Below are 72,089 nucleotides of genomic sequence, written 5' to 3'. Positions count from 1 at the left end.
ACAAGAGTCGCTCACGTCACCGCTTTGCATGTGTTTAACTTTGCTTCTCTACAGGAGAACCTCCGTGCAGAATTTTACAGAGGTTTAGATTACTTTGCTGAGGTTTTTTGGATTTAGTTTCTGTTTTACAGAAAGATGAAGCAATGGAGGAAGCGCCAGGAAGCCCCAAACCAACACAAAGCCTCGGATGTAAAAGCAAAGCAAATCCCAGCCCGACCCACCTTCAGTTTAGTCGAGGTTGCTGCAGGTGCCACAGAGCTTTCCAGCATGTTTGCCCCAAGACTGCAGTTCACAAGGTGTATACAGGAGGCAGCGGGAGCGAACATAGTGTGAAGGGTGAACAACATCGGGTGGGCATGAATGATGCAGAGGATGCTGGCAATTTTACTGGCAAACTCCTCCTACAGCCCCCGGAAAAAAGCCTGCCTCTCCGGCCATCTTGAGGGTCTCACACCATGGTTGCATGCTGTGACACATTGCCCCTAATGTACTTTTATTCCCTAGTGATCTTAACCTGACTCTGTTGTCGCCCCCCTCCCCCAGCTGTATGAACACGACGCCTTGTATTGCCATCTGGCCTGCGTTGAGGACTGCCACCGTCACCTGCTGATAATAACTGTCACCTGCACGTTGCGCAGCGGAATAAAGACTTAACGTAACCACTGAGGGACCCTGGCACCACCATGTCAGTTTAGAGCCGTTTGGATCCCGACACGCCGCGCCCCTGTCCAACCTCCAGGAAAAGCTGAGGGGGATTCACTCGCACGGGGTCCGTTTCTGCTGTTTGTCATTATCGCCGTCATTTTCAGGTCAAGGCGGGGAACGTTTCCCACTCACATGTTTAGACGTCCAAATCATTGACCTTTGCATGCAGGAAACCCATCTGGGCTGATATACAGTATCTCAATGATAAATACTTCCCCCTCAAATATTTATAATAGGATCAGGAAACCACAAGAACATAATAGTTTAAATTAGAGCCATCAAATGCAAGTGGTTGTTAGACAACATCCATTTTTTTTTGGAAGTTCAGAGTGTTCGTTTTTTTACACACTGTGGTGGGTAAAAAAATAAAACAGGAAAGAAAGGTAAAAACTTTGGAGTCAAGGGCTGCAATCATAATGATTTAATGACGGCTTCTCTTTGCTGCAGTACAGTGTAAATTGTACCGGCCAGAGAATATAACTTTGTCCCCCTGCAGTCGTTTATCTTTCCCAGCTTTGGTCTCTAAATCTACTGTTGACACAGATGATTGTTTGACCCCTGAGAGGAAGTTGAAAATGTTTTGGAAGTTTTTAAAGGAGCAATTAAATGTTTTTCTGTTTCTGCAGACAGCCTTTAAAAAGCTGAGATAATAAGTTTTCATTTGGAGCAAATGAAATCAAAGTTTTACTGGTTTTAATGCTATTCCAGCGCTAATTAAGCTACTTTTCCCAACCGCTTTCATGCTTTCAGCAGACCCAGGAACTTTTAGATGAACTCTGTCCTTTTCAAGGTAATATTTTATGGAGTTATTTCCTACCAGTCCTTGGACAGAGATGGGGGTTTTCCAATGTTTTGGGAGCTTTAGCGTGGGGTCTTCTCTGCTGAATTTCTGATTGGCTATAGACAAACAGCACCTAAGAACCAAGCACCAGGTCAGGTTAGGTGGACGTTTGCTACCAGGACACCTGATCTGAACTCGCACTGGGATAGTTGACAGTTCCAGGAGCAACACAAGTAGCTGCCAACTGGACTGTTGCACAATAACCACAGCAGCATCTCAGCTCAGTAGGAAGGTGACACACAATTTGCTCTGTAAATTTGTATTTTTTGTTGACATTTTTCTGTTGACCTTCTTCCATGTCTTCACCTTGACGGATGAGGAGTGGGTTGAAAACGCCCTGATAGGAGGCTCTAAACCTGTCCCAGGAGCAGCTGATCATTGTGAGCGGGATAGATGCGTATATCAAATAGTTTACAAAATGAAGCCAGCTGTGTTTCCCCTTCATACTGTGGCTTCCTGACACGCACCATTAAACCTTATTAGCTACTTCCTTTAACTGAGATCCTCCTCACCCCATCTTCCACCCCTCATATTAACGCTTTTCCCCCCACCCTGTTCCCCAACTGGAAATTATTTGCTTTATTGCAGAGTGTCAACGTCTTGCTGTAGTTTTCTGACATGGCATAATTGGCACTTTAGAATATAATCATGGACGCGAGCTGTGCGATCGTGGTCTTTAATGTCGACATTTCAGCAGATTGTTGATCGCTCCGTTCTGCCTCTGCCCCCCCCTCCCCAGACTGGCTTTGTGCACGACTCATCTCCGATCATCCTGTCAGTCTGGGCGCCGTGTCCCAAAGGTCCTCCCTTCGCTGCGTCGCTCACAAGTCATTAGCTTTGAAATGACTCATAAAGAATCAATTGAAAATGATCACAATAGGACGTGAATATCAGAGGGGAAGGCGGCGTGGCCCACGAACAGATGTCAGCGTGCACACGTAGCATGCATATCAGACACATTATTGCTGTACTCAGACATTACCAGCGAAGCCAAATGGTTGCCATAATTGGGCGATGTTTGGACGTGGCGATAATTTCTTGGCGAAGGGAAGATGGAAAAGAAGAAATGGGTTCAAGCAGACGTACAGGTCATCTCGCACGTGTCAGCCGGGAGGCCCGCAGGCTGCAGCAGACGGGGCGGTAACACGAAGGGGCTCCCAAAGGGATGCCTCTTTAAAGGTAGTTTTGTTTGTTTTACCTTTTAACACCCAAAATTAAATATTAACAAATGACATTTAGTCACTTGAACTCAGCACACATGGATGACCTCAGTACATTATACGAAAGTAAAGGTGATGTCATACTTTGACCTCAAAATGTTGATGTATTATAAAGTTGCTGGAGTAATTTCCTTTATTACTTGGGTGGTCCCTGTGAGAAAAGAGTGTGTGTGTGTGTAGGAAGGGGGGGTCACTCAGAGAAATTGATAACTTCCTTTGTGGACAGACGTATTCACAGCAAAATCACCGTTGTTGCTTAATAATATAAAAGTGGGGCGGCTATCCCCTCCAGCTTTAGGGGGCTGATTTCGGTGGGTTTGGTGTGTTGCACTGGGGCCCAAGTTCTACAGGACAGGACATGCATCCTGATGATGACCCGTTATTGTGATTTAATGTGGTTTTATGTACTTTGAGTTTATGCTTTTAAGATGTTCGTAGTGACGTGGCATGATTCTCAAACTTGTAGTGTGAAATGATGTTAAGGTATTGAAATTTTATATTTTCATTCACTTTGTGTAAATAAGACTAAAAATGCAATTAGATTGTGCAGGTCTGACAAAACTTTGATGACATAACGAAACTCTCACAGTGATTCAATTTTTGACAAAAAAAAACCCATCCCGTACGCTTACATGGTTGCTAGTTTTGTATTTGCATTAATGTTAATTTTTACTTTAAGTGCCAGTATATCAAAAGTGATGCCATGCAGGCATAATCATCACGTCAGCTGCATGAGGCATCCCACTGAACAATTAATTAATGAGCTGTTTTTACATAAGAACATGACTTATACGATTAAAAATGACTATTTTAATGCTAATGTCACATGAGATTTACTCCTACAACTGAAGGAGCTCATAATATAATCCTCCATTTTGCTTCAGCATCTGTTTATAATCTATTCATGGAGGTAATAAAAGTCAGAGCTCCTTGCAAGTTTTGCGTTTTAAATTGAATCATAGATTAAGTTAATATCTCTCCATAAGGCGTGCTGATGTTTTCAGAGAACAATCTGTAATGCAGCTCTCTCCTCAACAAGGGACAGCCAGATTAATGTCTTCCTTGACCAAATTGAAGGCCAGAAACAGATATTCTTCCCCATTTCTCTTAGAGGAGCCCCGCGTGTCCTTGAAGCTTTGTGAAGTGTGATTTGTAAATGAGATAGGCGAGTATTACAGACCCTTGGTATTTCTCTTGGCGTCCGGCGATCAATTAAAGTACGACAATAATAAATGTATACATTCAGAGCGATTTCTCTGTGGTGACAAATGATTTTACCCTTGAGCTATTGACATTGTCTGGGAATAAGCCATGTCTGTCCCTGTTGTGTATTCTGTCTGAGGGTTCCTACCTCTGCTTGGGGAGTCTGAGGACATGTATTTATCATTAGCATGTTAGCATGGATGCACACGCAGCGTGCCGGCGTTCCTCCCTGCGTTTGCGACTAACAGGTGCAGAAATCTCTCCATTATTGTCACCACTTCTCTCCTCACAGGTCAAAAGCAAAGATTTAATCATTGTTCTTACTTACAAAAGGATTCAGGATGAAATATTTGTGCGCTGGTGTTGCTGTCTGATAGCATCTCCAGATGGAGGTAATTGGATCCTCTGTAGTCAAGTGAATGATGATTGTGAGCTCTCGTATTAGGTAGGATGAGAAAATTAAAGACTCAGTGCTCTCATATGCTCTGTGTTGTTATGCGGGTGACATTTCCTGCGCCCATTAATTTTACAAATCTCTTCAGATGTTTGCTCCGCTTACTGTGGCGAGATTCTCACCGTCTCCTTTTTTTTGGCACTTGGAAATTGAAAGCTATATTTTCTAATCCCCCCTTTTATTTTATTCATGGCTTTGATATGTTACCTGGTTCGTATGATTGATTAGTCCGAGGGGTGATGGAATTGTAGTAATAGAAGTCATTAAGGCTCATGGAGGGGGATTTAATATCACCAATCTGCAAGCCCCTGAAAGATCTATCAATAGCTGGGATATTTTCTGGCAGAGAAGGGGGTTGGTGGGGGGGTGACACATTTAACATATTTCAATAACGTAATTTTCATGTGGTGCAGGTCAGGCTGTGAGTACAAAGGGCAATAGTGTTGGAGTGTGTGAGTCAAATCGGGACGTATGCTAAGCAAATCAATAAAACATTAAAGGCAGCATGCAGAGCGCAGCCCATTTGGTACCTGTCTGCCAAGGGCAATGGTCTGGCCACTCAGAGAAGAGAGAAGGATTGGAGTTGCTGGGCTTGAGGAATGCTTTGGCACTAACATAATTGGAGGGCAGTTGCCTTATGACTGCAAATTGGGTTTTTTGCGCTTCATCAATAGGCATTTTGACAAGCACCGTCTATCACGGCGCATCGCGCTCTCGCTACGCCAAGCGAAGACAGAAGTATCCCAATAATTACGTTACATCTCCACCCACCCCCAGCAAGCCCTCCTCATTGCTGAACAGGAAAAGCAATATGGTATAATTAGGTTTGATTTGGACGGTGGAGGTGGTGGGAAAGAGGAGGGTTAGACACATTTCTGCAGAGATGTACAGATGAATGAGGTTACCATAGCGATGCACATCTGTACCTGCTCATGTGTAAAGCAGAGGCAGATAGGACAACACGGAGAGTTCCGTCCCAGCAGACGAGACTGACACTAGCCCGCTGTGATAGATGAGCTAATGGTGCCTAAATTCAGATGTGCCAGTTAAAGATGATTTAGGTTATTTGGAGTTTGTCCACACGTTCACAGCCGAATGCTTCAAGTTTAGCGGTGCAAAAAACAGTGTGTGCATGTGATATAGAGAATGTAGAGTAAAGCAGCAATGGTTCCCATCTTTAGGTCTTCAGCTCTTCTTCCAGACACTTAATCAACCAATCATAGAGGACATGATTGTTTACATGTAAAGTTTTTCGTGAATGAGATGAAAAGCACACAAGTGCTCTTCATGTTATTTCCCTCGAGATGCAGTTGCATCAAATTGCCTATACAGCACTGCAAAAAATGACTGCAAAAATTCTGCCAGAAAAAGGCTATTGCTAGTAGCAAAAGCTGCCACAGTGATTGATAGACGGACCGACCAATCACAGCCAGAATATCCCAGCTCTTTAAAACGGTGGGAAATGGGAACGGTGATGCAGTTTTACATTCTACAGGGGTGACAGGTCCTGGCTGCTGACAGGAAAAACTGTTGCTCCACTGTCATCATCATTATTGCCGCCTGCACCCACACATGAAGCCCACAGCTGAGCACAACATGTTAACAGAGCAGGCCGCGGGAGGGGGCATCAAAGTAAATTATAATACCACCACATGTAACTCCTGTAGCCAGTACCAGAATACCAGTAAGGCGTCAGTTCCCAGGTTACAAACAACATTTAAATGGAACACTGATCATTCAAAAAGCATTCAAATATGTAACTATGGGACATGTGGGGGCATTAAAGCCCAATCGCTTGCTTCTTTTAGAAGTAGACGACAGGCGACCACATTAGCAAGTGGAAATTTCGCCCAGACTGCCCGGGGGAGGCCAGTGGGTTACAACACCCTGTCCTTAAGAAGACAAACCTGATGATTAAAACTCTAAGAACACGTCCTATTACACCGAGTTTATACTTCTAGTTACAAAGTTCTGGAAATAGAAAACGGGTCCATGAGAAACGGACAAAAGTGATTAATCCACATATTGTCTGTCGAGACACCCCCCCCACACACACACACACACACACACCGTCTTTGTGTCTGCATCTCATAAACAGAGAACTGGGAAAATAAAGCAACAGGAAGTGTGTGACAGAGCGAGTCTGTTTGGTGCACGGTTTGATGTGTCATCACATTCGCTTTATGGATGTTTCTTCTCTTGTTTCTGTTTTGAAACTGTGTAAACTTCTTTGCAGGAGATGTACACAGATAAGTGGATGTTTGGATTGCTCCTTGTTTAGTCATCCCGGCGTCTGTGTCGCAGTTATAATGAAAGCAATAATTGCAAATTTAATTTTGACAGTGGCGACCTCGAGGTTAATATCTGGGACGCTAGCACGCAGATGTAACCCCCACATCCCTGAAGTGTGTCTCATTTATAACTGTAAACAGCATTGGGTTGTTGTTTTTTTTATTAAGAAATTGACCTCTTCCCGTCATGCATCTCCATAGTTGTGGGTTCATATAATCCAGCCCGGCTGCCATGTGTGTGTTTCATGGGTCAGAGTCGCCTGCGAGTAAAAACAATTATCCTGCTATTTTGGAGGCATATTTCTTTAAAATTGGACAGTCTGGGGATCTGTAATAAACCTAAGTGCAGGAATGAAGAAAAAGCTCCTTTTAAAGCCATCCACCTTGGGGAGCATGCCACTGGAAATCCTGTGGCTCTTTTAATGCATCAAAGCAGCAAATTAATCCTGAATACAACACATGTACAGGCAGGTAAATGAAGACAAAGCCACAGCGGAGCTGGGCTACACGCCTGTTATTACAGGACGCTGATAAAGTCCTCCCCGAGCCTTACAAATAGCTTATTGGGAGGTGTGGGAGAAACTTATTCTTAATAAGCCTGTCACTTTACAAGGTAGTGTAAGGGAGAGAAAAATGGAGCAAAGACAGTCAGCGAACACAGCAGTGGCGCCATGATTCATCTTGTGATTATACATCTCAGGAGAAGGAATAATTACAATATATGTAAAGGGCATCACAGATGCCAAAATGCAGCGACCCTCCCCCTAGTTGTTTTCCTCTTTAAATATTACCAACACTGATGCGCTCCGCTCTCGCCATGACTAAGCTCTGGCTCGTGGTCATGACAAAGAAAGTCTCACGCTAGAAGACGGCTTCAGAGCCGTGACTCAGGAGCGGCTGGAGCGAAGCTGCATGAGCGGAGAATTGCCAACCGGCTCTTAATTGCAGTGGTGAGTCAGTTTTAATTGTTGCATGATGGAGATCAGCTGCCGGCACACTAAGGTTTTGCTCAATCCGCGTTTGCCGCTTGGACTGAAGGAAGAAACGATTTGGGATCATTGGTGAGGTCAAAAAAACAAAAGCAAGCTGGTCATGCAAAGCACTTCTGCATAAAATCTGCAGTAATTAGAGGAGGCACTCAGTTAATTTAGACCAAACTGTTCATTTATGCAAACTATTTTAGCTAAGTGGTAAACAGGAAGTGTACATAGGAAATACATCACAAGGAGGTGAAAAAAACACTTTTATTGTCTTAAAACAGCAAACTCATGAAGCCAAAATGGGATTAAAAAATTCTAACTACATTTTGATATAAGCATGAAGTAAAATTAGCAGACCACTAATTGGGTGCTGTTCTGCATCCACCCACAAGGGGGCGCTTGCTATTTTTCTGACTTCACTGCCCCGACACATCGTGGACTTGTATGTGATATATTTAATTATATTAGCAGCATTTTCCATAGGCAAATAATTAAAGCCTCTTCCTCGTGTATACACACATCCCGTGGCGTGAAATGAGATCATTTCAGAGATTATTTCCGGCACTTCTGACAGAGTTTACCACTGTGGTGACACGTTCAATCCCCCGCAGAGCCAGAAGACGCCGTTCCCCCCCAGAGATGACTTCTTTTGATAGTGAGCTCTGAAAGCTTCCTGTCACTTAGTGCAGTTTGACGACATCATCACGCAGGCCATTGATCTGCTGGCTTGACTCTGCGTTATTAAGAAGACAGCAGCGAGCGCAGGCGTGCACGGCGTGCGTCCCCACTGTAATGCACATCTCCAATCCATTATAACCGGATTAGATTCCCTTCTCCTGGAAGTGCTGCTCTGTGACAGAGGGCATCATCTTTAATGGAGTTTGTGTGAAATTAAATTATATGAGCATCAATAAACATAACATAATTCAGAAGGGCAAATGGACTTAATTTATTGGACGAGGCAGGCATAATGGCACCAATGTGTGTGTTCGTGTGTGTGTGTGCGTGTGTGTAATTGGACATCACGGAGACACGTTTGAGTCAATGGTGGTTGACAAACCCATGATGGTGGCGTGTGCATGTGAGTTCCAGAGAGAGCATTTATACAGCAGGTGTGAAGTGACGGAGATACAGTAAATGTTAACGATGAGGCAGAACAGAACTGTCTGTGCTCCGTATGTGTGTGCGTGTGTTTGTGTGTGTGTGTTTTCAATATTCCGAGGCAGGAATTCAGAACAGCAGGAAACTGGCAGATTCTTCATCCACATGAGTGGGTAAAGAAAGTTCAACCTTTTATTAGAGAAGACTGTAATTTAATGGGCAGGATGCGCACACACATGGGCCGAGAGAGCGGAGTGAGAGATGAAGTCAGAGAGGGTGGCGGGGGGGGTCAGGGAGGAAGAGAGAGGGAGAGAGAGAGAGAGTAAGACAAAGATAGGATTGAGGGACAAATGAAAAGATCACGAGGAGGTGGTGAAAATAGAGGCAGACAAAAATGGGTGGAAAATGTTGAGGTGAAAAACATACTGAGGGGATCGTGAGCGTGTGTGTGTGTGTGTGTGTGTGTGTGTGTGTGTATGTGTGTGTGTGTGCACTTGAGTTGATGGAGTGGCTCTGCAGCTGTAACAGTCAAGCCTTTGATTGTCCGGGTGGGAATCTCGTGGAGTTGTCATTTTGCGTCTTAACCTTCTTTCGGAGGATCTTTTCTTTTCTTCTTTTCTTTCTTTTTTTGAAGGGGGGTTAATAATCAAAAATGATCTGCTTCACTAGAGCAGATAAATAGTGTCAAACACAGCTGGGATGGAGAGGGGCTGACTGGCCACCACAGAGCTAAATTGATGGTTGTAGCGGCGCTGGAGACGGTGGGGGGTGGCGAACGGTGGGGGGGAGCCCCTTTTGCTCTACTGTATGACATGAATAGACTTCTAGGTGTCCCCCCCCCCCCACCTCCTGTCGTTTGTGTGACAAGCTGGAGTCCGAAGGCAGGAGGTGCGGGTGTAAAGCCGAGCTGGGGGAGCGGCTTCACAATGGCCTTTCACTTTACAATCCCAGGCTGACGTTTTTACTCAGGATTTCTTTTCCTTCCTCACAGCCCGCGTGTGTATTTAAGAGATGCTCAGCACAGTGTTGACAGTGTGTGAGGGATTATGTCATAGACACACACATTCTCTCACACACTCACACACACACGGGCAGGAGAAGGCTGGAGCTGTTGAAGACATATGTCACTGTCACTCCTTTCTCCTCCTCCGAGAAGGCCTGACTGTTTCTGAGAGATATACTGTCCACAAAATCCTCTTCCTCTTTATCCCATAAATCTGTGCCTGCGTGGATAAAAGGAGATGAACAGAGAGGAAGAAGAGCAGCTCGCTTTCGTTCATCATCTTTCATTCTCCCAAACATCCACCCATCGCCTCGCTCGCCCCAGCGCCAGATTTGTGTCCATAATCCCAGATAATTTACGGTATAATCTTGTTTGTCCCCTTTTTTAAACGCGCCGATAACATCGCTCTGGATGATGAGTGCTGCGGCAAGAGGGGGGGTGGGTGGGGGGATGAAGTAAGGTGTGGTGGGTGGAGGAAGAAGCAGGAGGCGGGTTGGCAGACTGAGGCTGTTGCACCTTTTCTGTGGGACTCCATGGCCGTAGGAGGTTCTGATGAAGTTACTGATAATTGGATATAATATAATTAAAATTTCACCCTAAAGTCTGACTGCATGGATGTTCGTACCTCACAAGCATGTGAGAGGTCAATCACAGAGGTCAATCAGCAAGGTAGATAACCCCTGTCATAATGTGTGTGTGTGTGTGTGTGTGTGTGTGTGTGTGTGTGTGTGTGTGTGTGTGTGTGTGTGTTTACATGCCAAAGGTTCATTATTCAACAAAGAGAAATGGCCTTTTGTCCCCCAGTGACACCACCACATAAACTGGGTTAAAAAATCTTTAGGTCGGAGCACTGATGATCGGTGACGGTGATCTCATAAATATAGCAAAAATCAATGGAGGAGGGGGAAATCTACGATCTGGTCCTTGTGCATCTCAGATCTCTGGCACATTAGTGCAAAAAGTACTTAAACAGTAAATAAGTAAAAGGTAGGATGGGTCATTTGGTTACTTTTTAGTCTGGTTTGATGATGTAAACTGAAGAAAAAGCGCCGCCAGAGATGGAAAATCAGCATGTTTTCATCATAAAAGTTTATTCCATCTGTCTCTATCTAAAGTGCTAAAGCACTCCAGCTCATTTAAGCGTAGCCATATTTGTGTGAACACTGCACAGCTCTGAGGAGGATACGTGCGCATCCTTCCACAGGAGGACTATAGAAACACACACCTTTTAATTATTTAACATGCCGCGCAGGCTCGCCAGCGTTATCGATGAGGCCGATCGGAGATGAGAGCTTGTTTGCTCGCTGTCGAGGGGGAGTGGTGATAAAGAAGACCCCCGCGTCCTGTCTGCCTCCCTTTAGACCTCTCCGCGCCGCTCCTGCGTTCAGGGTGTGGCTGATGGATGGGCCTGCATTTCTCATGCCCAGGACCCCCCCACCCCTCCACCCAAGACTATCCCTTAGCCACGGACAGGTGATACAAGTGTATATTTATTTATTTCCTTTAATACTCTTCTTTATCTCCTTCATTGTTTGCAGGCCGGCGAGATTGATCAATATTTAATTTTCTGCGAGGAGGAGTGGTGAGGAATCAGCACCTCGCAACACTCAGGAAATCTTCCTCCATACGTCTGCTTCACTCTCATATCTTCCTCATCCTTCTTTTTTATCCTTTTCCTCCATCGATCAACACGTTTTCAAACTGAACACAGACGCATCTTGGGGAAAAAAAGAAGGCAGCGTTACTACGGCGTACAGCCTCAGGTCATCCAAGGAGCTCCTCTGCCCTTGAGCAGGGCAATCTCAGTCAGAACAGGGTGATTTGGTGACCTCTGACCTTGCCCTGTGATTCTGCTCTGCTTCCCTGCCCTTATAATGAGCACGCAGTCAAATCAATTGATCATTTTTCACTTTAAAACTGTGTATTGAGCATCGGAGAGACAAAGTAACAATACAGATATAAAAGATAGAACTGTTTTTCCAGCTGGATTTTTTTTCAATTTATTTGTTTTATGCAGCAAAACTGTATGTTTAATTGTCAAGTACAAGTACAGATTAATAAAAAAAAAGTATGGGGATCAATATGTTGAGGTTAGTTAAGCATGTACTTGATTGTCTTTTTTAAATAAAAGAAAAATGTTGCTTTTGAGAAGCATTTGCACCAAGACAAATGAGCCTTTTAAAGAACAAATAGCAAATCAAATTGTAAATATAATATAATGAGTCATTTGACATTTTAAAAAACTGATTAAATTGTTCAGGTAAACGAAAAAGGAAGTGACTTTATTTGAAGTTTTATCGCGGCGCTCGGTAGCACGGTCTGAGGATTTAGCTGTGTTTTGTAGTGGCAAACGGCCCCCTGAGTCCGACCCTGCCAGTAAAGCCTCCAAACAGCCGCCCAGTCAGGTTTCTGGTCACGTGTGTTTGTTGGAGTCTTTGAAACGAGACAATTGTCCTCCGACATGAGTCCCTTCCCGTCCTGACCCTTGAGCCCCTTTTAATTAACCGGCATGTTTTGTTCCGTGCTGCAAAGAGCCATTCACAGACTTTTAACCAGATTTGCAGATGTGACGGGGAAAAAAAATATATAAAAAAAAAAACAACAACTTTGTTTATGTTAAGTGGCTTTAAGTACTGTGATAGGAATCACAGCTGGAAGCTCACTTTTAGGCATCAAAGAGGCCAACATGTGCTGTAATGTATGGCATTTTTCCCTTTTAGATACTCTTTGACAGAAGAATGTTAAGTGGTTCTTTGTGAACTGAACACAAACCTGCTATTATTTAGGAAAAAGAGGCATCCCTGCGTTTGCTCATCGATTATCTGCACAGTTGTACAGTAGATCATCATGAAAGGGGCTGATAACTGTGGCTCTCTGCTCTGGTGGAGGGCCGTGGCCCACAATACTTGCCCCCCCACCCCCAGTAATCAGGAGGTTTTGCCTTGTTTCAGTGGAATTGGAATTTTCATATTCAACAAGGATCAAGAGCAAAGCCCTGGCTCGCTCTGAGATCTGCCCTCTGGAGGCTTTAAAGTGGGGGTAAATGTTGTCGGGGGGGTATATGGGTCTTTCTCCCTCTGTTGCAGAAGCCCATTTTGGCTCTGTCGACCGAGGATTCCACGCAGCCCTCTCATGGTGCCGTGCAGCCTGTGCTCCCTGGGGTTTGGAGCCAGGTGTTGGTGTTAATGCTGTGGCCCCGGCAACACCTGTTAGGGGCACTTCCAGCTTCCAGGAGCCGTCTGCTCCGGTTGGGCCGCTTCACCGGACTCACACAGGCTGACGTGGGAATCGCCATAATAAATCTGTCATACAGTCACAGAGAATCTGAGGTTGGCCAAATCTGGTATCAGGCTTCATCGGGAAACAAATGTAGGTCTAAAAGCACCAGGAACAAAACCGGATCAACGTTTAGTCGATGGTTAGAACAGAGAAACAGGGATGTAAAAGAAGGATGGGTTTTTTTGGGTTTGTTATCAGGTCCCCATCACTTCCTTTGTGTTTAAGAATAAATAAGCCAGTAAAACAAGTGTGGTTGCAGTAAGTCACGTGACCCGCGCGTATTTACTGGAACACACCTGTGAGCGCTTATCCGGCCGTATGCAGCAGAACCAGAAGAAACCATGCGTGCGGCATGCTGTTTTCCCCTTAAGTGCAACCATATCAAACCATAATGGCTGTTTTTTTGACCTTTTGTGTGTTTCGCTGAAACTTTTGGGCATTCACAGCATAATTAGTGACCTGATTATCTGGGTGCAAGTCACGGGGGGGGGGGGGGGGGGGCATTTTGGAAAAGCAGCATCACCTTCAGGATATTAAAATCTGCTTCTGCCTGCCCACATTTGATGTCAGATAAAGAAATCACAGCCTGAAACTCGGTTGAGACACAGACCAACTGCCCACCAAAGGAAGAACCTCCTCTGGATCTACAGTACACACGACCCGGGTCGCTCTGGCCTCTGTCGCGGCTCATAAAGCCACTCCTCAGCGGCTCCCACCCGGAGCTGTTACGACCTCTTAAACAGCCAAACTTTAAACTATCCCTCTCCTGCTCACTGGTCCACAGAGGCCAAGTTCTTGCCAGGGATTATCAAAGTTAACAGGATTTTAATGGGTCCGGGGAGACCGGTAAAGACCCCGGCAGGGCCAGGTAGCGCCGATCTCTCGCGACCCCTCCTGCACCCTGATGTAGTCAGGCTGCAAACCCGGGCTGCAGCTAAATGCTAAACAGATGGCCACTCCTAAATATAGCTGGTCCAGTTCAAACTACAAAGGGAACCCACCGTGAAATGATATGGTATTAACGCAGAAAATACCGTCCCGCAGGTCGGCATGTAACGCTAACCTCTCGCTCGGCAAATTGAAAATTAACCTTTGGTGGCGTTGAATTATTCACAGCTGATGTCCTACATGGTTTGGCTGACAGAAGAAAGGTTACGGGGGGAAGGGGGGGTTGGGGGGGTTATGAGGTCAGATTATTATTATTATCATTGTACCCCCCCCTCACCTCTCCCGGACTTACAGCAGCGGACCGAGCTTTCGACACTAATCAGTTCCAACGCATTTCATTTCTAACGCTGCTGTTTAAAGCCGTGACGCTCTCCAACGTTCACCAGCCATATTCCCTCATTTCCAAGCATGGGGATGCAGGAAGGGGGGGGGGGGGGGGGGGGGGGGGGGGGGGGGGGGGGGGGGGGTGTCATTTCCACCACACAAGGTCTGCTAAACAAAATGCCAGTCATTTTTCATAGAATTCCCAACTTCAGTGACTCAAGGTTCAGTGTATTTTCTCCTGGATTATTGCATTCATACAAATAGGCTGTTCTTTGGACATTAATCCAGGCCCTAAACCCCCCAAGAAAAGGCTTATGATGCTAACCTTGTCATATTCAGCAGCTGTCAGCAAAATGGCCACTGTACCGAGCCAAGCGGCTAAAGTGGCCTATTCATTATCCTAATCTCATTAGTTAAGATCTGTTAAGTAGATACCAGTTTTAATGCATGCTTTTCCCTTTTAATTATTGACCATAAATACATTGGAGTGCATTAGGGTCCCGGGGCGAAGAGCACAGCGGCTCCTAATAGATTAGAGGGCAGGCACATTATCTAAATGTATATATCTGACTGATCACAGCGGCCGCATGAGCGCCGCAGCATCAATCCCAGTTTGATGCCGTGACCCTGGTGGTGGACTCATGGACAGAAGGGATACAGGATAGTCTGGCATGGATGGGGAGCGAAGAACAAGTGACATCTTGACCCCCCCCAGTCGCACCGAACGGTTCCTGAGTGCTAACAGATTAATTCATGCTTAATCATGTTACAGGTTAAATCACTGAGGGATTAGATTTGGTTATGGGAACCAGCACAGAACTGGGCCAGAATGCTGGTGATGTCATGGTGAGGGGAACCAGGAGGAGGAGGAGGAGGAGGAGGAGGAGGAGGAGGAGGAGGAGGAGAAGGAGGAGGAGGCAGCGACGGCTCTGAGGTCGCTTGCCTCTTTCTCAGGCTTCTTTTCTTTTGTCACCTTCACTTTGTATCTGTCCAAAACAAACATTATCATGTCGGTCACACACACACAGACACACACACACACACACACGCACACGCACACACACACACACGTACACACACACACACACACACACATATATATAGATTCCATAGATTCAGACTCAGACAGAATTCCCAGTTAAACCAGTCCGAGTAACAGTTTGTCAGAGAGAAAAACAGCATAGGAAGAAAAACGAGTCGACATGAATCTTGAATCATGTAAAGTGCTTTGTGATATTACGTGTGTGTGTGTGTGTGTGTGTGTGTGTGTGTGTGCGTGTGTGTGTGTGTGTGTGTGTGTGTGTGTGTGTGTGTGATTGTGTGTGTGTGTGCGTTGAGTTTAGGTAATTTATTTTATACATTCTGAAGACATATGTTTCCCTCTTTTGCTATTGAGAACCTTTTTCTCCTCTCCTGTTTATTCATCCACCTCTTTCACACACACACACACACGCACACACACACTCACACACACAGAGTTTGGCTCCAACAAACACACCAGCTCTGCTGCTGCAGACCCCAGAAGCTGCTCAGAACATGAAGCACATGAAGTCTGAACCTCTGCCTGCGAAGCGTCGCTGCGAGTGGATTTTTCCATGGACGTGAAAGGAGCAGCAGCTAATTAAACCTCCTAATCATCATTTTATGTACAGTAATTGCTGCATATGACATATTTCCCAGTGTTAATAGAATATATTTAGCATGTTCATTGTCATCTATTTCCAGTGTGTGTGTGTGTGTGTGTGTGTGGGTGGGTGTGAGTTATTAACAGCCTGCTTCATACATTTTGGTCTAATTCAAGTGAGGCGATCATTGGCTGCCTAACACGTATGGATGTGGGTCATAACAGTCATATTGTATCGGCCATATTAACGAGTCAATAAGAGCCGGGGGCAGCCTGATTTAATTACCCCAGCAGTCTGATTAGGCTGCCGGCTCCCTCAGTAACTACAGAATATATGTCATAATCGTAACAATGTTGAAAATGACAAAGGGGTCAACGCAGTATCCTTTGGTGCTTTGTCACAGCTAACGGTTGTGCTAAATGATCCCAGACTGGTGCTGCTGCCTTTAGTGGGTTAAAATTTTTTTTAAAGCCTTTAGTTATATTTAATCACTTTTATCTTTCGTCCTCCTGGTATTTTTTTTTTTTCTAAATTTAAAATGAGAAGAAATCCCGTGTTGATTTTGTAAAAAGTGACAAATACCGGCGTGCATAAACGACGCCCTGCAGCTCAGCTGTTCATATCTGCTCACAGCAAGCTGGCAAAAATGGAACCATTTTCTTTGCAAATATGATCTATCAACAGCAACTTGACATCCAGTCATTTTCCTAATACTAAAAGCTTTGCTGCTTTTCTTTTAAATTAAGGATGGGGTCTGAATACCCGGCGCCATTCACCAAGCCCAAATAATTAATTTGGAAACATTAGTTGGCTGAAATTTACATATAAATTTGTTTTGTATTAAAATAAATCAATAACACAAGTGAGCCATAATGACAAATGACTCCCTCAAGACTAAAATTTAAATTAAAATGTTAAACGTGGGGATTTTATTTCAGAACAATCTCTTCTTGACCTTTATCCTTTAAAGTCAGTGTAAAGTCAGGGCTGTAATTTGGGTAGCCTGTCATACTTTGATATATTTATCAAATTTAAATAAAATCTACATTATTTTAAAGAGCCAATAACATATATCATAATTTTTTACGTTTAATTGGTTAGAATTAACACACAATTAACCTATAATAAAATAAAATGTCAAAATAATGCAACTTTTCTCAAGAGAAATTTCAAGAAGAAATATTATCTAGCTGTACACTAAAACTTCAGTCTTAAATGAAACAATATGGATAGTTTATATTTTATTTGATTATTTACATTAAATTGGTGCCACTGGTGCTGCAGCTCCACATGAAGTGCTGCTTCGACGAGGCTGTTGTGTCACACCATCACCACACGGTGGCGGCAGAGAGACGAGCAGGAGAGTTTCTGACGTGTCTGTGCATGTGAGTTCACATGTGTGAACATCACAAGTTTGGTGTGACCAATACTAATGAATCCTGCCAAAGTTGCTGACGCAGAGTGACACGGGGACAAGAAAAAGACCCTCTTCCTCACCCAACGCCTCCACTTGTGGGCCCTTAAATAGCCCCATGTTGGCTGCTGCATGTTTATTAGTCATGTAGCAGAGAAGCGGCTGATGGACACGGATGCTTATTAGTTAGTGTTGCTTCAGAAGAGACCAATCTGTGCCCTGTGAGGCTCGTCACTCACAGGCATACAGGCGTGTAACAGGCATGAGATCAACCTCAATGGGAGAACATTTATACTTAGCCGACCAAAAAAAAGCAGCTTTTCAAATGTTCCCTACCCCCCCAGAAAAAACAAAAAACCTGATACTGCATAATAGATATATTGTGCTACTAGTGCAGGATGTTCTCATGAGAGTTTTGACTAATAATAATGCCCCTGTCCTTACTCTTATACCTGCCCGGCTCTAGGTATTTTCTCAGTAGGTCAGGTTACGTTGCATCTACACACATTTTTTTGTCTTCTATATAAAGATATTTGATATTTTGGCCAGCTTTTATGACCCAGACAAGCCTGAGAGTCCTGCTCCAGGTCCTGCCTGCCATGGATAACATTACCGTGCCTGGTTTAATTAAAAGACATACAGCAGCAGCAGCGCAGGAAACACGAGCGATATTTTAAATTTCAGCCGCTACTATGTTTCCCTTATTTCACATAGGCTGATTCTGTGGAATGTGCCATAATACTGCTTATCCAGAGATGTCAGTATGAGTATGCCCAGGGAGAAAAAGAGAAAGGGCTGTTTATACAGGGACTCAAAGACTAGGCGGATCTACAACATACTGCCATGATTTTAAGGATTTTAAAAACTATTCAAGAGAGTACAAAAAAAGATGACAACCGAGAGGTAGCACATGTATTATATGTAATATACATGTATAACATTGAAAAAGATTGAACTATATTGTTGGTTTGTTTGTGTGAAATTTTAACGTAATATTGTAGTACACATGTCCGACCAGTAGATGGTAGCAACAGCACGTGATCCTGGACCAGGAGGCGCATAAAAACAGGCTTTACTTTCAGTATAAAATAATGGCTATATTCAGAATATTCTCTTTTTTGAATGAAAAGCTTTCACACATACAGATACAGACAGTCCCATTCACACCTGTGGCAAACATCCGCGATACATTCCTTGTTTTGAATATGAAAGAAAGGCAGATGAAAGGAAAGAAACAAGGAGAGCGACACAAAAGAGCCCCCTGGCACCAATGGAACATCCTTTCTATTCAGCCGCTTTCTGTAGACAATTATTCTCTACTTAGATGTCATTGTTGCCGTTGTTAAGGCAATTCAAACCCAATGTAAACTATAGTGTGTTAAATGTGTTTGATTTGTAAGGATACCAGTTGAAAGCTAAAAAGACAGACAGAAGAACTCTGTGTTCAGACGTTTGACGACCTGCGTACTTTTGAAACCGCACATCGGAACCATCGTATGAAAATCCTATTCGCCCCACGTCTTTCATAACCATCCACTTAAAATACAGCCGACACGGAATCCAGCCTGAATGCGGAGTTTGGACGGGCCTGGTTCGTGCGATGATATGTAAATAGCATTCGGCACTAATTTTCCACCTTGAGGATCTTGGAACGCTGCAAAGCCCACAAGACGGGATGCGCAGACAGAGTACTAATGTGTTCCGATGGTCCGACGGTCGCCCCAACGGTGCAGAAGTGGGAAATCTCATTTGTCTGGAGGCCTCCTCAGTCGGCCTGGCACGGCTCGCGGGGAAGTGCGGGAAGCGAGATATTTAGTCACTGGACGTGGTGGGTCACGGTTTCAGACTGCTGGAGGAGGATTGAGTCGGGGGGGCCGGCGTGGAGTGTGTATTCCCAGCTGGGGTAGAAGGGATTCCCTCCGACAAACCCAGGCTTTATTTTCATAGGGAAGCTGGGGTGGGTCAGTGTGTGGACGTGTGAAATTATATTGTCCAGATGTATTTACACGTACGACCACAGCTGAAACGGGGCCATTTTACACGGTAAGAAACTTGACTTGACGCCCGCACACCTGCGTGCAACCGCTCCCGACCTCCAGCACGACTCCGTCTGCACATTTCTCAGCACGTTTGTGTATTTTTTCCTTTGACAGCTTTGTAATCCCTCGTCTCTTTTACTGGAGGGCGATCGCGGAGACAGACGGCTTCCCGGCACACGCTGGTACGGTTGTGACACACGGGAACCGCTGAGTAACACTGCCTCCCGCTGCCACGACAACGAGCAAATTGACCACGGAGCTATGCAGGCTGACGCCTTTCGCTCGGGGATTCGTCATTATCAGGCCCGCTTCCCACTTTATTTCGGGAATTATGTTGTTCACTCACTCTGCTACCTTAATCAGATAACTTTCGTAGCCACACTAGCTATTTTTAAAGACTTTAGCACCCTCCAGCACTAGTTGAGTTCCCTCTCTGCTCTGATTGCGTCAAGCTAATTAGCCACTTTTGTGTCACAAATTTGAACTGACAGGGAAAATTTTAGGACGAAAACAAATCCTTCCTGCTGATATTTCGGAGCAGTCACTTCCAGGTCTGGTACAGTTCGAGGCTTGACGTTCGAGCCAGCACAGGAGGACGCCTGTAACAAAAACGGAACACTCCTCAGAGCAAACTGTGTATCAAAACTAACCTTTTGGCTGAATTCATCAAGCGTTGCGCTGTATAAACAATAATCTTAATGTAAACACAAATGAGCGCGGCCATGCCCTGTTCGAAAACAACGCAGGAGCGCAACCAGCACCAGAGCACACAACCGCCGCTGCTGTCAGGCGCTCCACGGCTTACTGGTGGGCACACCATCCCGCCCTGCCTATTGAAAGTCAGCGCACCTGAGGATAATCCTCAATACACTCCCTTAGACACACACGACAGGAAGAGAGGATCCTGTTATCGCCTCTCTTTCTCTCAATTCTCCAAAAAGAAGCGTCCCGAGTCTTGCGAAATAAATGTGACACTTTCAATGCTGAATGTGACCCGAACTAATACTAATTTGTACGTTGAAACTGGAGCCGCAGGAGCAGGAGCCAGTTTTCCTACTGGAGTATGTTTCCTGGAGAGGGATCCCTCATTACACGATTATACTATTGGGTTTCAATGCAGAGGTTCCAAACTGCAGCATCAGGGTATTCCTTCTGATTGCCATCACCGTCTGAGGTCAGGAACACCGCTGCGGGATCCGAGAGGAAAACACGCCACCAGTTTTGGGTTTCCAAAGACTGGGGGTGCTCAAGGATGAAGGGTTGAGGGGAGCAAACGTCCCAGAGGGGCAGCAGCTTTATTATGTCTGGACGGAGAGGAAAAATAGTTTCTCCGTCGCTGTGAGTCACCTCTTGAGTTTTAGTCTGCGCTTCCGCGCATGTGTGTTTGCTGTTAGCTTGGATGCATTAAAAGCAGAACACGACCTGACGCAGGACAGCAGCTACTGCAGAGGCGATGGGAGGGAGGGCAAGGTCAAGTGTGCGACCTCTGTGGGGTCAAATGACCCATTTATCATCTGATAAACACACACCTCTGTGATACACTCAACTCTTTAGTCAGTCCAGCTGACTCAGAGCCAAATGAATCATTTTGTGCGTCAATGTCAGAGGAGAGCTGAAGTGATAAAGCTCAGAGTCATTTGTACTTTTGGCCACTAGGAGGCGACAAACCAACAATAGAGGACCAATGCAAATACACCGGTACCATATGTTAATTTTTACCTCATAAGTGCACATAAACGTTTGTTTATGCCTGTTCATTGCAACTAAATCCTGGATGTTATTTTAGGTTGCAAAGTTGTTATTATCTAATATCAATAATAAATAGTTGTTGCAACCAGTCGGACATTAAGATCAATATGTTGTATGAATTGACATTAATTTGCAGTCATAAAATTATTAAGTAAACGCTTCAAAAAATAACAAACAACAAAGTTGGGTGAAGTTGATGATATATTACGACGTGAATGTAAAAAACATACCACCCATACGCTGATCCCGTGACCTTCCAACCTACTGTTAAAAAATCCCTCCCTATTGGACAGTTGCCAGTGGTTTCCAAGCAACCCATCTAAACAACAGGAAACAGAAAATGGGATCCCATCTGAGCGGCTGTGCAAAAGGAAGGCACCGACCATGGAGACAGGAAAGAGAGGGTGGGGGGTGCTGGTCCTTCAGCTGACCCTCTTCTCATGAGCGTCCAGCGGGGGTTATTTTCCTCGGCCCTCCGGTCAGAACGACCACCGGGTGATCCGAGATCAGAGCGTTGCAGCGTGAGCCAGGATGAAGCTATTTTTAATCGGTTTTATGAGATGTCAATACCGACACCAAGGACGGGTCACAGAAGCTCGGACTGCACCTTCAGCCCTCTGTGGGTCCGAATATTTAGCCTGGCATTTAAAGACCTTCAGGCATAGCGTCTCCTCTTATCAGTCTGTATTTATAAGGCTCGTGTGATCTTTTTTTTTTTTTTTTTTGATCTAAACTGCAATCGTGTTAAAACTTGACTCTAAAAATCTGCTTTTGTGTGACTGTTTGGACTGATTCCACCAACGTGAACACGGCAGACAAAATATCTAAGCTAATTAGCAGGAAATGGTGTCCATCACCTTTGGCCCCATGAATATTTGAAAGGAGCCAATTACTGACTGCAGGAGGCCTGTGCAGATTCCTTTCAGTAGGTCTTTTTATGATAACGTTTATTTCAGGAATTACAGAGAGGGTATTCATATTCAAATGAATGAATGAAATGCACCATGTTTATGTCATTCACATTGTTGCTATCTGTCGATGCTAAAGGGGAAGCTGAGGCACAGATCTGTCAGGACAAAAGTATTATCCTCAGTAAAAAATTAAATTGTACTGAGATCTGCGACGGCCCTCTTGTATAAGCAGGACGGTGCCGAGCTACACAAATGTAGCAGTCTGTGCAGCCCCTGGATAGATATGGCCTTTGGCACATGTGCTGGGGTTTAAATCATCCCAATACGGCAGTCATGGGCCAGAAAACTGAAACCACCCACCCTCATCATTCCCAAACCATTAGTGCTTTTGCAATGAAAACTGACTGGACCCATGGTTTCACATCACACTGTTTTGTTTGAAACTGACAGTGCCCCCTCAAAACCGCCCCTCGGAAGCCTTGGGTGAGTAATTACCTGCGTCGGGAGCGATGTGGGGAAAATTGTCTCATAGGTCGTGCGTCTATGACCTTCACAAACTGTTATTAGCCACTGGTTTTGAATTAGCTCCACATGTGGGTAAGATACAGTGGCCATGATGGAGCGCTTACTGCAACTCACACTGTCAGCAAAATCTGCCCGGGTGCAGTAGTACGCCGTTATTTAACAAAATAATGTGCAGTTATTTCAGCCCTGTGGAGCTATACTTTAAAACTTACCGCAACAACTTTTTTTTTTTGTTACAGTTTCGAGAAAATATTCCCAAATTTACGCATCATTTTAAATATGGTGGGACTGTCTACATGATGAAGAGCATTTGCCGGACATCACCTTTAAGTGGCTCTCAGCTGTTTAAGTGTGACATTAATCTCACTTATCGTCCCCAGAGTGTTAAACAAATGCTCTATCTGCAGCCTGTCATGGAAACAGCCTCGCCAAAGTCACTTCCTAGTTTTCTGCCAGCCTGGGATGTGAGTCAGCGGCGGTGTGACAATGACAGCTGGTAACTTTGGTTTACAAGTCAGACTCATATGTTACTTCCTGTTCAAAGGAAGAGGAATATCTGAAAAAAGACCAACTAAAATATACAGCCTAAGCACAAGACAGACATGCCTAAGATAGCTTCTAGCAGTTCTCCTTTGTGTATGCAGCTCCAATCACAGGGGGAAAGGGAGAAGCAGGGGAGTGTGCACGTGCACAGGGGCGTGCATGCTAGTTCTTATAGCATGCCAGAGGATGCAAAGCAACCACAGCCATTTACTCTTCCTTCAGGGGCTGCAGCCTCCTTCATTCATCACTCACGGAGGGCGCTCGCGTCTGCAGCCGAGGCGGCTAATCCTGCCGGACCGGGACAGAAAGTTACATCAACCGAGGGCTCAGAAGTTGATGTTTACGGCTATTAAACGTCTGATTCGGGCTACGTCTCGTCAAAAAGGCATGGAGGATACATAATAACAGTGTAGGGAACGCGAGATTCCAGCGTGCACTTTTCCCCGGATATGTCAAACATGAATTATAGGTTGTAAAAGGGGAGGATTAGCTGTGGAGTTTTGAGGGTTTTGGCTTTCTGAATTTTACAGAGATTCACCCAGAAGTTTGCTGTACTCTTCCTCATGTCTCATTAGTGTCTGTGTGCCAATTAACATCTGGCTGAAGTTCTTCCCCCCCCCCCCTTCTGTTTAAATACCTCAAGTCCAAGCAAACAAATGGGACAAATATAAGCTAGGATAAACTGGGATGTTAAAATTTATACCTGTCAGCAGTTGGGCCAGTTTTTTATGGTGAGTTCAGGGAAAATGGGTACTGTCAAAGCCGGGGAGCCAAACCGCTAGTAGTAAATATTGTAAAAAGGATCTTTAAGTGCAGCAGTTAGTGAGAAAAAACAGTGGTGTCACTTCTGATGTGATCAGACCTGCTGGAAGATGTTGGAATCACGGTGATGCCAGAGGAAAAGCTTTTTAGAGTTTGGTAGCCTGATCAACCACATGCAGTTGGACTGTGAGGGAGATTCTTGTGACTGGAGGCCTCAGATCCACAGACGGGTGTCACATGACACTTGTGACGAGACTGAAGCGTACTAACGCCGATAAACTGAGACGAGGGAATGAGGCCGATATCTCTGCTCACAACTGCAATAATTATGATAATAAAGAGTTCTCCAGTCATGTATGGGCAGTCGTGATACAAGGTTACATAACAGTATGATCAAAGCCCCTTTGCTTTGATCTTCAGAAGATCACTGACATGTAATCATCTCTTCGTTGGCCCATTATCTACGTTTCCTAAAAAAAAATCCATGTAAATTCCTTCACAACAATGATTTTGTTCACAAACATCAGCTTGGAGGAGGTAACAAATCATTAGGTTAAAGAATTACCTACTAACTAACCCACTGATGTGTTAGAGTTGATTTGGGATGGCAACAGGGCAAAATGTCTGCAAGCACGTTGCATGAAGTCATTGTTACAGCCTAAAGTTCATTTTTCTTGAAACCATAAGGAATTTCTGCCAGGCTTGTTGTGTGTATGGCTGATATCATCTCGCGCAGACAAATGAGGCATCGCACCATCGTGTTTTAAGGTTACACACCTTCTCTGTGGAATATAAACAGTGTAGCGGGTCAGTGCCTGTTTCTGTCGCTGCACAAGTGACCCAAAGTGCTCTGACAGACACCGGAGCTAATGGGACTTTACTCAGTAGCACAGGATCCATCAAGATAAGCCCTCAGACCGCCGCTGACCCTCATCACGCCGCAGCGTTTTTAACGTGTCCAGCAGCCCCCGCGGGGGCCCGCTCCGCTGACAGCACCAATCAGTTTGCACGGCTCCATCCCCCCCCCCCTCCCTGTCTCTGGTTTGTATCATAATTCATCGCAAGTGATGAGGCTTTTTCATCTCCAAGTTCACTCGTGCACATCGGCCTACAGCCGCAGCCGACGCCAACGGAGCTACTGTAGGCAGAGGAAAACAGAACGCGCTCCGCTCGGTCTGGTTCTGATTATGCACGATCATCTCTGGGTTTGCCAGCTAAAGCTCAGACTCCCAGGAGTCTCTTTTTTTCCCCCCCTTTCTTCAATGTTGGCATCCACCCGGGAGAAAATAGTAGCTTTGTAGCTCGGCTAATCCTCCGTTAATTGCACGCTCAGCCATTAAGAGTGACGACTTGCTTTATATTCATCATTATACAGCGACAGCCACATAACTTTGACTGTAGCAGCTACAGATCTGCTCTCAGCGGCTCTGCTAATCCAACCTGATCAAATATCATGACTCACATCAGTGCAAATTAAAACATTTTGTTTGTCAACGTCAGCACACAAACGTCCATTATTCTTCTGCCAGCTGCGGCTGTCTTGCTGGGAGTGCAGGGCGGGCAGCCCTGTGCACGTGTGTTTTAATGTCACACATTATGTATATGCTACACGTGAGCCCCATCTCACCATACCGCAGCAGCTAATGTCGCCTGGCTGCTTTTTTCTCCCCTTCTTCTTCTATGACAACAAAGTTGTATAACAGCAGCTATTACTTTGATAAATGGTAACACGAGTGCACTTCAGGAAATAAGGAAATAGGGTGAAAAGTGGACTTAAATATTTTCCTTTGTCTGCACAAGGTCTTGTGCTGCAGCCTCGACTTGACAGACTGCGGAGGGAAGCGGAGATGTGCAGAGAAGTGCTGCTGGTGTTTAAGGGTTGTTATTAAAGGTCAGGCTGGGAAACGTATTCCCCATCGCACAGGAGGAAAAGAGATTTGGAAAGGAGATTTTTGACAACGGCAGGTTTTGACTTAAAGAGCGGCCATACGGAGGATCGTGTCTCAATGTAGCACCATTAGGCCCAGCAGATCGAAGAATGTAGGAAATGACTTCATTCTCCAGAGAGAGAGGGCAGACAGCATAAGTGATCCCAACTGTCATTGGCAGCTGCTGTTCAGTCTTACAGACTAAACTTTTAATTTTGCTACAGAAAAGTTGCAAAAATAAATGACTTTTCCAGTCTCTGTTGGGCCACACTGCCAAAAAAAAAGAGCGGGGGGAGGAATTAGTAATCCTTAAAATTAATCAGTTCAGTAGTAAATTTTATAATCATTTTACTGGCAACTGCTAAGTTAGAGAGCAGGATATGCAACTAAACAAACCTTTGTCTGGTTCTATTTGAGAAAAGACAAGGAAAAAAGAAAACGTCCCTCCTTCTTTTTAACAACTATCAACACGCGCGCACGTGTGTGTGTGCGCGCACAGAAGCCGATCCCCCCGCCCTCGCTGGGATCCCAGAGTGTAAAACATCATCAGGCAGCCCGGGAGCTTTGCCTTATCCTTGAATGGGCGGCGCGCTGACGGGAGGACGGAGGGTGTTTTCCAGCTTTAAAAGCACCGGAGCTGGCCCCTCTGACAAACCGCGCTGCGTCATCGCTGTGGGGAGACTCTTCGGTGAGCTGCACGGAGACAAACACAAAAGTGTCGCTACCTGCGCCTCCAGGGTCCGCACAGCCGCACGCTTCGCTCGGTCACGCCAGTGCGCACAAGCCGCGCCAAGTTGCACACTCCGCTTCGAACTTGTGCCTTTTCGAACGATGTCCTTATTGGAAGACATTTGAATTCAGTTCTTTTTTTTTTTTCTTTGCTTTTTTTTTTTAAACTGTAGAATAGCCGGCGTTCCGTAGTTGAGTCTGTAAAGAGCGAGGGGAGCTGCGCACCGCTTGTTGAATGCAGGATACCTTCAGCGTCAACTCCACGTTCAGCTTCGGTAAGGAGTGGGGACTCCAGGCTCTCACCGCCAATATGAAGTCTGCAGAGGAAGGTAAACACGCTGCTACTGCAAGTTTGATCGGAGCTTCAACCTAATCCTGATATCTGCCAACTGGTTTTAAACCTGCATGCGGTTGTGTTATATTGGAGTAAAAACGGATGTAATCCGATTAATGAAACAGTACTTAAAGTCTGCTAATCAAGCTGAAATAACATTAGGACGTGACAGCTGCTTTTTTTTTTTCCTTGACTTTGTCAGTTAGCCTCAGTGCCAGATGCTATTCCACGGGAACCAAATTCACACTCACTGGAGTCCACCCTTTTCCATCCGCACCATTAGGTGTCTCCAGCTGTCTTTGCAGGTGTTTCTCATCAGGAGGATAGATTGAGGTTACACTGTGGCTGCCACCAGCACCCATCCTCCTCCCCATGCCCTCTGTCAATGCTGTGTCATTAAAATAAATGCTTTTCTCCCCCAGTGAGGTCTGATTCAGTGCTGGGTTGGAAACGTTTCCTGAAATTCTGGGGCTTCTGCTCAGACGCTCGGCCCAATGATTCACGTCTGGTTTACTATTACCATGCCAGAGTTGTTATTGTTGTATTATTTCATTTCTGTAAGTTCAGTTCTCCTAGGATTAAGTTTAAGTTGATTTAGAGCATCAGAGGTCCACGGCAGTCTGTTAATTCCCAGAGTCTTCCAGCGCTGATGTCACCGGCTTTTTGTGGATTTTGGAAATCTCATTTTGTCTTTGAGGTTTCAGATATTCGGGTGCGGGTTGTATCATTACTGCTTTCAGTCCCCCACTCTTTGGTTTTATTATTGGTCGCAGATGTTTCTCTGCGCACGTTTGTGTATATTAGAAAAAGGGAGTGTGTTTGTTAATGTACGCTGGGTAGCCTCACCACACAGCTACAACGCTAACGGCTTTATGATCGCATGTACATAAACACACAGATGCAGAGACATAAACACGGGCTTGGCTGACGTGTTGCCGTGGCATAGGACCAGCCCTGTGCAAAGTACGCTCTAAAAGTTTTCGGGATGCAGATGAGTCAGCTTGTGTGACCACCTACCGCCTCCTTGAGGTCTCGTCAGTTAGAGAACGTTGCCCCCGAATAAACCCGTCTGTTGTTCAGCCACGTTGGCTTGGCCCGCCGCTTGTGTGATGATGTCATAATTAATGCTACACACAACAAAGGGACAGGCTTGAATTTCTTTGATTTGTTGGTCCCCCGAGTTCAGCAGACACGATGCAGAGGCTCCCAAGAATATCAAAGCCAGAGCTGTGGTGTGTTTGAGCGGGTGTTAGCGGACTCAGTCAGTAAATGCCACTGAATAAAAGGCGCGCCGATGAAGAGAGCAACTGCTGCATGTAAAGTCAGTTGGGCTTGACCTATAGAGGTGTGCCACTCTGGGTGGAGCAGATGGGAGATTATTTTCTCCGCCGAAGGTAAACTGCAGGAGAAAGGCACTTTTCTTTACAGAGATTTTCTTTTTCTTTCTTCAGTGATCAGCAGCATCTTCTCTGTCGTGTGAACCGTGTTTACCATCGAGCGACAAAGTGCTGCTGTGCAGTGGGATTAATCAGGCGAGGATTCAACTAGACAGTGCGTCCCTCTCTGGAGAGATGCTCGGGGTCGGGTGTTTAGTATTCTGTTAACAGCAAAAATGACAACTATAATAAGGTCAATATCTTCAACGTTGCATTAGGAGGACTGGCATGTCTTTGAAACATTTCTTTTAACATTGTAGCCAGTCGCTGGCAATATATATATATATTACTGTGTATATATATAAAAGACAATCCCCCGACTTTACAGTAGGTCCTCCTACCTCTCTGAGCACTTAGTTGGTTTGGGGCATCTGTGTGTAACACTGCAGCAAACTCTGTCTGGCTTAATCACAAGCTCAGAGCGATGCGAGAGTGCTGTCAGTTCTCCACTGGGGAGGGCCTAATTCACTCAGTGAGTGATGCAGTCAATCAAATAAAGGATCCATCAGCAGTGCTGAAGGAATTCCTATGGAGCACGCATGACAGCAGGGAGGGCCAAACAGAGCTCGAGATGAGCTCCTCAAACAAACAGAGTGGCTGTGCAGCTCATCCCTGCCGCGCCATCCACACACATCCTGCCTTTGAAATGACCGCCTCGCCTCGTTAAATGTGCAGGAATGTGTGTCGTGCTTTAAGATGTCGTATGGAATGTTAATCATCAATTTAAAATATCTCTTTTCAGATGCATACAGCTATACACCAAATGTCAGCTTGTCCCTCCCCCTGGGTATGGGCAACCCCTGTCTGTCTACCCAGTACCACACCTTACAGACCAGCCCAGTCATCTCAGTTTCCTCCTGCCACCAGACGGGCTACGGTCTGCAGAACGAAAACCTTGCTGCATCTGGCTATTACCTGCCTCACACTCTCAGACCCAATGGGGCCCCGGCGCTGGAAAGCCCTCGCATAGAGATCACTGCCTACAGCCAGTACCCTGAAGATGAGGTGGAGGAGAGCAGCAGCGAGGACCAAATCATCAAACGGGGCGTCAACTCCATTGTGACGCTGACGCTGCCCAATGCTGATGGCTACCGCGACCCCAGCTGCCTCAGCCCCGCCAGCAGCATCTCTTCACGGAGCTGTAACTCTGAGGCCTCCTCCTATGAGTCCAGCTTCTATAACTATGACAACTCCCCACAGAACTCCCCCTGGCAGTCTCCCTGCGTTTCCCCCAAGACATCCTCTCTCCTGTCTTGTCCACTTTCCACCGGCCCGACCACTTCCCCTCACCATTCGCCATCCACCTCCCCTCAGATCGGCGCTGTGGCCGAGGAAGGCTGGCCTGCGCAGCTTCGTGGCTCCAGGCCTAACTCTCCTTCTTGCAGTGGGGGCAGCTTGGGCGCCATGGGGAAGCGAAAACACAGCTTCGAAGGCACCTCCTACCATCAAACATCATGCTCACCCATCCAGTCACCCATCCCATCCCCGCATGGCTCCCCCAGGGTCAGCATCACAGATGAGAGCTGGCTCAGCAGCACCAACCAGTACACCAACTCTGCCATCGTGGCTGCCATCAATGCCCTGACGACAGACGGGGTGGTTGACATGGGGGAAGGAATTCCAATCAAGACACGGAAGACCATGCTGGACCACTCGCCTTCCATGAGCCTAAAGGTAGAGCCGGGTGGCGAATGCCCTGATGGCGACCTCTGCCAAGATGACTACCCCTCACGACTGGCCCTCAAGAAAGAAAATTACTGTGGAGGTTTCCTTGATGTACCGCAACACCCATACTCCTGGTCCAAGCCCAAGCCTTACCTCAGGTTGGTGTGACTGCTTCAACATGTCAAGTGGAAAACCAGAGCGGTAGTTCTCAGCTAGACTTCTTTTGATAACATCAGTTTTTTTTTTCCCTACTATTGACTTTTAGACTAGTCGGTGTTGTTCAGTGTAAATTTCTTTTACTTTAAAGGGTATAGCATAAGGCAGAAATACAGAAGTTGCACCTACCTTTTGCTTTGAAGAGCAACCCATTTCATGACTCACATTTCACACAATAGCAGCCCATCGCATACACGAGCGAGCATGTAGACACAATTATTTGCTTAGGCGTGACACTTTACTGTAACACTTGAAAAATGGTGATTTTTGACTTTTGAATAAAGCCAGTTGATTCTTCGGTGCATTTTTATCCAGTAACACACTTTCCTGTCAAATTGAGTGTTTTATTAAGATAGGGAGCAACAGGAAGTAAAGGTGACAGGCCTGTCTGAAGGGGAAGCCGTCTGAGTTAATCAGCTGCCTTGGTGCACGGCTCTGTCGCGCCATCAGCCCATCTCAGGCTGTGTAGCTAGCCTGATGTCATGCACTGACTGGGCAGATAAAGCCCCGTGTAGGGAAATCAGTTCGTTTTGGGTCAACAAACAGCCTACAAGTTCCAACAAGATGCCAGAGATTGGTTTTCAGTAGAGCCACCCTTCAGGTCAGTGTTTTGCATTTGCCAGGTTTCCGGTTCAGAGAAATATTGTCTTGCACATGTTTGTTTGGTTTAGCTATCTCCACAGAGTTCACGTGGGAAGCTCTTAGTTTCTATCTGACAACAGTGGCATTAAGAAATGTCAGCCGTAGCTCTGTGGAAGAGAAGCCTTTTTTAATACCACATATTCATTTTACATTAGGATGGATTTGCAGGTATGAATGTAAGTATTTTCATTAATTACCACCAATTTGATGGGACATATTTTGTGTCTTTCAGCCCGTCTCTGCCAGCTCTTGACTGGCAGCTCCCCTCCTGCTCCGGCCCGTACAATCTCCAGATCGAGGTGCAGCCAAAGTCTCACCACAGGGCCCACTACGAGACCGAAGGCAGCCGAGGGGCGGTAAAGGCTCTGTCTGGAGGCCACCCTGTAGTGCAGGTATGTCACACGCAAAAACAGAGCTTTTACAGTCATTCTAGACAGTTTTTTTTTTTTTTTACACAAGCCACGGTGATCTTTGTGTGTTTAACTTGTGTAATAATTTTCTGTCATTACAGCATAAATGGTAACACACAGACAGAAGCAGTATATTTCTAACGGCACCTTTTTCCTGTCTAGCAGCAACACGGACATTTTGACTCTGAAAACATGTAGTCACTGAGTAAATTCGGAGCAGACATAACATTTATTTACTTGGTCTAGACTGTTGTTTTATGTCACCATCTTTATTACTTAATTTGAAAATTCAGTTGAACTGGCCATTCCATTGTCATTACAATATGCACTCTTCAACCACTCTTTTTTTCTCCCACCCCATCAACCCCAAGTGTAGCAACGGTGGAGAATATACAGCCCAGAGTTTATGTTTGTGTTCCCTCAGAGTCAATCTGCCACTTCAAAAGCTCGGCCCAACCAGCAGCAGTGCACACTGACTTAATTAGTATAGATCTGAACTCATAGTCTCTCGCTATTGTGCTTGGCGAACACTTTAAGAGCAGACGTCAGTCTGACCAGCAGTTCGGCACAGAGCTCCTTTTTCTGCCTCCCCAACAGAGCAGACATCGCGGTTTACTTAAGGTGGGGATCCCGTGGCGCGCCTGTCAGCCTGCTTCGTGGTTAACACAACTGCATTTCTCCTAATGATTGGGTGTTCACTAATGATTTATTTATTGTTTCATCACAGCCTTTAATTAATGAGACAAAAACATGATCCATGAGGACACCACAAACACTGACTGGCGCAGTTTGAAACCGGTGGTCCTTTTCTTGTTTCACACGTAGCGTCAAACACTGTTAGCACCACAGCTGTTTGGTAAATAGATGTTGTCAGCACATCCTGGTCCGTTCACTGTTGGACGCACTTGGCAGCTGTCGGACAATGCGGTGTTATAAACAGGCCTGTCAGCCTTCAGCTTTTCTCTGTAAATACAGGTAATTATTCTCCTTCTTTACAAACCTTTGAATATCAACATGTGGGTGAATCAACATGTTACGTTCGCCCCCTCCCCCATAAGGCTAACCAGACTACACCAGCAGCTACAGCTGCTAGGTGAGACTGGTTTTGATTTAGTATTTCACCACTTTCTGACTCACTTGGGGGTTAAAATCCATGAGTAAGCACTGGGGCTGTCTTTCATATACTGTTTTCTCAACATTTTTATTAATGACTTCAGCTGTTTCTTTCATGTTCCACAGACGTGACTTGATCAACAACTATGTCAGGATGTGTGTAAGTCTTACTGGGCATGTTGAGTAATTAGTAAGGAGTAGTGATGGAGAAAATTCAATGACGATGGGCTTAACCTCACATCTCTTCCCAAAGTCAAAAATATAGAAACAGAATAGAAATGTGCCTCAGAAGTTGTGCAATCAACTGGGATGTCTTTAGGGTATCATTACTGCTGAAAGAACTGCGAGAATGATAGCTGACAGAAAGGCAAATGTAAGTATTGGGCAATCATGTGTGAAGGCTGAAGGACAGACACCTTAAACAAATGATTGCCTATATTTGTATAAGTTTTGAGTGCAAACTCTCTCAACAATAGGTCTTGATTGTTGTTGTAATGTTTTGCTATAATGTTGGAAGACAGCTCGTGGTGTAGTCCCCTGTGCCCTGTGGTAATAACTGGTAGGCACTGGATGGGTGAGGTGCAGTCAAGGAGAATGAGTCAATAATCACAGAGACAGGGAATAGGAAGAAGCTAAGGAAGTGTGTCTGTGTGTGTGCGTGTGTGTGTGTGTATGTGTGTGTGTGCGCACGCGCGTGTGTGTGTGTGTGTGTGTGTGAGAAGGGGCACAACGAGTCACCAGGCAGCTGGGGCCTGGCTGCCCCTAGAGATCTTCTGCATCCTGCTGATTAGAGCCTGGGGTGGCCCTGAGGTTTGGCTGAGCATTGCATCGGTGTGTGTGGTGGTGGGGGGGGGTTGGCGTAGTGGAAGGCAGTCAGAATCCCAGCACCCATTATATTCCACTTGCGACGCACTGGTTCCCCTCTTCTCCCCCCTGAGACCCGAGGATGTCACTCCTTCTGAACTGCTCATCCTTCAACCATCTCCCAAAACTCAGCCGTCTCGACTCTCAGCCATCCAAGGCGCTTCTGTTGTTTTAGCTCATGGCTGATTGGACACGCGCGCCATGAGTGATGGTGACATGTGTGTCGGAAAGCAACACGGCATGAAAAACAGCGAGATGAAAAACATGAAGTGATACACTGTTTCCACATGTTTATCACATCCTCCAGGGAGTCGAAAGATTGTCAATCCAAGATGCTCATTTAATTTTTACATATTCAATAAAAACAGTCTTTATTTTGCCAAAGGTGCTGGAGGTTATAATACTGTACAGAAAGGACAATATAATTTGAAGCTGTAGCTGATGGAGAAACCTTGTGATGGATAAGTGGGTAAAGCATATCTCTCAAAATTATGGTTTAACTGAACCCATTAATCCTGGACTTTAGCTCTCGTTGATTCTGGACTCAATTCCTATCTTTAACTTTCCCCTTCTTGATGGCCTAACCTCTACTCTCTGGGTCTCTACAGTGACATTTTTCATTTTATTTACTGACCGTTGTGCCATTAACACTAAATATGTTCACATCTCTCACTGCAACTATGCAAGAGTAACAGGATGTTGAGGATGAAAAAATACCTCCTACATTACCTTCATTTAGATAAGGACTTATTCATTCACTGATTGTGTCTGACAGTCCCCCCTGTCATGCCTGAACAACACCGCAGCCTCCTTTGTGGCCAGTTTGTATATAATGACTGGGCTCTAGATCTTTCCACCTCATGCATACACACCCTGTTGCACTCGGCCTTTTATCAGGCCCAGTGCAGCAACAGGCATGGTATAATTTGGACAGGATGTGGTCATCGTCATTACCATGAGCGTGACTTAATATACATCTCGGTTCGTTTGCAAGAGTGTAGTGCCCAGCAGCACTTGAAACCCAATTCACAACATTTTTCCACCAATATGACCTTCTGCAGCCATGTGCTCGGTGTTTTGCATGTGTGGTTTCACCTTGGTATCCTTTGCTCACTAGCTACGCGATGGCTCAATAGAAGTCCCTAATCCACGGCGGCCTGTACTGTAGTAGCTAATTGCTCATTAAATCTGCTGCCACCTCCCTGTTTGATATTTAAATGGTTTGTTGCGCCCAGTAGTGCTGTTAGAGTTTAGCCCGAGCTGGTTTTTGTTCCCTGAAGGAGTGTTTACACCTCTCCTAAATCATGGTTCTTCATCTGTCGGGCTTCTCTTGCGCCATTATAGGGCTACCACTAATTAGTAGTTAAAAGCAAGTGGAAAAAAATGGACATCGTTTTTACTGGTTTGAAGTGATAACCAGACAACCCACAGATTTATGAGGTACGACACTGGCGGGTAGCCTTGCTTATGGTGGGCTCAGTTCTCTTCCGTGCATCATCAACCTCAAATTCTCTGTAGTTTTTGGATAATATTACTTATGGCAGGCAGTCCTGGTAACAAAGTCATTCTTTTTATATGGAATTTTGGACCCTTACTGGTCTAGACATGGGCTTGTGCTTGAAACTATGCCCTCAATGACATAACACTGAAGTGCTCAGTTCAGCAAAAAAAAAAACTTTAAGGGATAAAACTGCTCGGTGGCTTATAAAAGGAGCAGCATTTGGAGTCACGAGAGAGCAGCATATTAAAGGATTGCATATGTTGCCTTTTGCATTCAGTTTCAGACACTGCAGATAGTATCATGTCAAGAGGGTGCTGGAGCACAGTCTGGAAGGCCAGACAACTTGGAGAAGAGTACATTTAATTGGGTACAGCAGCAGAGGCTGGTTGTGGGACTGTCAGAGAAACAGTGGAGCTTGATAACTTTTGAAAAAAAGTGGAAACCTAGAACCCCCATGCTGCTTCTGCTCATTCTCTCCCTCTCCATTCCTCAACTCCCGGCACCACGTGGGCCTTTCAGAGTCCAGGCAATGATGAAATCAGTGTGGAGGGACAGGAGGCAGTCCACTCCAGGCCTGCAGAGTGTATTCACACTCAATTTCAAACTGGGCCAGCCACATCTAATTTACCAGGTAGTCATTATTAAACGTTGCAGTTCGAATCCTGTCCTTGAACCACTGAGACCAGATGCAGGCATAACTGAAAATGTCAGTATTAGTAATAAAAAAGAGGGGGGTGGTGGATAAAAAAAGGTGCCTTTAAGAGATCGATAATTAAATTAAAGAAATCCTAACTTTTACACAGTGACGCAGTGAATGGAAATTAAGAAACCAACAAAGAAATTGGGGGCGTATCCAAACTCTTTTCTGATGATGGATTAGGAAATGTCTGAAGGGGTTCTGGGATGAATGGTGGAAAATAGATGGGGATGCTCCCTCATCTCCCCCATTTTACATTTCTCCACATCACCACTACTGACCCAGACATTGCAGCTGCGAACAATTACAAAATTAATGCATCAGCTGCCACGCCACAATGTTATGATTGAGCCTCGGCTATCAGAAATGGGCTCGCGCTACAGTGGCTTGTGGTGAGAGGTGTAAATGAATCCAGCTGACACAGTAGCAGATGCTGGCACCTGACGAAGCTGCCAATCAAGCTGCGATCCGGACTGATTTAGGATAATCTCTGAATAAATACACAGTATGCACATGCCACATAGGCGGCAGTTACAGTGGCGAAAGATCATCTGGTCAGAATGAGCCGTTCGCGGGTGCAGCCCTGCAGACTGAATTAGACAGAAGTAGAATGGTGACCACAGGTGTGTATAAAACCTCTTTCGTCAGCCCACACTCACAGTTTACGATGCATCTCGAATTTTTACCTCATCTTCTCCCTCCTTTGGGAATAAAAGGAAGAAGCAAGTTTCACCTCATGGCGAACGTCTGACTAAGAAGCAGGGGTGAAGGTCAGGGAGCACATATGGTAAAGGAATTGGGGATGGTCGCCCACGGGGGAGCAGACCGCCTTCTTTGCTTCTTGGAGGACCAACGTCACTAAGACAACTAGCTGACCTCATTAATCACTTCCTCTTCTCCATGAGGTCACTACAGATTTGAGACTGGTCGCTACTTTCATTGTGAGCTACCACAACATGAGTGAAGGGATAAAGACCTCCCCTCCTGCTTCTATAGGGGGCCTCTTGACAGCTACGTAGTGGCTGAGGTAATGGTTGGAGGTCGCAGACTGACACAAAGAAACCTACTAAGGCAAAACAGCTTTGTAGTGAGACTGCCAGTGTTTTATTAAATCATAACATGGACGTCATGCAATTTAACGCTCCCATATGTCAGATTTGTATCTAGTGCTTCACTGTGGCATAGTCACAAGTCAATACACAAGTAACTGGTAGCATGTGTGGCTATGGATAATTACCTCTGGTGACACCATAAGTAAAATATAACGAGCAGAGCAGGTCTGCTGGTGAGATCACTGCATAGATGAAGTGGGCCCTCGGGATGCCAAAACTTCAAGAAGCTCCTGACCTCAGGCTAACTCACTGATCACTTGCATGTGTGACGAGCTCGCAGGTTAAAACCGCTGCCATACAGACAATATGGGACGGTGGAGCTGAATGACAGCCAGGTATCGCATTGTTTGTTCTCCCTTGATAACAAAAGTGAAGTTTAGACAATTCGGAGACACATGGAAAACCACTTTACTCCACTGGCTACACGTATGCTATTTCAGTTCTCACTAATTACTGAAAAGACAAACACACACAGCATACGCGTTGTCACGAACCCATCGATCTGTCATTAAGTGTAATCCGAAGGCAGTTTCCTTTTCAAGGGTATTATCGAATCAGACGACTTCTGATTCAGCACCCAGACAAATTTGTTCTCAAGACTTCAGGAGTCAGCACTAATCTCCACAGGCTTCCAGTGACGTAGCCCTCGAGTCCTTCAGCATATATCCCCTGCCTCACCATTTCTGGCCACCCTCAGAAGGGTATTTAGAAAGCCATTCATCAGATTATGTCATAGGTAACATATGGTCTGCATTTCGCTATATGACTCAGTCTAGATAAACAACGGGGGTCTTTTATTCCAGTACCACTGTTTTCCTGAAACTCAGTCTGAAGTGATGCACTGGTATGCGCCGGTCCGCACAAAGTGTAATTGACCAATTTGTGGTTGAATCTAGAGTAAGTTACCGTATACCTCACAGTAAATGCCACTGTGGTCAAGTAGCCACTGTTGTGGATCTCCAGAGGTCCACCCAGTAAGAGGTTTGTCTTATTCGTTTGCGCCACAAGGTTTATTCATTTCCAACAGCTTCAAGAACTGGAGAGATATTAACCACCCATTTGAATGCAGCATTCATAAACAGTTCGGTTACAAAGAGCAGCATTAATCTGGGAGGTCTGGAGCGGTTGATTCAACTGACAGACATTTTGGTCAGGATTCACTGATGCAGAGTATCAATTGTGTTTTGCCACAGGTTGGAATTGGCGCCCCAGCCCCCGAGTTTGGTGATTCCACATCATTATGCCTTCGACTGAATCGGGAATAATGTTACTTCAGTAAAATAATATGTTGATGGCAAATGTTAATTGGCTGCCAAAGTTTATTTGAAATTTCACTGACCCCAAAGTCAACAGTAACTTTGAAACTATGCGCAGTTGAGGAAGTTTTCTCCCCTCACTCTTTTTTTTTGAGATTTGATCTTTTTATTACTTGAGCACTTGGAGCTAATGGAGGTCTTCTAGAGGAAGTGGTAGTTGTTTGAAGTGGTGGTTCTGATAGAGGAGTCTCTTTCATCACAGTGGGACACGGGCCCTCTGTTTTAATGGAAATCATAATGCATGTTCATAACTGCCCAAAGGCAAAGGGGGGCGTATCCAGCTGGCATTCCAAGCTGCATGCATTTGGGTGCAAAGTTTGCACAATGTTTGGAAGCACTGCTGCACACAGATTAATTGTGCTCTTAGGAGTATTGCTACTAAGGGGATGCTAATACAGTCGTCTAGATGCTGCGAAGCCAATTATTTGTACAGGTTTTAAACTAAACTGCCAAGAAAACTGTTTTGGGAGCTCCCTGCCTCAACTAGCAGGGGTTTCCACAGCTTATCTACCACATTAAAGCTACGATTAACACCCTGTTTGTCCGTCAGTGATTGGTGTGCATTTCCTAAATAAGGGGTTGCCTGAAATGTAGGGTTTTAAAACATAATGTTGCCTCTCACCTGGGTCCCTTTGTTCTCCCGCCAGCTTTATGGCTACATGGAAAGCGAGCCGCTTACCCTGCAGCTGTTCATTGGGACCGCAGACGACCGCCTCCTGAGACCCCATGCCTTCTACCAGGTCCACCGCATCACGGGCAAAACCGTATCCACCGCCAGCCATGAAGTCATGCAATCTAACACCAAAATCCTGGAGATCCCTCTGCTGCCCGAAAACAACATGAGAGCCATGTAAGTGTTTCACACCTGCAAAGTAACCTATTCATCTCTGTCTGCATGTTTTTTTCCCCAGGATGCCCTCCGCACCTCCAGTATGATCACCCTTGACACACTTATTATTAGTGAAATACTCACCTGTGACAGCTTCAGAAGTGATTTACTGGAATTTTGAACATTTGCATTTGAAGACTGAATGCGGGGGCTGACCTCTGACCTCCCCTCATTTTATCTGCATAGCAAATACACACAACTGGAGCTTACCTGTGAGCATTAGAGTGGGATCGCTGCTCACAGATCGGGCCATAAAAACAATCACTCCGATTAATCATAGAGGGAGGGCGATAAATGCAGCAATACATTATTGATAAGCCAAGTATTAGTGAAATTAATGACAGCGGCCCCACTAAAGCGGAGATGATGGATGGCTTTTAACAACACGAAACAACAGCTTAGTAATTTACTGTTTAAATCAATCACTCCGACCTGTAGCGGATGGGATCCAATGCTAATTACTATGCTTGCCGATTAATCAAAATATTACTTACTCTACCTGTCCTTCTCTCCATCTCTCTATCCTTCATCCAACCCTCCACCAAACTAAGGTGGAAAATACATTGCATATTACACAAGGAGGCTAAAATTCCAGCCAGCTGAATTTGTCTGAAGAGTGAGGTGGCTGTTGGTGTAAACGTGTTTCAGACATGCTACATACTTCTTGGGAAGTGCGGTTTGAACAAATGGAGTACTTTCCGAAATATAATTTGGGGTTACCTTTATAACGCAAAAGTATCTGTTTGCCAGGCTGAGCTAAGTAAGCCCTCTTCCTGCCTCCAGTTCTGCAGAAATTCAGGGGGCCTGTGTTGTGCAGCCTGTCCAGGCTATAGCTCCTGGACTGGGCCTCCGTTCAGACTAGGCTGGGGTTGTTGGAATGAGGCCCAGAACTGTGTGTTATGGGTAAAATCACTGTGTCTGAATGTAGATTACATAAGGGGTTCCATTACACCCTGACTTTATTAATTGCTCTTACAAAACTCAAACTATATGTGTTTGTTTTTTAAAACTAAAGCTTGTGCTCCAAGATTTGGTCATGCTCTTTTTTTACCCAAATGATTTTAACATTTGTACTGCCTTACAGTATCATTTTCACCAACACCACAATATTTCATATACTGTATCGGATTTTGAGGCAACTGTACTTTGACTTGACTTAATGTGTCCCATAGGATGAATGATGTTTTTCAAGATATTATAGCGGAAGCTTCTCCTTCCTTTTGCCATCAGCACACTAGCTGAAGGAAGAGGTGTGAAACTTTCTCCCCAGTTACTTGAAAGGGCAAACAAGAAAAGAATAAAGCTGTCCTTTTCTGTTGAAATCTTTAACAGTCTTTTTCATAATGCTGCATTTGTTTCAGAAAGTCAATCTTTGCAGTCAAGACTTCAGATGGTATCAATTGGTCTTTTTTCAGTCCTGCCTCCTACACAGAAACTGTATCTTATCAGGATATTTTGTTCTGTAAACACACTGCAAAAGCAGGTGTTTGTTAGCAAATCTGTTCCGATGAGAAAAAGCTCTGATGATCTTTCACATGACATTCATTTGAAAACAAAAAAAAGACTATATAAATCCTGACATTTACAAGTTCCTGGAATAGAACCCATCATGTAAAATAATTAAAATGCCAAAGCGCTTTCCATCACTTTGTTAAATCAGGCTTACTCAAATTCAACAAGGTGATGTCTAAAAATGTAATTCTTTTTTCCACAGAGAAAAAAGTGTGTGTGTGTGTGTTTAGGGGGGGGGGGGGGGGGGGTGTAAATCACTCGTTTGCCTCCAATATTGTTAAATTTGATTAATAACGACGTATGGTTCAGTAAGGGGCTCCACTGCTACACGTGGCAATGATTAACCGAGGTCTAAACTATGACTGCAAAGACTCACATGGTCAGAAGGAAAAGCTCTGGTTCAGGATTTGGTGTCTACTGACTGCAGCTAATAGCACCTGGTTTGCTATGTTCATATTATAATTTCTTGTGGCACCGTGCTTCAATGCTATAAAGTAATTAATGTTCAACTTTGATGCCATCATGAGGGACAAATGATGGAGACTATGGTAAACTCTGCTGGTAATTTGTGATTGATTGTCTATAGAGAAGACAACGACTCGCATTAATATTTAAGCTTTGGGCCTTGACTTGCAATAACCTTCCAATATTTGTATGCTGGTCTTTTCTGCATACTTCCATTTTTGAAATGTGACATTTTGTCCTCCCTTTGCTGTAGAATCGACTGTGCTGGGATCCTAAAACTGCGCAATTCTGACATCGAACTTCGCAAAGGAGAAACAGACATCGGGCGTAAAAACACGCGTGTGCGGCTGGTGTTTCGGGTACACATCAACCAGCCCAATGGCAGGACCATTTCTCTGCAGGCGTCTTCAAACCCCATCGAATGCTGTAAGTCACAAACGCCACAGTAGGGTAAAAATAAACTTTGCACTTGTGCAAAAAGGGGGCTTCCATTGTCATACTGAGCTATTAACTGTTAAAACAGCAGCTACCAATAAGGTTTATAGGCCTTACAAGCAATACATGTATTGTTTATGAATCCTCATCTATGGTTTCTGTTTTTTCTTCGTAACTGAAGGTCCATTGTCATTTGTGACAAATATTTAAATGTAAATATACATTAAATGACAAACTGAAAAGCTCAGAGGCTAAAGGTAACTTAATATAAGACTTATAGGTAGAACAAGTGGCTGGCTGTGAGTTGCTTAATGGAAAATAATGACTCAGGGTCTGACAATGAAAATAGTGGGGGGGTTTCCCTCACTTTGTCTGTTTTCAGTGACATTTAAAGAGCAGCTGTTGGCTGAAAATCTCTTAGCTAGGGGTCACAAAAACATCACAATAAAGCAGATAAGTCTAACCAAGAACTGCTGTTTCTCTGGCTCTGTGCTTCTTGGAACGTCGCGAGATCGGATTTTATCAAAATGCCTGTGTTTCCCTCCAAAAGCCCAACGTTCAGCTCAGGAGCTTCCCTTGGTGGAGAAGCAGAGTTTGGACAGTTACCCTGCCTCTGGAGGTAAAATGATGCTCCTGAGCGGCCTCAACTTCCTCCCTGACTCCAAGGTGGTGTTTGTGGAGAAAGCGCAGGGTAAGTAGCTGTCACCAGGCCATGTTTACTGCCCTTCAATTTCCTTTCTATCTCTTTTAAATGTCTTTCTCCATCTCTGCCTCCATCGGCCTCTCCTCCTGTCAGAATCCAGCAGTGCTTGCCAGCGATCCACATGTGGTGTCCATTAAGCCACAATATTTTTAACGAAAGCATATTTACATTTGCTGAAGGTTCCATTGCCTCTTCACCGGCGCTTGCCCCAATTTAAGGGGTGAAACGAGAACAGGGCACGTGCAACTTCTCTATCTCTAACTCTCCCTCCCCTGCTCCCTCGTTTCTGACATTTAACTCTCCTGCCGCTCCATCTTCCCTATATCCCTGTGGATGCTCACACCAGCTGCGTGTCACTGAGTCATGGTTAAGAGGCTATTCCCGTTTTTTTGTCCAGATTTTTCAGCCATGTGTTTCCTCTGTGTGTGGGAGGAAGCAATGGTAAAAACATCACTGATCGAGTTTGTGAGTGAATGATCATTTCCTTGATTGCAGCCACAAAGCCAAGCAAAGGTCAAGCACCGTTATACCTCCAAGGCCCACTGAAACAAAAACCTGCTGCTAATAAAGTAAAAAAGACCTGAATGAGAAACGGTAGAAAAAGGAAGGTTCTCAACAGACTTAATCATTAATAATTCTAGGTTTTAGATAATCGGCCAATCACAAAATCAAGATAATATATTGATTTCATGATTGCTCTAATCAATTTAATTATTGCGGTAGCTCCCATGACGACTGAAGTGAGGTTTAGTAGGTCAGAGAACGGCACCATTGTTTGGTGTGAGAAGAATCAAATGAGAAGCTAATACCCAACAATGAATGTCAGCACGATGAAATGGAACGTTTTCCCTACCAAATATCAGGTTGCACTGTCACTTCTTATTGACGTCTCCTGCTACCGAGGCGCTCTCATAAAAGCCTTGGAGAATCCCAGCTGGCGTTCCTGGCCTGAGGTCGAGGGGGCTCCAGAGGCAGATGCACGGATGCTGCTTCCAAGGCTGAAGATGATGACTTAAATTAGAAATATTTCATCTCGCAGATGCTATTTCAGTAGTCCTATAGCTCCGTATGGACATCACCCCAAAAGAGAGAGGTGGTGAGGGCAGGTGGATGGCTTGGTGGGTCATCTGCAATTCATGGGTTCTCTCATTCTTTCTGTCATCCTCCATTTTTCTCACCTTTATCCTCGATCCCCGTTAAAAAGATTAGTCTGTGTGCAGCTTTGCATTATTAGAATCCCGACACTCTCCTGCCCTTGACATTTCAGTGGTTTGTTCTACGGTGTCAAAAAGAAGTGCAGGAGATCTACACAGAGGTTTCTCTGGCTACCACTTAGTCTGCTTTCATGTAAACTTTAATTACCGAACTTCCATTGCCTCTAAAGTCAAAAGCCCATTATGGAGCGCCTCAAACACACACACACACACACACACACACACACACACACACACATGCAGGAAGACAGACGCTGATGCCAACTATCTATGACTAAGTTTGAGTGTAGGCATCTGGAAAAGTACTTAATCTTTCAGCTGCATTTCTAAATATTGTCTTTTGACCAAAACCTTGTAATTATATTATGGATTTATTCTATAAATTTGGTTTTTATTTTCCTTTGGAAAAGTTCATGACTAAATGTGCACATGAAATACAATGCTGTATGCCACATAAATTCTTACTCCATGGGTTTACACACTCACTCACACACACACACACTCGCACACACACGCAAAGCGACAGTAATCACTGCTTTTGCCACAGCGATGACAGCCGTTCCCTGCAGCCATCAAAGGTCAAGGTGGCGGCTCACTTTCCTAAACTGACTCCAATAAACACCTTCCAGAAAATTCCACAAATCCTTAGGATTGGCAGTTCTTTCGGAGCCCCAGTCCAATGCGTGCGAGCAAATATACGGAGTCTTAAAGGAGATCGCGCAAAAGCCCGATGGCACAAATGAGGCAGCCATCTTTCACAAATACATGTATTTCCTCAATAGTTTCCATTTGTGTTTCACAGACACATTGATGTAGCTGCTTAAACATACCCAGATGCCTGTTTTGGAGTCGTCCATAGAGTATAATTTATTACCAGACACTTAAATCATAAATGACATCAAGGTTCAAGAAGTCGTCAATCTGGATAACTTCAATATTAGCCATAAGACAGCCTACATGTATTTTATGCGTTAATTTATTTCTACATATGTACTTATGGTTCCAGTTCTAAATTCACTTGCCAGTTAATCATCAGCTTCACCTTTGTATTTATTTTTGTCCAGCCATCTAAGTTTTCCCCAGTGTAAAATGACCGGAGCTCATATTGTAGCCCCTTTTTGATAAAAATCATGTTTTGACCTTGAAGGTGTCCATATGGTATTATTTACGTCCCAGAGTCAGGACTGAACCAGGCAGCCAAGGACGAGGCAATACCAGAATGAGCTGCCATTTAATATGAATAACCGAGAATCCTGGCGGCTTAAAGGCACAAGGATTAATGTTGTTGAAGACTGATCTTATTATTGGAACGCACCATCTCATTAACTCTCTTCTTTGGAATCCTTCACCGTTTCAATCATTCTGGTACTTTGAGGTAAAGCTCAAAGTATCAGAAAGGAGCAAAATAAGGGTTGGACTAAGATTCCATGGTCACTTTGGGATTTCTTAGAGAAATAATAATAAAAATTGAATTTTCTTGGCAGAAATCCCCCAATAAGGGCTGGCGGTGAAGATATTTTTTAGAATCCATCCCCAAGTCCACCGCTCGTCTTCATCGCCCACAAGATAACTCTGTCCAGCCGCGGCACGCGCACGTGTGTGTTTGTTGATGTGTGTGCCGTTAGCCTCCGGCCCTGTTTGTGCTGTTGAGTCGGAAGTGTTTTCAGCAAGTCACCCACGAGGGAGTCCGTGTGGAGGGGTGAAAACAGAAAACGCCCTACAAGGATAGGTAGAGAACAGAAGGAGGGAGGAAGAGGAGAAGCCAGGGTCAGGGGCAAATAAAGACATGACATTTATAACCATCATGTCTTTGACCCTTTGTTCTTTAGTTATTAAATGCCTTTTGATTTCCCTGCAGCCTCTTGATTTCCTTAAAAATAGTATAAAGCCTGAATTAATGAGACCGTGGAAAGATAAGGACAGAGCACTGTTTTTCATTCTGCTGACATGTAGACGTTGTTTTGAATAGTAATTATTGCTGTCATTTTTAGGCCGTCATCTTTTTGTGTTGTTTTTGCTGTGTCTCACCCTTTCCATGGCTTTTAGAATTTCCATCTCTGACTTTGAACTCAGTTCAATTATACTTCTTTTAATATGTTTGAGTGCTAAAGTTGTGTCAGATCTTCAGTTTTCCCAAACTGCTCCTTTGGCACTACAGTAGGAGAACATACCTGGCACACCTTTCACACTGTTCTGGCTTGCCCCGCTTTCCGTGGATGGAATAAAAGCTGGAGGCTAGGAAAAGAGTGAAAGAAAGAGAGAGAGATGGGGAAAGCCTACACTCTGACTCAGAGGGGAGGTAAGGGAATTCCCTTGTGAGCTAGATAGTTTTTACATCTGGCCGGATCAGAGCGTTGCTCAGGAGCTCTGCAGCACCAGGGCTGCATGTGGTTCCTCCACCTCTGCTTCAGGCTGGTCAAGCTTACAGCCAAGACTAAGAAATTTCAGAGGTACAGTTTCATATTCAGTAATTATAGGACGCAGTGGCCCACATCAATATCCGCAGGCTGTCACTTTCGTCGTTTAGAAATGTTTGGCTTCTCCTTCATGACTCAGTATATGAATGTATTACTCCCAGCTCTTTTATTTTTGGACACGTTGGACACCTCTACGTGGGACCACACGTGGATAGTGATGTATTTTAGTTCGGACTGTCCTAGCTTTCAGTTAGACCTGCCCAATCTTGCTGCCTCAGCCATCCTTTACACATGTCTTACTGAATACACGGTAAAAAAAAAAACCCAGAGGAACCACTCACAGAATCCTTCCTGATTAGGTTTAGGAAACTTCCTGCAATGTTTTGTTCTCAAAATGCCAATTCTTTCCAGCCCCTTTTGAGCATTTTCGCTTGTGTAAACTCCAATCCCTTGCGCTTTTTTCCAATTACAGAGAAGCCTGCAGTAGAGGATGCAGAGGGATGTGACAAAAAACGGCTGTTGGAAATAAAATAAACACATATGTTGTTTAATAATTATTGTGTACAGGAATCAGTCAAAACAGCATCATGACTGACAGAACCGATTGACCTCTGTCCCCACCTTCTCTGCAGGTTTGTCTGAACATGTTATTGTCAGACAAGCAATTCGGGGCTGAAATACAAACTTGTCTCATTGCCCCATCTGGGGCTGGTCTTGATTTGTGATGTAGAACAGATATCTGCTGTGGTGTAGCACATTGCTGCCCTGAATTCAATTTCAAGGGTATTTCTGAGATTTGGTCAATTTCACTTAAGCTTTGGGTTGTCACCAAATTCCATGATTTCAAACACAATCACAAACTTCCAATACTCTGCGATTCATGTACAATCCCCTTTTCTGATGCATTGTCCTCGTTACTTCTGAGATTGGCACAGGTCAGGTGTTTGGAGTGGAGGGCAGCTGCAAATCAGTCATGGGGGAATCCCTTTGGCCTCTTGGACGGTTCTCCTCCTTGGAAAAAGGCAACGATCGCTGTAAAAAATGTGTTTAAAATTACACAGGCATTTTCTGTCCCAGTAGCAGCAACAGAGTAGCAGCAAAGTGGAAAAGAAACGTGTGTAAACAGGAAAGAGAATGAAGAAAGTACTTATGAAAATCATCTGTGGAAAAGACACATAGTTGCAGCGTGTATGCCTGGATTTTTTCACGAGACAACCTCTGCAATTAGGACTGTGAATCATAATTTCCATTTGAAAAAACACCTTGTGTGAAAGAGAACTGTCCTTGGTCAGTGGAAGCTGTTATTGTACTGCAAACACTTATTCTGATGGAAAAATGATGTCTGGGAAGCCAAAAGCGGGTCATCATAAGGACACTAGCAAAGATTTGCAGTGGACTGAAAATAAATTCAATAATCTATGAAGGATTCCCCTTTTGTTGATCACAAAGAACATCCACTCAACATGGAAGAGAGGTTTACTCAGCAGGCAACTGTGCTGCATTGCCAGCTTGTTCATAATTTGTCAAGAATCAAATAAGAGATGACTCCAAGTAGCCTCACCCTGCATGTGCTCTAATTGCCTGATGAATGAGAGTGTTGTCTCAGCTGTCTGTGTTGGTGTTGGTCTTTGTGGGTCCCATTTGCACAAGTGACTCATGCAGAGCAACAGACTCGCTGCTGTTCCACCTTCAAGGAGAAATCCTAAGGAAAAGCATGTTTGGGTCTGTCGGTCTGCTCGCACGTGTCCATTCATTACCCCTGTTTAAATCTGACCGGATTATACTCCTCCAGAAACGGCTAATGTGTCACCCATTGTTAGCAGCTTCCCCACTTGTCGTTCAAGTCGTGCACCAGAACAAAGGTAAAGGATACTGCAGTTGTGTGTGACTGTGCACATCTGTGTGCATGTGTGTGTGTTGCGCGTGGGTGGATTCTGCATGAAGGAGGAGGTGTTGTCGGGAACAGAAGCGTTTTGCAGATGTTGCAGGGAAGTAAGGACTGAATGGAAACTTCTGCGGTTATCAGCCCCGTGGAAGCACTCTCTGACTCGAAAAGGTATGCCACGTGTGGCCCCCATCCCAAACTCTGCACTGCCTTTTCGCATTAGCTGATGGAGGAACTGAGAAGCTAGTTGTGCCAAGTGATAGATGGGTATGAAATGTTTGAGCGAAAGGGAGGTGCAGAGAGAAAGAAAAAGAAGAAAAACATGTTTACTAGCAGAGGCCGGCGTTGACGCTGTCTAAGGTTTCCCTTTTGGATTTCCTCCCAGTGCGGAGGCGGGCGAGATTCCCTCATGGTTCCCCTAGACGAAACATGAGGAACGCTCATCTCTCTTCATCTCTGTCTGCTTCTCTCTCTCTCTTTCTCTCTCTCGCTGACCTTCTCTTGTGTGCTCCCTCTTAATTGCCCTTCCAGACTTTCAACCACTTCTTTATCCTTCATCTGAGCGTCTCAATGGCAGGACACATGCACAGTGTCACCGCCACGCAGCTCCCTGCTGCTTTTACTGCCAGCCCATTCACCTCATGTCTGTTACAGTAAAGCATATTTCCTATATATTTCTCTAAGTTATGATAGAAAAAAACAACCTTAACTGATTGGTTCGCCATCTGTTTCCCTTTGTCTCCTTTTCAATATGTCCATTTTGGACAGCGATAACTTACTGATGTTCACTCTCTGAATGATAAAACTGACCATTTGCCTCCTCCACCAATAATAAGCCGAGAGTGAAGGAGAAATTTTACTGTCATTCACTGCATGATGTAAAAAACATAAAGCTTTGGTCTTTACATCATCCAGAGCGGCCCGACTTCTGGTGTAGGTATTTGGAATCTGACTGTCCGATGACCTTCTCTGACGGCTTCCTGTCCCACAGCTTTCGCCTACAGTGGCGTTACCACAAGACTCAGGCTTCTTCTTCCCAGTGTGCCACTGGTACAAAGACTGTTTTGTTTCACTTCTGTTTCTGACAGCTCCAATGAGTCAGTCCACCGTTCCACATGGGAAGGTGTTTATTTTCAGACTGTCTCTGCTGTGCTTGTGTTTTTTCACAGAGATGTACTGGGCAGTTTTGTATGATGCACAGCCGTGACGGCAGTGAGAACACTGAATTTTTAGCTGTGAAATAGGGTTCTGTGTCGAAAAAGAAGTTGTTTCACTGAGAGCAGCGCCAGTCAAAGATCAGAGCTTGTGGTAATTCGTGTCACTCTGTGGCCAAGATGTTGCAAATTACCCTCATTTCTAATTCATGCTGCTTGGTGGGTGGTTTGCCCTTTTAGACCAAATCGCAAACATTCATTTGTAGATCTGACCGCTTGACTATTAATTATTGGTGTTAGCGTTTATGGAACAAAGCCAGCTACATCACCCTGAGCCATTTAACCCTGATGTTGTCGGCCATTGTGGTGTGATTCATGCTGAATGCATTATGTCTTTTTTCATAGATGGACATCATCTGTGGGAGACAGAAGCCAAAGTTGACAAGACCTCCATCAAATCTGTAAGTGCTCCTCTCCAAAGACCCAGTCCCACCTTCCCTTGACACTTCAGCATTTCCCCTCCAGGTCTCCTCATCATCTGTCCCCAGTCATGATGTAACCTTCGTTAAGGCATTGCCACTTGCAACATAGACAATAGTGATTACCTCATGCAATCCTGAATGGAATTTTCACGAAACCTCCATGCCCTCGCAGAATAAACATGGGCTGTTGTCTTTTCTGAGGGCTGACATTCGGTCACACTTTCTGAGCGTGGCAATATGAAATGAAACCGGGGGGAATCGTCAGGAAATCGTAATTATCCAAAGAAAGCTGGTAGAGCTCTGGACTTAATTAAGATTTTACTGTCTCGAGTGGAAGAGCTGCAGAGGCCTGTTTGCGCGTGTCTGATGGCTGTGTTTTGAAAAGCTTTCATCAGCAGCATTACACCCTTCCCCCACTTCCACAGTTTTTGTGTAAACTAACCGAGGCAATCAACACAGCCCGCCAGGTCTGGAAGAAGCCAGGTTAAGTTGGCGACTGTTTTTTGCTCCTTATTATTGCTGTTATTTTACTCAGGGAAATGACTTGGTTGCATCAGGAAAGTAAATATTGACTTGGATGTCTAATTGGCCTGTAGAGCTAGCTGATGTGCAGAGTCCCAGATGCTGGAAAATTAGCATGCAAGGTTCGACCAGGGAGAAGAGGTCGACGAAAAGCAAAGAGAGCGATGCGTCTAACTGTAGATCCAACAAACAAGTCACTACTTTTTGAGCCAGTTTTTATTTTCTCCAACTTGCCTGCCCCACAGCTTGCATTGCCAGCCAGGATTGCTTTCTCTGTTTGGAAAAAAGAGGGGGAAGCCATGTACAAACACACAGAATTTACACACTCAATCAGGCACCTGCAGGTTTCCTTCAGTTTCATCTGGAGCACAGACCAGGAGCACAGGGATGAAGGTCCCACACCCCCACCCAACTAACAAACTAATAAAGATCTGTTGGCCCCCAAACTTCAGTGGTCCCCTGAAGCGTGACAGCCATTCCCAGGAATCAGAAACAAACCTAACAAATTTCTCAACGCCACCCCCCTTGTCAAAGAGAGCAGTCAAAAGTTCACATTCGTCCAGACTTGCCGAGGTCTGTCTTGCAGTAGGGAGGGAGGGAGGCCGGCTGGGAGGGAGGCCGGCCGGGAGGGAGGGCGGGGAACAGGAGAGCCTCTCCACAGAGGGATACGGCTGTGCAAACAAATGAGCTGGCTACCGTTCTCCTCTCGTGCGGTACAGGGACGAATCTGAAGTTCTGGGGTTTTCTTCAGAGACAAAGACTGGGCACTGGACCAGTCTCATGGGCTCATACTGCTGGGACTACACAGTCCAGAAAAGTTAATTTAGGCCAGTTACCATCTAAGCCTTTGGCAAATAACTTTCAGACTGGCTGCAACATAGATCAAAGAATTACAACTTGTATTCCATCCATATTTGACCACCAACATGAATCAAACATTATGTTACATTTTTTGAGCTTTATGCATGTTATTTGTATTGCAGGGGGCTATAGTTGTTGAGATCCCACCCTACAGAAACCAGAGAATATCAAACCCAGTTCATGTCAACTTCTACGTCTGCAATGGCAAGAGGAAGAGGAGCCAGTACCAGCGCTTTACCTACCTGCCCCCCAATGGTAACTAACCTTTGGATTTGTACACTGTTTACTTGCCTGTGACATTGAAAGAGATGTATACTCTACACGCTGCGCTCATCGTCGAGAGTATTTCTCCAGCTCTTGACCTACATCAATTATAGTTTACAGTAGCTGTCAGAAAGCTCATTTTAAAATTTGCAAGTCTGCTATTTTGCTGGAGGTTCATGTCAACACATCAGGCCCTGCTTGACTGAGGTCTGTGAGTGAAGGCAGAAAATGTGGGGATCTGTTTATTCTGTAGCACGACGGCGTTCCTCAGCAATGAGGTTTACCTGCTGAGTGACAGAGCCTCCGAGCACTGTTGATGCAGAGAAGTTCTCCCCGCCCCCCCCCCCACCCCCACCCCCACCCCCTTCCGGTACCCTGACTTTCACACAGATGCCTTCTTGGTTCAGCGACACAGCGATCAGTGTACAAAGAAACATCCACACTCAGATGTCTCCCAGGCATTACTCTTTCTTGTAGCAACCTAAAAAGTGAGGAATATCTCGTGCTGTGCTCATCGTGCTCTCTGGCCCTCTCAGTGTTTATAGCTGGCTTGTGCATTTGGAATTTGAAGAATGCACGGCTGAGAGTTCAAATGAGGAATTCAGCATTTGAACAGTGGGCAGAGGTGAAATATCAGCTGTGATATTTCACCCAAAGATCTATTATTTTCTGTTTTAAGCAGAGAAAAAGAAAGACTAAGCATTTCCAAGCACCACAGCTCCCATAAAACACTCCAAAAGCACATGTAACTGAGCTATCTTCCACTTTCAAAACCGCTATTTTGAGACTCATCTCACACTCATGGTAAACAGCAAAATCCATTAGATCAAAACACCGGTGTCTCACTTTCATTGATTAGCGTCTAGTGGCTCCACTGCTGCTAGGATAGTGTGTTTTGTAAATATGATGCGACTCTTAGATAATCAGAAGATGTATTTACGGCCACAGGAGATAAATGACTGGGAATCTGGATGGGGTCCTGAGGGAAAGTAGTGGAGGGCCTTATTTGGAGATGCCGGAGTGCATTATTAGAAAGCATTGTGAAGCTAGCTAACAGTTCGCCATGTTTGTATCGTATATTACCATGTTGTACAGGCACTGCAGAATGTCACACGGAGCCCCCTCGTCCTTATCGCTCAGTCATTTCACTGGTTGAAAAACACAGCTCTTATTAAAAGTCAACTTGTTGTGAAGTCTTATTCACTGCCAAGTTTGCCACGAGTGCTGCACAGTGTAGACCACACAGGCTGTCCCCATGTTCTCTCCAAGGAGCATAATTAACTCTCAGATCCTATGAATCACAAGCTTGTGAGCTCTATTTTGAGATTTAAGATGCTTGTGAAGATGCTCATTAAATGATATGACAGAGCACATTTATAAGAAACAGAAATATTATTGTTTGAATGAAAGAGGGAGACAAGAGTGCTGCATATGCGCAGGGGAAGATCTGGGACTGCTCTGGGGCAGATAGAATCTGATATTATCGAGGAGTACTTTCAGATTTCTGGCAAGTTTTGTGCTCCTGACTTTTAAACTATGTCAGCATTGTAAAAAGAAACAGACCAAAACATCTTCAAATGTTAGAAATGTTAATTTTAGTTATTTGTGATACCAACTAATAATTAAATGCAGAAGATCATTCTCAGCTAATGCGGTATAAAGGTTATAATTAGTGTACACAGACTTTCATTGATGACTATTATAGTCAAGGTTTCATTTCAACAACAAAGAATCAGGAAATCCTTGTGAAGCTGTTTGCTTTTGAGGGTTTCGGTGTGCGTCAACACTAACTGAAACAACCAACAGTGTGGCTTGGATGTCAGGGTGGGCTGAGGGGACAAATGCACACAGAGTTTCACACACACCCCTGTCAACACTTTTTTTGCCTGCTTGTGTGAGAGAGCTCTTCCGTCCCTCTGTCCCACTTTAAACACTGTTATGGCCACTGATGTTGTTTAAAAAGAACATTTCTTTCACACCCTGGTGTCTGCTCATCTATTAAAAGAAAAAGGCGGCTCTGAAAATAGCTCGACGCGTCTGAAACTGCGGAAGGATGAAGCAAACACTCTCTAGGCCACAAATGCATGTGAAAACCACCTTTTTCCACGACGGCCTTGTTATTCTGTGACAATGTGCACAATTGACAAAAGTAACATCAGAAAAAAAGATCTCACCATCTGTTGGTCTCTCGTCAACTCAAACAGGCATATCGTCCCAGGCAGCCTCGATTATTTCAAGCAAGTTAACAGATGCTCATCTTTTTCTAAACTCGTCATGCATCCACTGTGACAGTGCAATATGTATTTCTAACAGAAGAAGTCCACAGTGGAAGCATGCTCTCGTTCTTACGGTCTGCTACATGATAAGCCTCAGTGAATTAGAGGAAAAATAGCAGCATAATAAGTCATAAGAAGTTCCCCAAAAAATGAAACATTCTATTCTAGAAAAAAAAAAAAAGCAGCTATCGAGATCTTAAATTTGTGGTAAATTAGCCATCAGCCAAGAGTTTGGGATGACATTTAAACATGCACAGTCAGCAACATTGGCGGTTTGGTTGTCCTCTCACGACACTGGGATGTCGACCTATACTGTACAGATGGTGCTGACTGGCTCCCAGAATGAGCTCCACTTTTCCAAGCTCCCTTCCAGTCATTCCTGCCTGAGTCGTGGCGTGACGTGTTGCTCTTCAAATCAGAACCGGTTTGCATGAACCACATTAAGTAAAAAGCGCCAATGAAATGCTGGCAACAGCCAAGGCTGCAGCCAAAAAAACTTCTCGGAACCTCTTTTATTTTTACAGGCCATTCGGAGATTCCTCCGCAATATCGAGTTCTATTCTTAAACGGGAGCCGACTCCCCCTGTTGGGCTGGTTTGTGGTCAGAGTTGGAGAAGGGAAAGTCGAAGATACATATAGGAAAAGTTGATGTACCACATATTGTTCTTTTTTCAGAAATATTTGCACAGTCATGTTGTTTTTCCAACAGCTGGACAAAGACTCAACTGTTTATGTCATGTCTACAGTTTGGGCTTTGTCAGCCTCGCTTACAACACACCACGGCCCACTGGGCAAGCAGATTGCATCCACAGTGGGAGACAGTCCACCAGGTACCACGGAGCTAATGAAGTACCACCTGCTCCATGTTAAATCTATGATGTTAGGATAAAATGAGCATATGTTTGGCATCACATATGAGAGCAAAATGATTTGATATCCAGTTGCCTGTTGACTTTCTCATAAAGAAAGTTTCCCTCAGAAGTTTTAAATCTTCTCAAGTCCTGTTTGCTTACCTAATCAAATGCCCAAAACAGTTCCAACTCCAGCTGCCTTCAGAAGAAAAGAAAAGAAAAGTGAATAGGGCCCAACACAAGATGTGATGGAGTGAAAACCATGTGCAGAACATCAACTGTCTGCGGGCCGCAACCCACAGGTTTGAAGGAAATAAAATCCAGCTGAAGCTCGGTCTCGCCTGCCGGTTCTGTTTCTTGTCTCCTGAAAATCTAAAGCTGCAGCAAACCGACCTCCTCCTTTTTAAAAACACTCGGTTTCCAACTCTATTAGAAAGTGTGACTGCAAAGAACAACAGAATCACATTTCTCCTGAGCTACTGCTGATTCCTCATCTTCCCCTAAATTAAACTGTCATGGTGGTAACAGTCACAGGCAGGAAATCTTGTAAAATTTCTTTTCAGACTGGCATCGAGCGCCTAATCACAAACCTTAATCTCCTTTTTTAGTGCTCAACCTAAAAATTTCCACTTCCTTTGAAAAGTATTTCTAAATAAGTCTCAAAATCCATCAAAAAAATCATATAAAACCATATTAAATCACTTTACCGCAACTACTCGGTCATTTCCACATGCACACACCAGATTTTATGAAAAAATCACCTTTTGTTTTACGAGGGCTGAAAACCTTCAGTTTCGTTAACAGACAAAGGGACCTTTTTACGCGAGAGCTCTGAAATAAAACTGCTTGGGAGAGGCTGTGGATGTGATACGCAACATGTAGCTTGCTTGTAATTCCCTTGTTGCAAGGATGGAGGCCCATGCACTGTGGGACTTGCCTTACAATGCAACTCCAGACACCAAGCCGTGCTCCCTGGGCACTACGAGCAGGCCGGGGTGACGCACAAGTGCTCCCTGTTCACCGTTATCCCTGCATCGCACCTCAGCACCCCAGTGATTAACATCTTTTCAAATCCAGCATAAATAATAACACCTTGATAAACAGCATGCAGAGCCACATTTGAACCCGTTCCCCTCAAAGGTTCTATTGTGTACAAACACAAACACTCAGTTTAGACAGGGATCTTATTCACATTGACATCTGTGCACCTTAGTAAATGTCACCCGCTGCCAGAGTAGCCAAGAACTCTTTGGAATCAAACGCTCGCCACACCCATTAACACATTTTAACAATGTGCAGGAATAGAAATAGAAACAGTGTGTCCATTGTGACTCAGGAGCCTTTGCTATACATCTGGGTATCTTAACTCTGCTCTGTTCACTTTTCTTGCTGGCACGATCTGTGCACATGCACTATACTTACATAACAAGTCAGCGGTGAGCTTTTAAATGTGTAGCCTTCTGTCCTACCAGGCTATTCCATTTTGAGAGTTTAAAAAAAAAAAAAGGTGTTTTCAGTAAATGTACTTGACAGCGAACTGGATGCTTGTGATACTTGACTGTCAGAAGTAATCAGGAAACGGCGCAGACAGTATGGGGCAAGACAATGTATAGAAAAAAGAAACAGGATGATCAAGTGGAGGGGGTCACTGCACTCTCCTGCATTAACTGAGGCCCGAAGCTCCTGAAAACCCCGGGCCCATCTCTGCAGCCACTTAGGGAGGCCCAATCAAAATCAAATCATCTCCTTTTTTCCACCCTCTCTGCCTCTATCTTTTGCTCCTGAGAGAATTAATTACAGCTACAGCAAAGGAAACCAAGAGGTTCCAGTCTCGTTTGAACAGCAGCAACAGCAGTGCTTTAAAGTAGTCTTTTATTGGATATCAGAGCCAAAGAAGAGTCCAAAGAAAATGGGTCTTACTCATGATTAGAACCAGCTGTGGGTTTCCAAACTGATGATTCATCCATTCTTCCTCCCCTCCACCCCCAATTTTCTTGCCTTTTTTTCACGGTGTGGTAAAGAGGGGTGGGCAGGAAGGCTTCTCAGTGAGGGAACTCAAGCCAACTTGACACTGAGCCCATATCCACTGGTAGTTGTTTGTTTGGATTGTGGAGGGTATTGTGGCCACAATTGTGCCTGCTCACCGCTTTGCTCAGTCGTGTGCACTCACTTCGCCACGTGGATTCCCTGCACGTTTTTAACATTGCTATATTTCTTTCTATTTTTTTTTCTCCCCAGTGCCAATAATAAAGACAGAGCCCAATGATGAATACGATTCTCTGGGGAGTGCAAGAGTGCCCATGCATTCAAAGCCCTTTTACAGCCAGCCCAGGTTGACTCCCATCATGCCCGTAGCCGATCATGATGCCTGTTTAATTGGTGGCTATTCTCCATGCCCACCCTGCCATGTCACTCTGCCGCCAACACCTCCCAGCTCCAGCCCCACACTGCAAGACCTGTCACCAGTGGCATACAGTAAGTGCCTCCCCAACAGTCCCAACCACGCAGCACCATCAGGTCCCATAATGCCACACATCCAGGAGAGCCCAGGCTGCCCCAGTCTTGCCCACCCATCATCACCAGACCACAGCTCTCCCATGGGGATGCTCCATTCCCAAGGTAGCCCCAACCATCTGAACAGCCCAGGGACCCATGGTTACCATGCTATCTATGCCAACAGCAGTCCCTCATCCTCTCCAGTATCCCACCCATCCACTCCTGGTGCGACTTCAGAGAGCCCAATGCTTCAGGCCTACAGCCCCACTCAGGCTCAGGCAGCAGCCAGTTCACCAAGCCTGCTACATGAAGATGCCAGTCCCCCTCCGATGGCCATAACTGTTAAACAGGAGCCGCAGGAACTGGACCAGATGTACCTAGATGATGGTGAGTTTTCAGAACTATGTGATGCACAGATTGTCTCTAATGTCGCATTTGGGAGCCACTGAGAGGGAGAGGGTTTGCTTTTGTAAGTGAAAGCTTATTTTCAGACACTTTTGATGTGGCTATTGCATTTGTTTAACACCTTGCCCTTATCTGTGAGCCCCCCCCTCCCCCAAACACAGCCGCACCCTGCTGCCCCTCACAGAATTTCCTGATGAATCTGTGGCAGCGGTTTTACGTCAGATTTGTTTTAATTTTAGACTCGGCATATTTATTTGCCTTAGGTGTGACATGCCATCCGGCTTGTGTTGTCCAAGCGGGCGCTTCACTTTAAAACAGTACAGTGCCTTGATGGGATTTTGAAACAATCTGTCAAAACATCACAGCGTCGAGGTCGGTTGGGGTGCAACAGAACAAAAACAGTGGCACACGCATAACAGAGCAAACTGTTGACACAACCACTAATGAAGGAAGCAAAACAATGGGTAGGGGTTTCCTGAGCCGAGGCTTTCTCTTTTCCTTCATCTTTCTGGGAGGGATGCGATGAGGCAGGAGGCGAGGCTTTGTTTTCCCGTGTTTCCCCCATGGAGCCAATACCACGTAACTGTCGTCATCAAGGGAGACTGTTGTGTCACTGCTCTCCCCTTGGCAATGAAACCCGTCACACCCAGGGGGCCATATGGTCAAGTTTATCGCCGCCTCTGTCCATAGTTTTTCTGTGAGGTCACCAACCCCTTATCTATGTCAGCAGAGGCCGTGCTTGTTATTACGTGTATTCATAGTGCACATCGCTGGCAGGAAGCCAGGCTGAGATGATTTCTAAAAAATCCCCCTCTGATGGAGGTGGCAGGAGGACAACTGAACTGACGGTATCAGCCTTCCTGTATGTGCAGCGTATGTTCCTGCACGTGTGTGCATACTTCACTCGGCAGCTATGATGATAGGCATAAGGGGGCCAAGGGAGTTTTGCTGTGGAACTGCAATCGAGTTAAAATGCAGTTGTCAGCATGTCTGTCTGTCCTGATGGGTCCCGTTAGTCCTCACCTCATAAACATAAAATACAGACTGGGAGAGTTTCTCTGTTAACAGCTATATAAACTGATATCCTTTGTTTTTTAATTATTTTTTTTTATCTCCTTCCGACTACCCGAGGAACCTAATTGGAATAATTGAAATTCTTTATTTCCTTAAGAGTTGACAGGCGGAGGCTTGCATGTCAGGATTAATCGAATAAAGTGAAACTATAGCTGTGTTTTGCATTTTATAATGAGGTTGGCAGGGGCTCCTTTTACACCAACAGTATGAAGATACACCAAATGTACAGATCAGTGCTAAGGTGAAGGCTTGTAACCTTGTTTTCCATCCGCATCACTCCATTCCCTGTCACTCTAGCAGGCTCAATTGCTCCCCAATACAGTGGCCAAATGTATTCTGCCAGTGATTACAGCTGCATTAGGGCCGTGCAGGAACGTGTATTGATTGACTGATGACAGTGAAGCCGTGCCATGAAAAACCTCAATGTGCTGCAGTTTTGCATCACCTAACACCTGTGGTGAGTCCTTGGTAGAGTGCAGTGGTGAGGGCATATCCCGCCAAACCCCTTAAACGAGTTCTAAGCAGGACGAAACCAAGATTGGAAGGCAGCTCACGCAGCGCCCCGCTCACTCTTTGCACACATTACCTCTCGCTGGCGAGAGGAGGCCTCCATTATAGAGGGAAGACAGGCAGATGACCTCACTTTGGCACTCAGTGATTTAACACTAGCGTTGTAGAGTAAAGTTCCGCCCGAGCAACTGGAGGTCGACGATTTTGAGTGTGCAAGAGTGCACTTGATCTTCCCCAAGAGTGAAGTACCTCCCACGCTCCAACGCCGAGGCTACTGGACTCCCATCAAGCGGAGGAAATGTGTCTCTCTGGCCAGACCCAGATTTTATTCAGCCCCCGAGAAATCACTCAACTTATCAGTGGTGAGCTACTGTACCACAAGGAGTCTGAGAGGTGAACCACCAGTCTGCCATACACCGGCCCCATCAAAATCTGCCTAACTCTTCCCTCAGCTGTGATAGAAGCACCTTACTACCAGCACCGTACACAAGGCAACCATTCATGAGAGGTTTCATGAGCTGTTGAGTTACTCAAAAAGTGAGTTTAGTTTATATTGAAACATAATGAACCAGACCTAGTGTTTGCATGTCTATATTTGGAAGATTTGGGAATCGCTTTTGCTTTCATCCCTCATTTACTCCATTTACGCTAAAAGAATGCTAATCAGCAATGTTTCTCCCAGCTTTCTCTAGAAAACAGACGACCCTTATTCCCTAAAATGATCATTCTAAAAACACATGGCAACACAGATGTTGCCTACTTGACATTTGACATATCTGATTGCCATGTGTTAGTGGTAGTTTTCCTCGTGATTCGTTTCCTCTTCGGGTCAATCTTTAGGCTTTCTCAAACAAAATGCAATTGTTCTCAGCCTTGGTCTGAGCCTTCCAGAGAATCTCCCTCTCCTTCGTAGCTTGTGAAGGCATCTCGAGGCTTTCCTCATGGAAACTTTTACACAACCTGGCAAGTTGCCCGGACCCCAGGACTCTGCAAAACCCCTAACGATGATTGAAAGTGTGTCCGCTCTGTGCTGAAAACATGCTGAGTCGCTAACTTTGGAGTGTGCCGCAAGGCTAGTTCAGGGGGACCGAAGGGGGGGCATAAGGAGAGGGAGAGAGGGCGAGTATTTGTTGGGGGTTGGGGCTTTCAATAAACCGGTGGGTAAGGTGTCTAATGGGACTCACTGACGCAGGAACCACTCCTGGATGTTCAGACAGCATCTATGGGTGTATCTATGTGCATATATGTCTCCAGTTTGAATACTTGATGAGATGAAGAAGCAGTTTAAAAGCCAATGATACTCTATGCTTTCAGAACACTCCACCTCTGACCCCCTGGCCTTATGGGAGCAGGTCAAACTCCAGCTAATTGTGCATAAAACACAAGGTGCCTGGCAGAAGCATCAGCTCCTTGTAGATATTGATGGGTGCAAGAAGCAGGAGATTATTAATATTGGATACAAAAGCTGATGTCCTTTCTAGATGAAGTTTTCAAATGCTAAATCTGGGTCTGCACATGAATAGACCTGAATGTTTGTGACAGGGACAGCAGGCTCACATTAGTGATGACATTTAGCTTTTGTGAAGACATGGAATATTACTGATTTTGATAAGCACACGATGAATGTGCACAAATTCAATTCGTCCATTAATGCCTCTCATTGGCCTTTATCGGTCTGTGTGTGTCTTTGTGTGCGAGTATGTGTGTAAGAGCCAGCGGATCTGGTTCGGTTTCAGTCGTTCCGTCATATTATCCACAGTCATTGAGAAAGAATGTGTCTGCTGAAAATCTGCAGCTAAATTATCTAAACAAATTGGGTTCCCTTTGTGTCTGGGACCAGTTTTAATGGAAACTTTTGTTTGAATGGGTTTACTCTCTGGTTTGTCATATGGATTGCTACTAGATTTGTGGACTATATGAATTGCTTGGCACCAGAATGCATTGGACCAGTTATTACCTTCGCTCATCTCACGTTATAAGTCTGAGTTTCTCCTGATGCAGCGGTTTGGAAGTTCCTTATATGTGTCTCACATTCTGAGGTTTAGGAAACACCACCACTGAAGAGCCACCAAGCCACAGAAATCACAGCAGGTCAGGATTCAGACAGGGCCTGCGGCTTGGCTCGAGTCCTTGCATGTACATCTTTGATCGTACCGGAGCAACAGCCTCACGGCAGGCGATCTAATTACTGATTCGTAATATAACGAATGTCGGCAGCCTCTGTTGCTGCCAAGTCATTAAGGATCCTTGTTTTGAGGACTATGTTTGTGAAGCTGGTCATAAGAGCGAGTAGGTGGTAGAGCAGGGAAGCGGCACCGACAGGGTGGATATGAAGAGTGGTTTATTGGGCCATATTAAAAGGCATATTTAGAATACCCCACATTCTAAAGTTCAAAGGTGTTGAATTCCATTTAAGTTGCAGGACTGTGCACCTTCAGCTTTGTAGACCATGAAGCGCTTACTGTATGTTTTCAGTCACAAACCGTAAAATCACCTTTTCTCCAGCCAGCATTTGGTATTGAGTGCATGAACAGTCCAAAAGTCCAGGCAGGAACTCAAAACCAAAGAAGCGCAATTTACACATTCTTTCCTTTTACGAACTGCTGGGACTGCAGGGGTCAGGATTGACTTCTGGACAGCATCCGCAGCTCTGGCGGGGTTTCTCACTCAAGGACACATAAGCACTTGTGTACAGCTGAGCTGAGCTCCCCCAGCTTGTAGGTAACCCACACAGCCCCCACCTGAAATGCAACTGTTGCGATGTTTGGGTTCATTTTTTGGGGGGAAAATGTAAATACCTGCGGCATCAGTAAACAGGAGCGGGTCTCCACCCCAGAGCGCTTAATCACAGCTCCCCATCTGAAATTTGTTAGCTCAGTGAAATAGTATCCTGTAGCGACGGATGTCAGCAGAGAAGTCTGATCCAGCCGGGTGGGATGGGGAAAGCCGTTGGGTTTTTGCAACTCTTGGCAGTGTTTACAGTCCTCTCCATATGCAGATGCCTGCGAGCAAACAGGGCGGGGGAGACGATAGTGAAAAGGGGGGACGGGGGGGTGGAAAATATAAAACCGGTGGAGTAAATAAATTACGCCTGCCTGAATCTATCACTGCAGCTGAGGAAAAAAAAGAGAAAGTTCTTTATCAGTTTGATAGTCCGGGGGCTGAATCCACTGGGATAAAATCACAAGTTGAATTTTAATGTTTGGAGAATTCGGGGTCAGGATTCTCTCATTGTGCGCTCATATCCAGGAATATTTAGCAAGCATGAGAAGAAGCAGGTCAGCCATAGAAAGGAAAGGAGACACAGACAGAGGAAAATCTGAGGTGGAAGAAAATAGCATGCAGTCGTGGTGATTTTTCCCTGGCAGCTTCTCCCGCTGCCTCTGTTCTTCAAACTGTTAAAAACTAAAAACGGCAAGAGAAGAATAAACACTGCTGAAGTTCAAAATCCCATTTTCCTCGGCTCCCATCAAGCAGGGGGGACGGGGGTCTACTTTCAGGCAGGGAGTGATCAGAACTACTGAACTTTTCAGGTGTTATTGTTGACATGTGGCCCAAAGCAGTAGTAAAGCTCAACAGGTCCCCCGACTCTCTTGATTTTCCTAATGCTCCTCAGGTCTTCTCCAAACATCATGCTAACAAGTAGGGAAATCCTTTTGCCCCCGCTAACCTTCATGTTTCAGTGAAAAGTGCTGATGGACACCAGCACTGCAAAAATCTCAAAATATAGGTCTTTAGATCACACTTAATGTTAATATCTTCAATTTTAAGTTTTGGGATGGATTAAATTAAAAATGTAAGTGTTTAATTAGCTAGATGTCCCTTGACCTTTGAGATAGTGTAAATGATTGAAGGAGATACTTGTTATGAAATAGGTTATTTATATCTAATGATATGGCAGGACGTCAAGTCGAGAACCTTAAATTCTGTGTTAGCCAAAGTGGCACAAATAGATGTAGGTGAAAACGTGGCACGGTGATTTACAAGAGATGGAAAATGCTTTAGTGTAACCTACATTCCTTACATTTGTGTTTGGGGAAACTCAAAGTGAGGTCGAGGCGCCTGGAAAAGGACATCAGGTGGAACATTTGCCAAGATCCACACAGTTCCACGAGAATCTGTGCAGTGCCCCGCGGTGGCCTGCCCCTCCGCCTTTTAGAATCCCTGCAGGTGTCAAGGATTTTGAGTCGCAGAGCAGCTCTCAGGATGAGCAGAGAGAGCACTGATCTGATCACACACAGCCTCGGCACACATCAGATCACTGCGGCTCAGTGCGGTGGATGAAGAAAACTGTCTCTGTGTAACCCAGCTTCATCTGTGACTTTAGGATAAAATAACTGTCCAATTAAAGAAAGAAAAAGATGACATAATGAGTAAGTCGCATGGGGAGATGCTCTTTCTGCGAAGCCACCATCACATTTCAGCGTTTAAAGAATCTAGGCTTCCTCATAATGCCATCATCTTCAGCCAACATCACATAACTTAACCAGAAAAGCAGCTAATTTCCCCACATATTCGTACTTATACCCATAGTATAGTATATACTAAATATAGGCATTAAAATATCAGGGAATAATTTTGCTAACTGACAGACATACGTCACATAACCTCCTTGGCAGAGCTAATTGGCCAAATTAGCTAGCCTCAAATCTTGGAGTGTGTGCAAGGTTTCTTCTGATCCACGTTGAAGAAGACAATAAGTCTTGCGTGAAATGATTCCCAGCGAGGTCTGTTGAATATCATGAGATTAATTACATCGCAAAATTCTGCTGGTAAGCTTTCCAAAATCTTCGCAAAGTAACTTCTAGTTTCATTATAGTGGAGCGGAGGCAGATGCCTGTTTGGTCAACATCTTCAACCATGAACAACCCACACCAGATGTACAAATGCCACAACAAGACAGATGAATTCATATTTTAATTGGGGGTGGGTCTGTATCCCCCTATAGATGCTCCTCGCACAACATTTGGAATTTTGAATAAAGGGGAACTGAAGGAACTGAACTTTTGCAGATGGTTTAAACAGAGGTTGTAATGTGCAAATATAGACTTTGAAGTAGACAAAGATGCCTTTCGGTGCCATCACTCTTATGATTGATAGAAGACATTAAAGTTGTGCTGAGGTAAGCTCTTTTGGACAGTGAGAACAAAGTTCCTCATGTATAAATAAAAGAAAACAATTCAGAAGTCCCATATAACTACTGACAGCAGATTTAAAGAAGCCCAGGATAAATATAGTTATAAATCACATAATATACAGGTCACCAGCCAAACTCTCACTCAGACGGCTGCGCCCTGCTGATTGTTTCAATATGCTCATATTTTCTCACTCTGTGCCATTTTGAGAAAAAAAAAAAAAAAAGAGTCTCGAGACGGTTGCGCCAGTCTCGCTGGAAGCATACGTTTCTAATTCCAAATCAATTCTAGGTTTATCGGAGGGCTGAGTTATTTCAGCATAAACCCATTGGTAATGGGCCACGCACCCATCTCATTTCATATCGCGGCCGTAACACGCTTCATCAAGTTTGGCGGGATTTCTTGCCAGGGTGTTTGTTTTGTGCTTGACCGGTTTCTCAGGGGCGTCCAAATGCGCTCTTGGTCAGCTTTTACTGTACGCGTCTGTGTTTTTTACCTCTGGTAAACAAGTTCTTCTGACGCAGCCAAGTAAACACTGTGGAGCGCTCTGAAATATAATTTTCAAAAGTACTATTTGTGGATTAAACAGTGAAGACGCTGCTGTGGAGCTCATCTTTTATAGTTTTGTTTTAACTGCGCTTGAGTTCAGTACCTGAGCCAACATTTTACGACGTTGAGCACCAAAATACTGCTCAGAACAATCAAGGCAATAAAGTGTTTCCTTTAATTTGAAGCAGTATGTGGTTGTGATTTATATTGTATTATTCTATTGTTGGTTGCTATTTCAACCAACCGGACCAGCGACTTTGTAAGAAGTCAGTGATGAGGGCACAGGAGAGCGGCTCCATGTAAACACCTCCCCCTCATCCTCCCAAGAGGCCGACCTCGAATGTGCACACCCGCGGCCTCCTGAGCCTGGGAGGAAATGAGAGGAGGAGGTGGTGGAGAGGGAAGTGTGGAGCTCACAAAGAGAGACAGTGTGTGGCGGGGTACGTACGGGCGCAGCACGCCATGCCCAGATCAAAGACCGAGGTCACGCTGCCGGAGCGGCCAAAATAAGCACATCAGCCATGGAGTGTTCAGTGAAAGTGGATTGTTTTTAGGTTTCTAAATTGGGATTCGTCTGCCTGGCTGTACTCAAGCCATAAACTCAGGATTGTTGTGGATACTTTCCATTTAATTGTGAAAAATGTTTCTTCTTTTCTCTGATTTTAGCCAAAGTCGGCAAAGCAAAGTGTATATCTGTTGGAAAAAAGCATTCTTTCTAGTCCTATTTTAGCGTGAGGGCCAGCAAATGTTTCACCTGACCCCATGACATGCATTAGCATAATTACAGATCAATGAGGTTATTACAATAAATGATGTATATCTACATTTGGTCGCTCCTCATAGCTCCTCAAGAACCTTTTGCCTTGTCTGTCTCGTCCATCATGGTGGTAAATTTTCCCACAATCTCCTGCTCCAGCAGCAAAGTAGTCAGTGTTTATGTGGTGCACACGTTGCTTTTTCCAGAAGTAGAAAAAAAGGACTCACGTTTTAATGTGCGAGGGAATGGAGCATTTGTCTCAATCAAAGACGAGAGCGAGCCGTCCTTACAACCGAGCCAAGGACTCCTCGTTAGAAAATGGCAGCAACTATTAGTTGGAAAGCCTCGTCAGTGACATCGGGGCACTCTCTGTTTACACCGCTTGTGATACTTCTATGATACTGGTTCATTTCTGCTTGGCTCTGCGAAATGCCAGATCGTATCTGGGCCTTTTAGATTCCTCTCCCCCGCCAACTGTGGACTGTTGATTTGAATTTTAGGTCCTCCAGCCACTTTAGAAACACACAAAGATGCTAAAATTGGTTTGCTTTGAGAAGGAAAAATGGGGATTACAGTAAATAAAAACCAAATTGGTCAGGTTTTTCATAAAAGCAGTGCAAGAAAAAGCTATGACAACTGTTAGTTTGACCAGGTGACCATTAATGTGTGTCTCCAACACAGGGTATGTCAGGTAAATATGCCATTTCTGACATGGATGATGTACGAATATGCAACCAGGGCTCCAAAATATGAGTGAATGCTTGTCAATGCTAGTCTAAACCAGAACACATGGTGACATCATTGCGCACCCTGGCCATGAGAGGACATGACTGGCCGCAGCCGGTGGCGTGGCCGTGTTTTTTCAGCGCCGCACATCTGCTGCGGGGCGGTTGTAAACTCCTTGCTCTGTTTTAAAACAAACCTTCACTCTGCCGCTCGCCATCTCCTCTCCCAGTGGTGGAGCTTGAGTAGTTCCACATGGGAGAGCCAATGCCTCGCACACCAGCCCGACCACAGCCTGAAATATGTCGTCTGCGTATATCATCACGTCGTTAGCCCCAAAGGGAATCCCGTGGATTAGCTGCCGCCTACCTGTAAGGCTCTGATGAATCTATGAAGCGTTTTATCTTAATGAGCCACTCTCCTTTGTATTTATTTGTAAGATTGATGTTTTTGTCGCCCCACTCTGCCTATGCTCCACGTCTTTACTCTGTCTGGGTGTTCTGACCTCTGACCCCTTATTTCACACACTGCTAGCTTGCGATTAAAGATGAGCTACACTGTCCGACCCTCACGGTCCGGCTGTGCGCGTGTGTGGGCAGCAGCAAATTGTCCATTAAGTGTTTCTGTTGAGGCCAAGAGAAGATTTGATATGGTGAGGAAACAAAAGTAATATGTACCAGGAAATTCAATTGCCTTTCTCTCCGGCAAGTTTGAGCTTCAGTTTGGCTTCCCTGACAAATCAATTTCACATGAAAGCAGTTCAGGCGAGGTTAAAGACCGAGTCCGTCTTCCAGTCTCCTTTTACTTCCATTGAGTGCCTGCACAGATCCGATGCCAGTGTTTATCTGGGTTTATACAAAAGAGCTTGTATGACTCAGACTCAAGGGCTCCCTCACAGTCTGAGTGCCACAATAGTAGGAAGCTACCTCCTCTTTCTCATAGAGCTGATATGAGAAGTTACAAGCAAGCAAAGGAAACGGGATTGCTTGCTACGGCGTGAAGGTCCTTGACCTCAACACAGCCGCCGGTTCATTTAAGTAGTGAAAGTGAGAGAACTTTGGCACCGAGGTGCTTCAAATCAGTGCCTAACAGGAAGCTTTCCTTCCAGCCCTCAGTTCAGAGGTGGCGTTTTACAGTTGTCTTGAGGGAAGCCAGGTCTGGAGGTGAAGCCTCGCCGTCCAGCCACTGCCAGTCAGGCCGAGGGTGATCACGTTACAACATCAGAAACCTCCATACGGCTCCACAGAGCAGCCGGGCATCCTCTGCTGTCTGAGGAAGCCCGGCTGGTATCGAACCCGCACGCAACGCTCCTCTCTAACAACTCTATCTGAATCCCCAGTGCAGGTCAGGTTTACGCTAAACTTCCAAAGAAGCCAAATGAAGTCATAACACCCTGGATTAGATTACAGAATCAGGAGGAGACCAAAACTGCAGCAGCATAACTTCATAAACATCAGTCAGAACTACCATACCTGCATAGCTGCTTCTTGTTATTACACCTACAAGAAGCTGGAAATCAAAACAGGTCCTATTTTCTATTAGACATTTTTTGCAGTGAGTCATGTAGCTTGTTTTTGTTGGCTGACTTTTGTGGCTGGAACACATCATTTGAGTGCATCATCTACCTGCTGCAGAGCCAGTTCAAAACAATAAAACAAATTAAATTTCAGTAGGAATAAAAACATCTCTTAAATAATCTGATCTGTTTGGAATTCCAGCAGGACCAGCTCAAATGTCCTCACTTTGGTAGTGAAAGGTGGATTCTGGCCTTCTGTATTCAGCATTTGCAAGAATACACACACACAGGCCATCTGGCCTTCATCTGTGTAACCACAGGTTTCTAATCAACACTGCTGATACTCGTGGATACACGATTAGCATAATACACATGACCAGATGACTAGAATGCAATGGTAACCCTGCAGATAGTGCTATTAATTCCAAGTTTAGTCTCTAAAAGTCTGTTTTAGAATAAGTAGAATAAAGTTGATTTCAAAGTTTCAGACGCCTGACTTCCCAACTATCCTGCTGTGACTTTTGCCATGTTAAGAGGTTTATTCTCATTTGCATCAGGGTTCAGCTTCCACAATACTGTAGCCTGTTCAGAAGGCTGATGGGAGGCGTTGTGAAGGGTGTGTCGGCCCTCTGCTGAGACCCTGCACAGCTGCAACATCCTGACTCACACTATTATAAACCATTGTGTGTCCTCTTTTACCACCTCCTTTAAAAATCATAGAATATGTCCTTTTGGTTGTAATGTCTCTGCAGAACCTGTAGAAACATGCTCACTCCTACGTAACCCCGTGTGTGTGCGTGTGCACGAGTGTTGAACTGTGCTATTTTGGTCTGAGACCCTGCTGGGCCTTCTGCTGTAGCAGGTTGGACAAACTAACACACAGTAGCTTTGTCAACACAGGTTCCTCCCAATCTCACAGCTTCTAGCCCTGCACAGGTAGAGTTTCCTGTGTGACTGATGCAGGCGGACTATGTTAGTGAAGTAAAGCTTCAGCTTTAACTACAGCTGGCTGCCTGGCAAGCACTGCTGGGATTTTACAATGTCCAGTGATGCTAAACAGCAGTGACATCAGGCTCATATTTTGGTGTCACGCTCACACGTGCCTGAAATAGATCTCCCTGTGTCCCAGTCCTAAGAATAGGTCCTCAAAGGTCCAGGTGGCGCTTTACCGAGTGCACTAATAAAGCATGTCACACTGTTTGACGAGCGGGGCGCTTTATTTATTTAGCTTTTTATTCAGCAGCGGAATATTTGGAGCTCATTTTTCCGCTGTTTTTGTTTATTCATGAGGGTATCCTCCCAGTTACAGCTTTCCATTATTAACACGGGCAACTGAGGGAAAAAAAAGTTTCCAATGCTGAGAGAGGGACCAAGCCACAGAAAGTCCATTTATGCACGCATGTGGCAAACAACACAAATATTCCTTTTGTGACGTAACGCAGCAATCCTTGCAATGGGATAATAGAGCCATTAACGTTGGAAAAACATCTATTTGAACTGTTTTGAGATCAGCAGAATTGGTTTTGGAAGGCCTACATGACAGTATGATCTCCTGACCAATCTTTGTAGTGGCATTTTAAAGGTCATTAAATGGAAAAAGAGCCAAAGCCTTTGGGCACAGTCCAACTGAATCCTCTTTTTCTGCATAGTTCCCTTTATTCAATTTATCACAAAAGAGACTCTTCAAGCATTTTAATGAAGAAAAAGTGTGATCTGCGCCCACGTCACAGAGGCATAAATAGAGTGTTGGTTTTTGATGTTGCGGTGCAACAGTCAGCCACATCCTGTTCCTCTAAATCACACCTTGCCATTAGAACACATACAGGTTGTAGCAGTGACCGGCGCTGGAGCCGCTTTTTCACTCTTGTTGTTCTCTTCTCAACGGAACATCATTTTGCACGCCAGTGGAAAACACAAGTTGGTTTAAGGAAAGAAAAAAGAAAAAAAAAGCACCGCAGTTAATGCGTGGGTGGGGGAAACATCGCTATTTATGACAGTGACTGAAATGAAGAAAGGAATATTTCCTCTGAGAAAAAAACAATAAAGCGGTAGCTGTATTTGTGGTTTGTTGCCTTCGAGCTGTGGGGTTTTTCCTTTTCCTCCCCTTTCAAAACAGTAAGAAAATCTCAGGGCTGTGTTATCACCACTATTAACAGAAATAAAAGCCATCGTGTTGAAAGCCTGCTCGGTTAATTGCTACAAATGCGTGCACTTCCTTTACGTCTCGCGACGGCGGGGTTAAAAATAGCACCAGCATGTAAATGCCTGCTTGGCCTGGGGCAGAATAGAGTTGAAAACAGCCAGCAGTGTTGGCACAGGTTGGATTTTTCCAAAGGGAGTTCCTCCTGTTTGGGGAGGTGAGTCCTAACCAACCTGTTTGTGTGTGCATGAGTGTTTGGGGTGTATGAAGAGGTGGGAGAAAATTAGAAAGCAAGGTACGCTACTGTATTATCAGGCACATGGCCTTCAGCCATGTGGACGTGTTACTTACATGCTTCTGTACCACGTTTTAAAAAGTGTTGCAGTAATTTACAGAACAATGCAGCCGGTGTCCATCCTGTTTTGGTGAGTGATGCATCATTCACCAGGCAGTATCTAATGACAACAAACCTGCTGCAGGAATCAGAGTGGGTGGACTTCCTGTCTGGGCTCCCGAGTGTGGATCAGGCGGCATCAGCCCACTTTATCACAGCGAGCTCCATCGCCGAGGAGCCGCTTGTTTGCTTTGAGCCGCTGGGCTCGGCGTCTTTGCCATCTTCGCTGTCACTTCCCTCTGTTTTGCCAAAGAACACAGAGCAGATAAAGCCAGAGGGACTGATCTGTGTCGGCCGGACTGTGGGAAAGGCACGGGCACAGGAACAAGAGCAGGAAAGACGAGACGGCGACTTGAAAACAGAGATGTGTGCACAGGGCCGATCTGTGTTTTCAGAGGCTTGTTAACGCCAAAGATCTGTTTGGACTGCAGCTCCTGATATCCACTATTTTTTTCAACCTGAGCGCATCTATGCCAAGCATTCAGTGTGGATTTAACCCACATGACATTTTTCTCAAGCGGCACTCAAATACTCATGTTTCTTATCTGTCATGGGCATAAAATGATTTACTTCTTTAATAGCTATGAGCATATTACAGCTCCAAAGGCCGTGATTTACACTGACAGTTCCTAACCTTCCGTCTCCCTTTTCTCTCCGCAGTCAACGAGATCATCAGGAACGACCTCTCCAGCATTTCCGTTCACACTCACGCGTAGACGTGCAGAGGTCGCGCGCCGATACGAAGAGGAGCAGAAGCATCAAAATGGAGTGGTCGATGAAGAAGACGCGTTTGACCACCGACTCCCAACCGTCACAGCCACGTCATCAATAAGAGCTCATTAAAAAGGCCACGCTGACAATCGACTTTTAAAAAGAAAGAACATTTTTTACACAAAACGATGACACGAGGGGCAGTTTAGAGCTGCACTTGCCTTAATTCACAGGACCAAACAGCTGAATGAGACCCAGTTCTATCATCATGATAATCTGACAATCTGTTTGTTAATGCATGGACACCCCCCCGCCCCCTCCAATCGCCTACGCTTGTCTGTGCCGACGGTCCGCGGCGGCCAAATCGGTGCCTTACGTCATTAGTCCCGAGCATCACTCAAGTGCAAACAGTCCAGCTCGAGGCGGGAGATTTTTATACGACCTTTTTGTATCATTTCAACAGTTTGTTTACACGGAAACACAATCAGAGGCTGGAAAAATCGGGAGTATGTGAATAGATTTCAAATAGTTCTATTGATTCTTCCTTATTCAAACGTTGGTCATTTATACTGAATGTTACTGTACGATATTGTTTTTGTATAAACATGTATTTGATAATGTGTAATTATGTACGCCTTATTCTTGTATCGTGATCCTTTCAGCTCTCCTGCATTTTGCTCCTCACCTTAGTGCCTATTTTCCTGTCATCCTGTCCTGGTGTTTGCAGCCCAACTACAATATGCAAAGACAATCAGAACGTATCTCACTGCAGCGTTTCCTGTCAGGAGGGACCCACAGAGGCCGGTTCTAGAGGCGCTTTCTACCCCACAGCAGTAACATTGAGTTAAACAATGGTATGTTTACCTGCTGAATATTGCTGGACAATTTGTATTTGTCTTTTACTTCTTGCACTGCCGGTTCTTGCGTGTTAAATAGTGTAAATTCATTCTGGTGAATCCAGCGAGGCGTCGGCAGGACTGTTATTTACTAACGGCAATAATTGATTTGACTGAACCAAAGGATTTAAGCTTTGGTGAAATTATTGTCCAAGTATCCTTTTTCTGTCAGAAAACACATTAAAGGAAAGAAGAAAAAAAGAAAACCCCTGATGCACTTTACCACAGGAAAGAACGCTGATTCTTCTGCTTCCTGACCAAATATTGTAGATTAAGTTCCACTGTTGCATCAGAAAATGAAATCCTCAGACTTCCACGCTGCAGCAATCGTTTTCCATCTGACATCTATTGGTTGGAGCATGTTGTAATAATGTTGGGATCATTTAGCTGCAGTAGCTCACATTATAGCATCCACATACCTTTCTGGACATTTAGCATCATAGCATGAATAAACTGTATGAATAAGGTTTCTATTTCGTGCCTTACTCTCGTCCTAGTCTGCTCCTCTCCTGCATTTCTACAATGTTCTTCTCTTGTAGGCACAAGGTGAAACATTTCTCTTTAATATGAAATATTTATGAAAAAACAAGTGATTCAAATGCATTTATTGTGTCTTTAACAATTAATAAATGGCTGAACAGTGACTATACACTCTGACTGTTTGATTTGCTGTAGGCCTTCTCCTCTCCTCTACCTCCCCTTCACTCTACTTCTCCTCTCCTCTACCCCTCTCCTCTCCTACCTATCCTATCCTCTACCTGTCCTCCCCCTTCTCCTCTCTCTCTACCCAGCCCCCCCATCAGCAGGAGGGTCCCCCTACATGAGCCTGGTCCTGCTCAAGGTTTCTTCCTGTTAAAGGGGAGTTTTTCCTTGCCACTGTTGCTTGTCTGGGGTCAGGCCCTGGGATTCTGGAAAGCGCCTTGAAACAATTTTGATTGTATAAGACGCTATATAAATAAAGATTGATTGATTG

The 72,089-nt window shown here is 44.9% G+C and overlaps 1 protein-coding gene across 3 annotated transcripts; it reads left to right on the top strand.

The window, feature by feature from the left end:
* Positions 1-26,398: 26,398 nt before the first annotated feature.
* On the top strand, positions 26,399-71,765 carry LOC101079060 (nuclear factor of activated T-cells, cytoplasmic 1). Of its 3 annotated transcripts, XM_011605365.2 has the most exons (11): positions 26,399-26,533; positions 26,748-26,903; positions 29,087-30,167; positions 31,100-31,259; positions 38,528-38,730; positions 41,000-41,172; positions 41,732-41,872; positions 48,960-49,015; positions 50,542-50,674; positions 56,049-56,693; positions 63,115-63,306. In XM_011605365.2, the coding sequence occupies exons 2-11, from the start codon at positions 26,810-26,812 to the stop codon at positions 63,213-63,215; spliced, it is 2,787 nt and encodes a 928-aa protein (XP_011603667.1). In that variant the 5' UTR covers positions 26,399-26,533; positions 26,748-26,809; the 3' UTR covers positions 63,216-63,306. The 3 variants fall into 3 exon arrangements, with proteins under 3 accessions (XP_011603667.1, XP_003965985.2, XP_011603666.1); XM_003965936.3 differs by lacking the exon at positions 63,115-63,306 and adding an exon at positions 70,170-71,765 and having other exon boundaries at positions 26,399-26,903; XM_011605364.2 differs by having other exon boundaries at positions 26,399-26,903; positions 63,115-63,305.
* The last annotated feature ends 324 nt before the right edge of the window (positions 71,766-72,089 follow it).

This window comes from Takifugu rubripes, chromosome 7 (assembly GCF_901000725.2).
Source record: "Takifugu rubripes chromosome 7, fTakRub1.2, whole genome shotgun sequence".
Classification (NCBI taxonomy): domain Eukaryota; kingdom Metazoa; phylum Chordata; class Actinopteri; order Tetraodontiformes; family Tetraodontidae; genus Takifugu; species Takifugu rubripes.
The sequence above is the reverse complement of the archived record's forward strand: the minus strand, read 5'-3'. Positions and strand labels throughout refer to the sequence as shown.

Bases quoted from the DNA above. Each gene is read 5' to 3' on its own strand.
- LOC101079060 (XM_011605365.2), top strand. From the start codon at position 26,810: ATGCAGGATACCTTCAGCGTCAACTCCACGTTCAGCTTCGGTAAGGAG. The intron at 30,168-31,099 runs GTTGGTGTGACT...TGTGTCTTTCAG, and splicing joins AAGCCCAAGCCTTACCTCAG to CCCGTCTCTGCCAGCTCTTG. The intron at 50,675-56,048 runs GTAACTAACCTT...TTTTCTCCCCAG, and splicing joins TACCTACCTGCCCCCCAATG to TGCCAATAATAAAGACAGAG.